The 72,089-nt window shown below is 36.2% G+C and overlaps 5 protein-coding genes across 7 annotated transcripts; 3 read left to right on the top strand and 2 right to left on the bottom strand.

The window, feature by feature from the left end:
* The first annotated feature begins 2,886 nt into the window (after positions 1–2,886).
* On the top strand, positions 2,887–4,119 carry LOC111419511 (uncharacterized). The gene has a single exon (XM_023052327.2). The coding sequence runs from the start codon at positions 2,887–2,889 to the stop codon at positions 4,117–4,119; it is 1,233 nt and encodes a 410-aa protein (XP_022908095.2).
* A 12,564-nt stretch (positions 4,120–16,683) lies between these two features.
* LOC139432717 (uncharacterized) lies at positions 16,684–19,389 on the top strand. Its single transcript, XM_071201482.1, has one exon. The coding sequence runs from the start codon at positions 16,684–16,686 to the stop codon at positions 19,387–19,389; it is 2,706 nt and encodes a 901-aa protein (XP_071057583.1).
* Positions 19,390–23,176: 3,787 nt separating this feature from the next.
* On the bottom strand, positions 23,177–26,183 carry LOC139429112 (uncharacterized). 3 transcript variants are annotated; one of them, XM_071194605.1, is made up of 3 exons: positions 25,770–26,183; positions 25,629–25,709; positions 23,177–25,568 (listed from the first exon to the last, which is right to left on the bottom strand). In XM_071194605.1, the coding sequence occupies exon 3, from the start codon at positions 25,431–25,433 to the stop codon at positions 24,276–24,278; it is 1,158 nt and encodes a 385-aa protein (XP_071050706.1). In that variant the 5' UTR covers positions 25,434–25,568; positions 25,629–25,709; positions 25,770–26,183; the 3' UTR covers positions 23,177–24,275. The 3 variants fall into 3 exon arrangements, with proteins under 3 accessions (XP_071050706.1, XP_071050707.1, XP_071050705.1); XM_071194606.1 differs by lacking the exon at positions 25,629–25,709; XM_071194604.1 differs by having other exon boundaries at positions 23,177–25,709; positions 25,770–26,182.
* An 860-nt stretch (positions 26,184–27,043) lies between these two features.
* LOC139432718 (uncharacterized) lies at positions 27,044–28,306 on the bottom strand. The gene has a single exon (XM_071201483.1). It carries the CDS (start codon positions 28,304–28,306, stop codon positions 27,044–27,046), a length of 1,263 nt encoding a protein of 420 aa, XP_071057584.1.
* A 41,666-nt stretch (positions 28,307–69,972) lies between these two features.
* On the top strand, positions 69,973–70,371 carry LOC111421064 (uncharacterized). Its single transcript, XM_023054189.2, has one exon. The coding sequence runs from the start codon at positions 69,973–69,975 to the stop codon at positions 70,369–70,371; it is 399 nt and encodes a 132-aa protein (XP_022909957.2).
* The last annotated feature ends 1,718 nt before the right edge of the window (positions 70,372–72,089 follow it).

Genomic DNA, 72,089 nt, shown 5'->3' on the forward strand with positions numbered 1-72,089 from the left:
TCGTTTTAACGTCAACACCGACATCATCAGTAGGTTGATAGTGGTGATGGTAATGTACAGAAGAAGAAGGTTTCACTTCACTTAATTTATTAGTCATATCTTTTAATGAATCGCTTAAAGGCTGATGTAGTTTAGCGATAAGACGGTCATCGTTTTCTCGACCGAGTTTAAGCGCTAAATATTTTTTCTTAATAGTATTTGTTATGTTAATTATAGCTTTATCCCTCTCACGTATGGAACGCTTAGTCATTTCATCGTTATGTGACATGCTTACTCTCACAAATACCAGATAACAATGCAATAATTTAGTCCGGGTAAATAAATTTATCCATTCCTATACGATACCTTCCATCCTTTACTTCAAAATCTTTCATAATAATCATAGGGTTATATTTATCATCATTCCAACACCGTTTACAAGCGTCCTTGAAAACATCAAACTTCATGTCGGTGTTAACGTGTTCATCATACACATGTTTTAAATTAACCTCATCTTGTTTGAATAGAATTAAGACGTTTGCATTGTCTCGTATTAGGTGTTTAGGTATCCGCGTATAGGTTTGCGTAAGGTAGAACGAATCAATATTATTATGTCGTCCCATACAGAAAAATGATCGAATCTTATCCTGTTTATCGCATGCTACATCGTCAAATATGAAAATTGAGTTTTGTTTAGCTTCAGACGGATCTATAACGGCATCATTATCGTTGAATCTATAAAGTCCTATTTCGGGTAACTGTTTCATAATCATTTCTAAAAATTCATATTTCGGTTGATGTAAGGATTTTGAGTATATATAAATATTTTCAAAATTTAAACCATTTTTATCGAAAATGAGATTTAACATCAAGTTGGTTTTCCCACATCCGCTCGGACCGCATACTATTGCTCGTATACTGTTCGGTATGAGATCGCCATGCCTACGACTGGTTATCGGTTTCATCATCGTTAACCGATCGAGATCGGTTAATGACATTGTGAGAGATGGGTGTTGCACTACACGCATTATAAAACTAAAATGAGTTTTAATCTTCATGTGCGGGTATATAAGGGATGTGAAAGCGTAAACCGCATCAGTTGAGTATGCTGTTTACTCGAGATAGTACATCTGCGACGGCGGGGGGAAGCGGAATACTTAATACACTTATCAATAAACTACCCGTTGAGTTACACGTTCCAGGCTATCAATTTTGTGGACCAGGAACAAAATTGAAGAAACGTTTGGCTAGAGGCGATAAAGGAATAAATCCATTAGATCGGGCTTGTAGAGAACACGATATAGCGTATTCGGACAATAATTCTTTAGAACAACGTCGCATGGCCGATAGACGTTTGGAGGAAAACGCTTGGGAGAGAGTGAAAGCGAAAGATTCGACATTGGGGGAAAAAGCATCAGCTTGGTTAGTTACAAATGCTATGAAAGTGAAACGAAAATTGGGAATGGGTCATAAGGGACAAAAAATAATTAAAAGATTAAAAGATAAAAAAATAAACCGATAGCATTTAAAAGCGTGTTGGTAAAGCAAATCGCTAAAGATTTACCCAAAACAACAGATAATTTACGGGAAGCGGCTAGATTAGCTTTGAAAAGTGCTCGTATAGCTGTTAAATCCGCGGGTGGAAAGAAAAAAGTTAAAATTCCGCGTACAATCCCGTTACCTATTACAAGTGGTGGTATACTACCGATATTACCAGCCATATTTGCCGGATTATCAGCTCTCGGAGCGTTATCAGGCAGCGCGGCTGGTGTGTATCGCGCGGTGAAGAGTGGTCAAGAGGCTAAAGAGAAGTTGAAAGAAGCTGAACGACACAATAAGGCGATGGAAGCTATCGCGATTGGCGAAACCGGAAGTGGACTTTATATTAAAAAATATAAAAAAGGATTGGGTTTATATTTAAGTAAAAAGCAACAAAAAAACTTGTAACTAGGCTACCTAATAGACCTCTAACAAATCTCGATATAATAAAATACGCTAAAACACTTAAAATTCCAAATTTTCGCGGAGTGTATATGCGAAATGGATTGCCTAAAGAAGGTCCTAAATATTATGAGTCAGCTGTTGTAAATTTAGATGATCACCGAGGTAGCGGAACCCATTGGGTAGCCTATAAAAAAATTGGCAATAGGGTGTTATATTTCGACAGTTATGGAGATCTAAAACCACCTAAAGAACTTTTAAAATACTTTAAAAAATGTCAAATTGTGTATAACCACGATAATTTTCAAAAGGATAACCCGTATAACTGCGGTCAATTATGTATAAATTTCCTACTTAACATAAGAAATAACTCATTTGAGTGAAAATGTCACAGACGTTCACACTGGTCAGTACAAAAAGCGAAATCTCCGAAGACTATTATCCGCCTATAGAATTAGACCCTAACTCGAGTTACTCGCTTGGTCTTATTGGATTCTATACGTATAACAGTATACCAAACATTGAACAAGGAGTAAACGATAAATTTTACTTTACCGAAAAATTGCCCATTAATAAAAGCCGACAATCAACTATAGACGAGGGGGCATTACCACAGGAAATCAAAATTCCTACTGGTGCATATGAAATAACGGACATTGAGAAATTTGGAACCCCATTTATTTGCCAGTGGACACCGACCGTCCGATATCGAACATTACACTAAGATTACTTGATCAGCGTGGTAAATTGGTAAACTTTCGTGGAGAAGAAATTGTTATTAGATTAGAATTAAAACGAACTTCATAATGGGGCTGTTGTTCCAATTAAAAGCCACCGATCCTCAACAGCGTTCATCTATCAAAAGAAAACATTATAACTCAGGTGGAAAGAGAACATCTAGATCAGTTAAAAGAAAGACTTCATTGCGAGCGGACAACAGACGTTTTCTCGAGCAGTTGGGTTATCATGTCTACACAAAAGTTAAATATATACCGCGAACCCATCGTGGATAATTCGATCGCTAGAGAAGAAGTGCATAGTTACCATCCTTCCACAAATTCTTTTCAAAATAACGATATATTCACCATTGAACTAAACCAAGAAGATGTTTTATTTTCGTTCTTCGAAAGTTATATACGTATTGAGGGAGATTACAAAGAAAAATTAAACGATCCAACTGATACTATCCAGCTAACGCACAACTTACCAACATATCTATTTGAGTATATCGCATTTGAGCATAACGGTACTGAAATCGAACGGGTACGTGAACCCGGTTTAACATCATTGATTCGAACCCTACTTCAACAAAACGAAGTGGAATGCAAATCTTTAGAAATAGCTGGTTTAAAATGGCCACCCGAAGGAAATTTGCCTACAGTTAGTGCGAACAAGGATTTCACGTTTCAAATCCCATTAAGTCATATTTTCGGATTATTTAGGGACTATAATCACGTTATGAGAGGTCGCTTCAAATTTAGATTTGTTAGAAGTCGTACTGACTCCAATTGTTATAAATCTACATCAAAAGCCGATTCTAGCACCGCAGAGTTTACTGTAAAAACGGTTACATTGTTGGCGAAACATGTGTACCCAAGCCCATCTATAAAGATGAAGCTGTTAGATGGTTTAAATAAAAACGCAAACATTCCCGTACCGTTTCGGAAGTGGTCTTTTTATGAGCTACCTTCAATGAGAAAGGGAAATAAAGAGATTTGGTCGGTCACGTCAACAACTAACAGAGGTAGACCTCAATACGTTATAGTTGCATTCCAAACCAATCGAAAGGATCAGCCGAATTCAGATTGTACACTTTTCGATCACTTGAACATTATAGATCTTAAAGTATATCTAAACTCATACTGCTATCCATTCGAGTCGATGAATTTGGAGTTTGCGAAAGAAAATTATGTTGAACTCTATAAAATGTATACCGAATTTCAACCATATATTTGGGAAACATCTCGAAAACAACCGATTATGGATTTCGCAAGCTTTAAAAAAAGACCTTTATTCGTGGTGGATACCACTAAGAATAACGATGAAGAAGCCGCCCCATCCGCATCATGTGAGGTGCGTATCGAAATTCAAAGCGGTAAAGATTTTCCGCCTGATACAAAAGCATACTGTATACTACTCCAAGAATCCATGTATACATACAAACCTTTGAGTGGGGAGGTATCTGTAATTATAAATTAAATTACACATGAGGTCATATGTTAGTTTACAATATGAAGTTCAAAATCGCGGTTGTAGACGTTCAGGGGTTTTACGTCAATTCTAAATTCGAAGTTAAAGAATTTACTCTTGTGGATATCACCACCGACTACATAATACATTTACACTTAAAAGCTAGTATACCATTCCAACAGTTAAACGTTCGAGATCGAAGATCAGTGAGATATTTGGAACGCAACCATCACAGGTTGCTATATAGCGATGGGTGGATAAATCAATCAGAAGGTCTAAATGTAATTGATACCTTAATTTCCTCCTACGATCAAATATTTGTTAAGGGAAATCAAAAGAAGCAGTTTTTGAAAACACGTAAAAGCAATTCAATACTAACGGATATTGCGTTAGAATTTGCGGAAGAGGATGAGACTAAATTAAATTCATCCAACAATCAATGTTGGTTCCACACCGGCTCTCCAGCAGTATGTTCACAAAACAATGTATTAATTTTACAAAAATTTTTATATAATCACAATAATGTTACTTGTATTTAAGTTGTAAATATAATAATTTTTAAATAAAAAATTGATTGTAGTTTTATTATTATAATAGTTGTAAAATTTATTGGGAGAGGGTGGGGGTGTGAGATATATCATATAATTAAAAAATTAATGTATTCAGTTTACAACTAAATTTGATGAAATATGGATGTTAACAGTGGGTGTGAAATTTCTGAAAGCCCTTACTGGGTATCAATTAATAAACAATGGAAGAAGTTTCGTGATGATATAGAGAAAGAAAATAAATTTATTGGTGAAACCTTATATTCGATCGATAGATTTAACATAAAAGTTGGTATTAGTGTGGCGAGAGGTTTTATAACATGTGTGAAATTGATTTTTAAATCTTGGAATGATGTAGAATCGAAATCACATATACTCTCTTTTCTACGTGAAGATTGGGAACAATTGATTAATGTATTTAAAATCATTCGTTTTAAAATGAACTTTTCTGACCAAATTATACCGTTAGCGGATGGAATTCTTAGAGTTACTGCAGACGTTGAGAATTGTGTGTGCATCACATATGAAGATATGGACCCTGAAAATAATTTTTTTATTCCGATTATATTAACCTTGATGGAAGTTCAAGACATTTTATCTAAGGAATTTTTAATTTCATACAAATTAAAAGTATTAGACAATTTGCATTTTAATGATTACATTGATTTTATTATGAACACTCAATTTTCGAAGGATAAGTTAAAATTAATTCGAGAATTTTGCTTGCAAAATTTATCTGAAATAAATTATTACTTAATGGAATATATTGATATGATTTCATGAGTTTAAACTTACTACTATTAAGAATGTTGACGAATACTTGCGTTAAAAAATTATATTTATTTTAATTTAAACAAGTTTAAACATGTTGAAACAAGTGTTGGTGAGGTTCAATGAACTTTACATAACTTTGGTGATTTAATAATAAAAACTGCTTAATTTGCATTTTAGATAACAATAACACCTGACGTGCGAATTGCATCATCCTTCTAGAAACTTCTATTACACATTTCCCCACCCCCATTATTTTCATACATATAATTACATGTTCTAAATAATTTATTTAGTATGACAGCTATTTCCAAGCTAACAGGTTACGTTTTATTATTATTAATCTACGAAACAAATCATGTCTCGTCTAAGTCAATTGGGTCAGTGCAATTTCCCACCGAAAAAATCAATTTCTGCGCTTCAAACAGACACTCCATACCCGATTAAGTGTGCGAAACGGCTTAAAAAGTGTTCTTGGCCGTCCGTGGTACTTGAACTGGAGGCTGGATTCGTAATTTATTTACCAAGACGCATCGCAGAAGATATTACCGACGAAGAAATTATGGAACTTAGCAAAATGTCTATAATTTATAAGGGTGCAAAAGACATTGGTAAAACACACCCTGTATATTTATTGGATTTCGTCAAGAAGCTTGAAACGTAAAAACTTTCCGACCGATGACCCTGATGTTCATCTGTATTAATATAAATGTAATTGTATTATAAAAATTATATATTCTTAAAAATTAAATAATAACAAATGTATTTCTTAAACACATCATTTTGTTGTTTCTATTTCACCTTACAGCCATCAATTCAATCCGCTTAAATTCAATTAAATAAGTAAGTTTTATATATTTCTTAAACACGCATCTTTTTTGTTTGTATTTCCGTTCAACTGCTAGGCTTTTAATATTAAATTGAAAAGGTTTCGGTGGTTCAGTGGTTTATTGTCTTTAAAGTATTTATATTTCACCTTGCAGCTATCGGTTCAATTCGCGTAAAATTAAATTAAATTAAATAAGTCTGTATTATATAGTTCGTTAATTTACATCACCACTGAGCCGCCGAAACCTTTTCTTTCTTTTATTTAAATGTTTTTTTTTTCACGTACATCATTTTTGTTAATGAAAATGCATTAAAACAATTTTATAATTTGTATTATTTTTTTACTTTCTTAATATTAATTATATATATATGTATAGCATTTCATTTAGGTCAATTATTCCATTGCTCAGCATTATTGCAGCCGCGCCGCGCCGATTGTAATTTAACACTCCCGCCGGCGAGGTGCATTGCACTTTACTTGGTGATGCGCCGCGCCGATTGTCGTAAGTTGACACTTCCGCCCCGGCGAGGAAAGCATTGTATCGCGTAACTCATAATCAGTTTTACTTTAGAAACCGAACGTGTCAAACGTAAACCGCGCGCAATGTCTCGTAGTCGTCTCTGTGTTTTTCTTTTTTTCGGTCTTTGTGAGTTTAAACCAAAGAAAAAATTTATTCGAAGTTGAGTTGGATTTACCCGTCAAACGTAAACCGCGCGCAATGTCTCATAGTCGTCTCTGTGTTTTTTTTTTTCAGTCTTTGTGAGTTTAAACCAAAGAAAAAATTTATTCGAAGTTGAGTTGGATTTACCCCTTTTACCATATTTATTGTTAATGGAAAACGTCTTACGAGCTGCGCATGGTCGTCACCTTCCGTTGTGGTGGAGTTAGAAGCGGGCTTGCTTCTCAACGTTTCTTTTTTACCTACCGATCAAGAAATTTTTTGGAGTTACAAGATCAATGTATCGTGTATAATAATAAAGGATGGTGGTAAACCGAAGCCCGCTCATATAATTGAATTTGTAAAAAAAGTACCATAACATTAAGGTTTTTATTATTTTTTTGTAACTATTTATTATGTAATGTTTATTATTATAAAAATGTTTATTAATACTTTTATTGGGTTGATTGGGGGGGGGAATTAAATTGTGTTAAATTGTGTTATTATTATTTTCCGGAATATTCCCAAGTTCCTGCGCACGCGCATTCAAGAGTTGTGAGGCGCGCCTTTATGCGTTCAACGCGCCATCTTTCAGAAACGCCGATTCTAGACAGGAAGTTGTTGCTCCTCCGCTCCTCCGTGACGTCATCCGCCCGATGTAAAAGGATAGGGAGGGGTGCCAACCAAACGCTTGAGGGAAAAAATAGGTTGGTAACAAGATCTGGTGACTTTTTAAAAAAGTAGCAGTCTACCTGGTTGGTAGTGGTTTAGTTCCACTACCAGCCACTAGGTGGCGCGTTACTTTTTTTAAAAGTCACCAGATCTAGTTACTTTTCCAATACCAACCTATTTTTGTTTTCTCCACAGCCATAGGTTGGTACCCTTCCCTATCCTTTTACATTGGGTTGATGACGTCATGTGGAGCGGATGTGGAGCTGTGGAGCAACTTCCTATCTAGAATCGGCGTTTCTATACTACTAGTATGCAACGTACCTATGGGCATCGCCAGATTTACTGTAGGGGCGGCGGGGTGAATTTTTTAAGAAGACGCATTTTTACTACTAAATTAAGAATTTAACTTCTCAACCGCTAGTGAATGTCGCACCCTGGAACTGGGATAGATAATTCGAACAGGTCCTTTAGTATGCAACGTACCTATGGGCATCTCCAGATTTACCGTAGGGGCGGCGGGGTGAATTTTTTAAGAAGACGCATTTTTACTACTAAATTAAGGATTTAATTTCTCAACCCCTAGTGAATGTCGCACCCTGGAACTGGGCTAGATAGTTGGAATAGGTCCTCTAGTATGCAACCTACCTATGGGCATCCCCAGATTTACCGTAGGGGCGGCGCGGTGAATTTTTTAAGAAGACTCATTTTTACCACTAAACTAAGGATTTAATTTCTCAACCCCTAGTGAATATCGTACCCTGGAACTGGGCTAGATAGTTGGAATAGGTCCTCTAGTATGCAACCTACCTATGGGCATCCCCAGATTTACCGTAGGGGCGGCGGGGTGAATTTTTTAAGAAGACTCATTTTTACCACTAAACTAAGGATTTAATTTCTCAACCCCTAGTGAATGTCGCACCCCAAAACTGGGCTAGATAATTGCAATAGCTCCTCTAGTATGCAACTTATCTATGGGCATCCCCAGATTTACCGTAGGGGCGGCGGGGTGAATTTTTTAAGATGACTCATTTTTACCTCTAAACTAAGGATTTAATTTCTCAACCCCTAGTGAATGTCGCACCCTGGAACTAGGCTAGATAGTTGGAATAGGTCCTCTAGTATGCAACCTGCCTATGGGCATCTCCAGATTTACCGTAGGGGCAGCGGGGTGAATTTTTTAAGAAAACGCATCTTTACCTCTAAACTAAGGATTTAATTTCTCAATCCCTAGTGAATGTCGCACCCTGGAACTGGGCTAGATAGTTAGAATAGGTCCTCTAGTATGCAACGTACCTATGGGCATCCCCAGATATACCGTAGGGGTGGCGGGGTGTATTTTTTAAGAAGACGCATTTTTACCACTAAACTAAGGATTTAGTTTCTCAACCCCTAGTGAATGTCGCACCCTGGAAGTTAGTGGACTTATCTAGTCCAGATAAATCGAATAGGTCCGCTAGTATACAAATGAAAGTCTATTGAAATCTAATAAATCGAAAAATGAACGAAAAAAAAACGAATAAATCGCAAGAAAATCGATATCTGCGAAATATTTTTGCTGATCAAAATCGATCATTATTGTTGTACTAATTACTAATCATATGCCGTTTGAACCATTTTGGACATGAATTTTGGAGTCAAATATATGGGGGGAGGAACCTATAGTAAAAAAAATATAATGGTCAACGAAACATATTTGAAAGCTGGGCGCTTTGTGAGGATTCTAAAAAGAATCATACAATCTACCGTTAAAGAATTGGCACTCCAGATAAAACAAAAGCGACGAAAACGTAACGATAAAAACAACTGTAACGATACTATAAATAATTTAGCATGTAAAGAAAGCTGGCGACCAAAAATAAAAAAACAGCGCACATATTTTGATCAAAAAAAATTACAAGCTTTTCTTGAAAAGCATATCCCTTGCAGCGTCGAAGAGGAAACAGTTTCATGTTGTAGCACAGATTTTCACGATTTGCACTTTGATGCACCGTCGCCATGTTCCTCGTATTCAAATGATTCAGAACGTCATAGTAATGGTTTAATATGCAACGCTGATTATTATTTTGAAGCCGGAAAAAAACAAAATTTACTCAAAAAATCGTTTCTCATTGGTATTTACAGTTATAGTAATACAACAATTAAATTAATGAGCGATGATTTTTTAAAATTGCATTCCAATAAAAATTTAACTGTTATTAATTCAAACACATTATTCGACAAGCGTTTTCTTTTTTGAAAAATATGTCGTCTTACATTTACTACGTTGATACTGTTTCAACTCAGTTTATGTTTTCGGAAAACAACACCTTGAACTTAAAAATGTATACGGAAAATTTAAAAAATTACAAATATGTATTGATTTCTTACAACGTGAATTCTTGCCACTGGACGTTAATTCTTTTAAGTATGTCCGAAAAGTTAATGTACTTTCTCGATCCTGAACATACAAACTTGGCTAATAAAATATTCAACATGGTTAAAAAGTTCTTCCAGGTTTGTAACAGATCAAAAACTAATGATAACAAAATCCGCATTAAAAGATGGAAGTTGGCAACCTGTTATAAATATCCAAAACAATCAGACGACATAAACTGTGGATTGTATGTTATATATTTTATAAATATTATAGGTCGCCGATGCATTGTCAATGACTTATTTAAGAGTACTGAAGAATTAGATTCAGAACAATATCGACTTTGGGTGCAGACTTATTTATTAGAAAATTCTGACAACATTAAAAAGCACTGCCCGCGATGTGGACTCTATAATGAATCCAGATATATTAGTTGCAATCATTGCAAAAGATGGTTTCATTTTGAAAGGTGCTCCAAAGTTCCTACTAATATTTCATTTCAACAAGCGTCCAGCCCCAGTTTCCTGTTTACTTGTGATCTTTGCCCAACTTTTTCTCCTCTCTAAAATTACAATATTGTAGATATCGTATGTCTAAATAATTTTAGGTTGTAAACAAAATTAAAAACAACTTACAATGTAGTTCTACAAGCGCAACAATTTTTCTAATAAATGATACAGAGTGTCCCAGCAAGGTACACCACTCACTTGTACGATGCATGGGAGAAACCCCCGGATTATCACGACATTTTCACCACTTAACACCACGTTTAGGCGCCTAAACGTGGTGTTAAGTGGTGAAAATGACTATACTTTAAAAATTCACCCTGTCGCCGCTACGGCAAATCTGGAGATGCCCACATAGGCAGGCTAAAGGACCTATTCGAATTATCTAGCCCAGTTCCAGGGTGCGACATTCACTAGGGGTTGAGAAATTAAATCCTTAGTTTAGTGGTAAAAATGAGTCTTCTTAAAAAATTCACCCCGCTACCCCTACGGTAAATCTGGGGATGCCCATAGGTAGGTTGCATACTAGAGGACCTATTCCAACTATCTAGCCCAGTTCCAGGGTGCGACATTCACTAGGGGTTGATAAATTAAATCCTTAGTTTAGTGGTAAAAATGAGTTTTCTTAAAAAATTCACCCCGCCGCCCCTACGGTAAATCTGGGGATGCCCATAGGTAGGTTGCATACTAGAGGACATATTCCAACTATCTAGCCCAGTTCCAGGGTGCGACATTCACCAGGGGTTTAGAAATTAAATCCTTAGTTTAGTGGTAAAAATGAGTCTTCTTAAAAAATTAATCCCGCCGCCCCTACGGTAAATCTGGGGATGCCCATAGGTACGTTGCATACTAAAGGACCTGTTCGAATTATCTAGACCAGTTCCAGGGTGCGACATTCACTAGGAGTTGAGAAATTAAATCCTTAGTTTAGTGGTAAAAATACGTCTTCTTAAAAAATTCACCCCGCCGCCCCTACGGTAAATCTGGGGATAGGTATAGGCAGGCTCCATACTAGAGGACCTATTCGAATTATCTAGACTAGTCGCAGGGTGCGACACTCCGTGGGGGTTGAGAAAAATAATAATTAAAATTCATGATCACTACTTGGTTGGTCAACTGTAATTTTATAAATCTGAATCTGTTGTGGATTTAAATCTGAAGCTAACTTCAGCCACATGTTAAATGTACGGGCGAACATAAAACGGCCGAGTGCGCGATAAACCGCGAGAACGGCCTTCCGGTGTCGTGCGCGAGCTGCGGCGGCCCACACACGGCGAATTCAACGGACTGCCCTAGGTATGCAGAAGCCCTATGGAAGAGAAACGTAAGGCTTCCCCAAAAAGCACCAACGCACTACCAAAAAATCCTTCCCCCAGCTCCCCAAACAATGTCCACGCCGTGGAACATAATCGCCGGCAGCAAAACCGATCCCCCCGCCCTCCGCTCCTCAACAAACAAATATCTCAGATTTATACGAACTCACCACCCTCACGTCCGAATTAAATAATTTAATTAACCTCCCAGCACTAATCCACGCCTTAAAGCAGTACATTTCCCAACTAAAAACCGATAGATCCCCCGGAAACCTTATCCAAGCCACTCAAACCTTTGTACAAAGCCTTTCCAATGTCTGAATTAATAATCGCCCACCTAAACTCAAACAGCCTCATCCCTAAAATCCCAGAAATCAATGAATTTCTATCCCGCTTCAAAATAGATATCCTACTCCTAAACGAAACAAAACTTATCCCATCCGACCGAATATCCTTTCCCGGTTACACCGTCTACAGAAAAGACTTTACCCGCTGCTCCAGAGGTGTAGCCATATTAATAAAAAATGATATCCCACACATTAAAATCTCCCAGCCCGATCTAAACCACCTAGACATCATCACCCTAAAACTCCAAAACAACCTCCACATATCCACGCTCTACAGCAGCCCCAAATCCCCCCTAACAAAAAATGACCTCAATAACCTGATAATCCCATACAATAAAATCCTTATCCTCGGAGACCTCGACGCCCACCACTCCTCCCGGGGTTGTCATATCACCAATTCCAAAGGACGATCCTTATTTAATTTTACCCAAGCAAACCTCCGACCACCGCCCAATCCTTTTAAAACTTAGCGCGAAAACCCTTCCCCCAAAACAACCTACAAAAATTCCTAATTACCGCGCCGCCAACTGGCCTCTTTACAAACTCCTCATCAACCAATCCATACAAGTTACTCCTCACATCGAATCGCCAAACAAACCGCAATTTCCCTCACCAATAAAACAAACTCTTACCTGCCGCCCACCCCACCGCACATCCTCGACATCATCCAACGTCGCAATTACTTCCGCAGACAGTACCAACGCACTCACAACCAAGAATCAAAAGATCACTTCCAACTCCTGAATCACCAAATCCGAACAGAATTAAAGCTCCACCGTAACCAAACCTGGTCCAATAAACTAAAATCCCTTAATCCCAATGACAAACCCATCTGGCAGGAAATCCGTAAACTCAAAAACAAATTCAAACCCATTCCCGCCCTAGTAACACAGACCTCGTACAAAATCTCAGAACCAGCAAAAGCCAACCTTCTAGCCAACCACTTCTCTAATATCCACAAATCTAAACCTAACACCACCCCACACCAAACACAAATATCCGAACAAATTCAAACCTTCCTAAACCAACAACATGACCCTCCAACCGATCTACACCTCATCACCCCGGCAACCATCAAAAACATTATTAAATACCTCAAACCCCTCAAAGCCCCCGGCTGCGATGATATCCAAAATATCCTTCTCCAAAACCTCCCGAAAAAAACCTTCGTCCAACTGGCGGGTACATCACACGCCATATCCTTAAACTCCAACAATTCCCCAACACCTGGAAAACCGCCACAATCTGTCCAATCCTCAAACCAAACAAAGACCCGACAACCCCGTCCAGCTACAGACCAATATCCTTACTCCCGTCCATGTCCAAGGTTGTGGAAAGAGTCATCCTCGACCGACTCAACTACCACGCCTTCAAAAATAACACCATCCCTAACCACCAAGCTCGGATTCCAAACATCCCACTCAACCACCTACCAAATTTCCAGAATTATCAACGACTCCATAGAGAAATTAAACACTAGCTCCCACACCGCCCTCGTTTTCCTAGATCTAGAAAAGGCCTTCGACACGGTCTGGATCGACGGCCTCCTCCACAAACTCCAGAAATCCAGATATCCCCCATACCTCATTAAAACTATAAAGAGTTACCTCACCTCCAGAAAACTCCAAGTTAAGATCAACGCAACCCTCTCACCTCCCAAACCCATCGAATCCGGAGTCCCGCAAGGCGTGGTCATCTCTCCTCACCTTTTCAACATCTTCACCGCCGATCTCCCACAACTTCCTCAAACAAAAACAGCCACATACGCCGACGATACCGCCATTTATGCCCATTCCAAAGACCCCAAAATCGCAATGCTCTCCATCCAAACACACCTCCGTCTCTTAGAACCCTACTATCAAGGAATGGAAGATATGGAAGATATGGAAGATATACTCAAATGGAAGATCTCCGTAAACTCCAACAAATACGAATCAATAGTTTTCACGAAATCCAACCACACCCCAAGAATTCCCATCCCCTTTAGAATCTCACACTCCAACATCCCCATCAAAACCGAAATTAAATACCTTGGTGTAATCCTAGACCAACGACTCACATTCGCAAAACACATCCAGAAATCCATACACAAAGCCTCATCCACGATCAAAGCCCTTTATCCCCTCATTTCACGCAGAAGCGTCCTCACCCTAGAAAATAAAAAACTCCTCTACTCCACCGTTATCCTCCCGTCCCTAACATACGCCGCACCAATCTGGTTCAACACCTCCGTCACCAACCTCAAAAAACTACAAGCAACACAAAACAAAACCCTCCGCATAATATCCAACTCCGGCCGATACATCAACATCCGGCTCCTCCACGAAAAAACAAAAGCACACCCAATCAAACTCAATCAAAAATTCTACCACAGCACCACCTACCACACCAACCCCTTAATCCGAAACATAACAACGAGACCCACACAACTCACCAAACACAAATACCCACACGAAGCAACCAACCTACACAACATGCCCGACATATAAAAAAAAAACCCTCACCTTAACTCCCCAAGTTCCCCACAAGATATCCAACAATCCCTAACAAGCTTTACATACCAGGGAAGTCACACGTACACGATCGCCCACCGAAATTGAACAATAAAGACAAAGTGCACGTAGTGCTTAGTGTTAAGTTAATCAAGTGACGAAAGCAGCTCTGATTACAGCCCCTTATGTATATATATTTATTTTTCCCCCCCAAACATGTATCCCCTGTAATCACCTGCAAATAAACGCATGGCTGTTCGTGTACGAACGTGCGATGCTTCGGTCATTCAGATTCCTCGATGTGCATTGCGTTGCAGTGAGTTGCCTCGATTTGCCGTGATGTATAATGAGTTGCAGCACAAACTGTTAGCCGGACTGCATTAAGTCTGTACTATTCAGTGGGATACGCGGTCGGACGGACTGCATTAAAAGTCTGTACTTTTCAGTGGGAAATAGTAGTAGATAAAAGCCGATTCTAGAACCTCCTCTCAGAACCTCAGGTCAAGGTCAAGGCCAAGGCCACGTTGAGTGACCATGACCTTGACCTTGCCCTGAGGTTCTGGGAGGAGGTTCCAGAATCGGCTATTGCAAAGGGGGTCGTTGACCAGTAACCTTGACCTAAACAATGACCTTTACTTTGAGCTCACCTCAGGTCAAGATCACGTTTAGTGACCATGACCTTGATCAGTAACCTTGACCTGAACAATGACCTTTACTTTGACCTCAACCGAGAACTTGAAGTCAATGAGTGACCATGACCTTGACCTTGTCCTGAGGTTCTGAGAGGAGGTTCCAGAATCGGCTATTGCAAAGGGGGTCGTTGACCAGTAACCTTGACCTAAACAATGACCTTTACTTTAAGCTCACCTCAGGTCAAGATCACGTTGAGTGACCATCACCTTGATCAGTAACCTTGACCTGAACAATGACCTTTACCTTGACCTCAACGGAGACCTTGAAGTCAACCTTAATTGTAACCATGACATTGACCTTGTACGTGACCTGAAATGAAGGTTACACGACGTGAGTTCATTGAAAACTCCACTTCGGAGGAGGTATGCTTTAAATAGCAGATAGAAAATCGTGTTCAACAGTATTGAAGTAAGAGTGTTGTGAACATGTTGACCTGCGACGTGTGTTACAAAGAGTTTACTAGACCAGATAATCTTGTGAGACATCAACGCACAGCATGTATTGGGAAACGTCGAAAGGTGGAAGAGGATCAACAAGGAGATGTTATAGTGTGTGAAATATGTGATGAACACGTAACCAGACAATGTTACTCCTCATATCTGCGCAGCAACAAACATAAACAGAAAGCCTTCGTAATAATAGATGGTGGTGTAGAAAAAATAGATTCGATATTTGGAGATAAAGTATGTAGTTTTAGAGTGAGCGATCATGAACGGAAGTACGTAGACATGAAGGAATTCAGTAACCGAATTAGAGAAAAAGTTATCAGTTTGATACAGTCCGTGAGGAATGTAAATGATAGTTTAAAAGTGAATACGGAAATTTTTGGATTGTATTTCATAAATACGAAGGAAGAAGTGGAAATCAAATCATTCAACACAAAAAATAAAATTATAACAGTAGCCGTAGACTTGTACCAAACATACAAGGACTTTATGGACGAGATTATGGTGAAAATGTCGGAATTCCAAGAACGGGACTCAGGTAAGAGTATAAGAATAGAAAAGTAGTAAAATGCGAAACTAAAGGTGTTAATACTGCAGGTTGGACCTTGTTGGAAATATTATATCTTGAAGTGAACTGTAACAAGTTTAATCCTACAACAGCATCGAGCTACATCGACTTACCGACATCCATAAAAGGGAAGAGAGCGGTAATAAACGTGCAAAATAACGGTAATAAGTGCTTTGCTTGGGCACTGATGTCCGCGCTGTACCAACCCACAGGTTTACCGCAAAGAATATCATCATACCCAGATTATAGGGAAACAGAATTAAAGTTTGACTGCGTAACATTCCCAGTACCCATCAGAAAAATTGAGGAAATTTGAGGAAGAAAATAACATTTCAATTAACGTCTATGGTATAAATTCTTGGTATAATGGAGAGAAAATGGTAGATGATATTGTAACTGTATGTATATGTAAACAGAAACGGGAGCGTCATGTAAACTTATTAGTAGTCAGCGACAATTTCGGGAATAACCACTATTGTTGGATAAAAAACTTATCTCGACTGATAAATGCACAATCATCGACTCATGAACATCAAAGATATATTTGTGAGGGTTGTTTGCAATACTTTTCAACTGAAGACAAGTTGGTACATCAGATGGATGACTGTAAAAAAGTGAAAGCAACAGTACCAAGCGAACAAATAAAAGTGAATAAGTTCGGACATCTAGAAAAGGAAAATGTTTTACAATTTGAAGGATTTGAAAAAAAAATGAAAGTTCCGTTTGTGGTGTACGCCGATTTCGAGGCGATTCTGAAACCCTTAACGCCCGAAGAAGGAAAAGTTTACGATGATAATAAACCATATACGGCCCGATGTTTTGAACACGAAGCATATGCGTTTGCGTACTACATTAAGTGTGCTTACGATGATAACTTATCGAAATTCCAAATATACCGAGGGCGAAACGCTGCTCTGGAATTTATTATAAGATTGGAGAAGGATGTAATAGAGATCTATAAACAACATTTGAGGCAAACAAAGGATATGATACCGCTAAGCTGTCTGCACCAATTTGTACATGAACTGAGTTCCGTATGTCACATTTGTGATAAACCAATAAACAAAGAAGAGAAAGTGTGTGATCACGATCACTTGACAGGATTGTATAGGGGTCCTGCGCATTCCGTCTGCAATATAAATTATAAATTACCGATGTTTATCCCTGTGTTTTTCCACAACCTGTCGAATTACGATGCCCACATGTTTGTGAAAAGTATTGCCCTAAACAAGGAGGAAGTAGAGGTGATAGCACAAAACAAAGAAAAATATATTTCTTTTTCCAAAAAAATAGTTGTCGGAGAAACAACCGATAACAAGGGAAAGAAACGCAAAGTGTTTATGAAAATAAGATTCGTCGACTCGTTTAGATTCATGGCGAGTTCTTTGGAAAAGTTGGTTTCATATTTGGATGATAAGGATTTTGTGGAAGTGAAAAAAAAATTCAAAGACTCTGAAGAATTTAGATTGATGCGCCAGAAAGGTGTATTTCCATATTCGTTCGTAGATTCGTTTGAAAAGTTGGAGTATAGTAAATTGCCTGATCATACACAGTTTTACGACATATTGAGTTCAAGTAATATTTCAAAGGAACAATACTCTAGAGCACAGACTGTATGGAATAAATTTAAGTGTACAACGTTGGGAGAATACAGTGACCTGTATTTGACGTCAGATGTGTTAATGTTGACTGATGTCTTTGAAAATTTCAGGACAATATCTTTGGAGAATTACAATCTGGATCCTTGCCATTATTATACTGCGCCCGGGTTTGGGCGGGATGCTCTGTTAAAAATGACAGGTGTAAAATTAGAATTGTTATCAGACATTGACATGTTACACTTTTTTAAGAAAGGAATTAGAGGCGGTCTTTGTATGTGTGTAAAACAATTTGCAATAGCAAACAACAAGTTCCTTGACGATTTTAACCCGGAAAAACCATCATCATATATTCTATACTTGGACGCTACCAATTTGTATGGGTATGCAATGAGTTGTAAATTACCAACAGGCGGTTTTCGATGGTTGTCGAACCAAGAAATAGCAGATATAGATGTGGAGTGTTTAGATGATGAACACCTTGGTTATGTGTTTGAAGTGGATTTGGAGTATCCCGAAAGGTTACACAACCAGCATGATGATCTACCGTTTTGTCCCGAAAACATAATCGCTCCCGGATCGAAGCATCCTAAGTTGATTGCGAACTTACAAAATAAATCGAAATACATAATTCACTATGTAAACCTACGTGAATGTGTGAAAAAAGGTCTTAAGCTAACCAAAATACACCGTGCATTGCAATTTCAACAATCGCCGTGGATGAAACCATATATCGATGTTAACTCTGAGAAACGAATGAATGCTACGAATGAATTTGGGAAAAATCATTATAAACAAATGAATAATATCGTGTATGGGAAAACGATGGAAAATAGAGTCGATATACGATTAGTGTCACATTGGGAGAATCGTTACAGGAGACCCGGTGCAGAAGCTCTTATCGCAAAGCCGACTTTCAAGTCATCGAAAATTTTCTGCCATAATTTGGCAGCCATTGAAATGAAGAAGGTGGAGGTCAAATATAACAAACCTCTGTATGTAGGGTTTAGCGTACTGGAATTGTCGAAAGCGGTCATTTATAACTTTTTTTATAATTTTTTAAAAGAGAAATATGGTGAAAACGTATTATTGTTATATACAGATACGGATTCGTTAATTCTCGAAATATTTACTGAGAATGTATACCAGGATATCAAAGAAAATATAGAGATGTTCGATACCTCTAATTACAAGTTAAACAACAGACATAATATTCCTCCAGGGCCGCCGATAGTTGGAAAAATGAAAGATGAGTACCCAAATACGATATTAACATCGTTTTATGGTACAGGAGCTAAAGCTTATTGTATTAACACTTTGGAAGGAGTTGTCAAGCGTGCCAAGGGTGTGAAAAAGTATGTTATCGATAAAAACTTAAGTGTTTCAGAATATAAACGGATTATCGAAGATGGAGGTTCTGTGAGAAAAAAAGATGTATGTCTTTCGCTCCTCCTATCACACGATGTATACAGAACTAAAGAATAAAGTGGCGCTCTCTGCACATGACGATAAACGTTACGTGATGGAGGATGGATGTCATACGTTAGCTTGGGGAAACTATCTTATTGAAGATCTACGCAGGGAAGATCTTTTGGACAACTTATTGGAGTTGTTAAACGTAAACATGTATGGCTAGTTAAATCGCGATCAGTTAATTTGTAAAAAAAAAAATACTTGCTTGTATCACAAAACTTGTATATAAAGTAGAAAGTAGGTTGTTAAAAAGGTTACTTGAAATAAAATCAACGAAATTAAAAAAAGTTTTTTATTTTCTTAGTGTAAAAATTATAATACATCCTTTTTTGCAATCCAAGAATTATGAGAGCTATCCATTCCCAACCATTTCACTCGGACTTTATTTCCTTTTCGACGAAGAACTTTTTCAATTAAAAATACATCCGGGTGTTTCACACGTTGTAATTCTTCGTCGTAAAATGCTCAAAGAATGGGTTCTCCTCTACCATCTTTAATAAGGTAAGTCCTGGGATTAGTATTTTGAACTGTCGCTATGGTGAAAATTTCATTGGACCAAGTTGGTTGGTAACCTTTAGCAAAAGCGTGTCTGTACTTGCTAATTCGCACGTGTTCCCCCACATTAAATTTACGGTGGTTGGGGTCGACAACTTTAATGGAATTGTATACAGTATTTAACAGAGCAGATTCATTTCGTCGATTAACAGCTGAAGGTTTCATGTGAATGGTGCGATGTATTGTGTTGTTGTAAGATTTTAGTAATTTGGGTAGTAAGTCTAACCAGCGATAATTTCCTTGCATACTAAATTCTTTCCACATTTTATTTTTTAGGGTTCTATTAAACCGTTCGATAATCGAGCTTTTTAAACTGGAATAGGTGCTGTAATGATTAATGTTAAGTTGTTCCATTAATTTTTAAAAATCGCTATTGTAAAACTCTTTCCCATTATCGGTTTGTAAGTTGCTCGGGGTAATATTCTTTTTACTATGCAAAATGTCCTTCATAGCTTGAGTAACCTCTTTCCCAGTTTTGGTTTTGAGTGGTAAGACCCATGCGTATTTTGAAAAAGCGTTGATAACAGTCAGTATATACTTGTAACCTTTATTGACCGACGCATATGGGATCATTTCAACCAAATCAGCTTGATAAAGATCCAATAGTCCGTGAAGCAGAACGCGGCGTCGCCGATAATGTCGTCTCGCAGGTGCATGTAGTTCGTTAACGAGATCTCGCTTAACACTAACCATTACTCTACAACCCCTTCAATCAACAACTCTACAAGAAAAGGTAGTCCTCCTATCGGTGCATTATTTTTACACTTAATGGTATCTCCGCGTTTGAGTTGGACTCCCTGGAGCGACTTAATAACGATATCGTTAACAAGTAACTGAACATGAGCGGACTTTACAACATCTTTTATCATACCTTCGTAGAAAGAATTGATGTAATCCGTAATTCCACTTTTGTTTGTGATTTTATAAAGTTTTGTTTTTGGATCAACATCTCCATCACCACGTAAAGTTAAAATAAATGTTGATGAAGGTTGTAGAACTTCGGATCTTGCTATGTGGTTCTGTATAACATGGTGGTGAACATGCTTACCAAATTTATCGATAGATGTAGAACCATGTTTACCAAAACGGTTTAAAGGCATATTGGCTTCTGAAGCGTCACAGAAACAGAAAAAAGTTTATATACCCTTAACGAATGACTTGCGCTTCCCGTAATTCCTCTATGAGGGATATAATTTCGTTATGATGAGCAGTATGACCTGCTGCTTCGGAAGCAAGTAGTAAACGCAACCGATCAACTAATTCGTTCACGTCGTCCCAGTATTCGTACTCTTTAATTGCAGCAGGTACTAACAACTTATTTAAGTGACCTGATCCAGTTTTAGGTTTTGGCCAATATCGAGCCCAGTACACATTTGGTCTTTGACCCAAGGAAATTGGTTTGATTATGTTCACAAACTTTTCATTTTCATCATCAGTTATGATACTTTTTGAAGCGTCATAATCTCTTTTATGTACATTCGAACGTTGTAAGATATCTTTGTAATTTCTCGCATCTGGTAAAGTAAATTTACCCGGTTTATTTTTGAATAACAACTCGTATAACCCCGGTGTTCCTGTATACGTAAATTCACCCACCAAAATGTTTTTCCCGTCAAACGTTATTGGTTGATTTGCGATATACAATCCATCGGTAAGTGCACGAACACCGTAAGTTTGATCGAACTCGTTATTTACATCTACTGTTAAACCCGTAACATAGGTACGTGGTAAGGGGTCCAGCTGTCCTAAAGCTTCTCGAATAACTGTCTGTTCCATCATTCCCTCCATATTCTCTTTCATGCGCGCCAACTGCTCCCTAGCGTCCCGCTCGTAGACATCTAAAGATGTGTCTGACTCACGAACAGAAAACTCAGGTGTAGTATCTCGACCCTCTAACACCTCTTCGTCGCTGAGAAATTGCGGACTCCGTGCGAGTTCCGGTGAAACATCCATGCTAGCTCCCGGTTTAATGGGTGTTGACGTAACTCTACGTTTAGGTTTCACTCTAGGAGTTTCCAGTTTAAGTCCTTTAGAAGGTTTCTGCAAGTCAGCCAGTAAGGCTGAGATATCTGGTGACTGCTCCTTTTTCGGGGTAAATAAATCACGTTTTATCCCGAATTTATTGTCGAGCGCTAATAAATTGACAGTTTGTAATTTTTTGGAAATATCTGTCAGAGGTTCTTTCAGTGGAGCGAGTTGAGCTTCGGCAATGGACTGCTTCTGTTTTATATCTCCTTTCAAAGTGCGTATTTTATGTTTAACATCTTCTCGCGCAGCTATTAACTGTTGTGCAACATTACGATTCATAGTTCAACGTGATAGTGTAATGATCGCACAGAGACTGAGCATGCAGTCGTAAAGTCAATGGTTTTACAGTATAATGTACTCATCGAAACCTTTCCGATAGCGTCCGTTATTTTTATCGCAATCTAAATCAATAACTAATATACCGTGCGGTGTATCCCAACAAGTTCGACAAATTCTGACAAAATCATCCCACGTAATGTCCCCTAGCAAATGATCGTTGTAAATATGTTTCAAGTTAGTGAGATCTTGTTTAAATAATACTAAAAGGTTGCAATTGTCACGTAAAAGCTGCTTGGAAATGGCGCTATAACTTTGAGCGAGTAAAAAAGTATCAACGTTTCTATGACGACCGTATGAAAAATATTCCTTGATAATCTGTTGCTCTGTAGGAGCAATATCATCAAAAATAATAATTGAATATTCTTTCACCTTTGACGGTGGTAGAAATCGTCCGACATCTGAGTATTCATAATAGCCGCAAGAGCGGATAGGTTTAAGTAATTGTCGTAGAAATTCGTATTTGATTTGGTAGAATGAATTAGAGCACAAATATACATTCAAAAAGCGCAACCCATTGAGAGCTGTCAATAAAGTTAACATTACGTTTGTTTTTCCGGCACCCGAAGAACCAATTATCAAACCACGTTTACATTCCCCACCAAATAATTCGCTATGTCGTTTAAATTTATTTGCAGCGAAGTCGTTATGAAGATTACAGATTGGTAGTGTTAAAGGTTGGCTAACAAACTTAACGTCTTCAACCATGCTGACGGGTGATACTTGAACGGGAGATTAACAAGAAATGAAGTCGTAGTAGAAAACAATGTTTATTTTATCATAAAATGTAGCATACAAAAAATTTCAACAGATTATTTATTATCATTGTTTCAAAATAATGGTTTACAACACTTTAACTATATAAACTGTTGACATTGAGTTTGAGAGTTATTTAAAGCGTGCGTAATATTACACAATATTTATTTTACAATAAGACGTGGTATACATAAATTTACAAAATTATTTATTATCATGATTTCAAAAGTATCTGTATGGTTGATGTAGTAGAACCACCAGTGGGTTATTCACATACAGATGTTATGTGATTAAACAAAATAAAGCAGTGTAAGTCACAGTACAATTTACACTACTTAGTATTAAATTAACAATAAGTAGATACGGTAAATAATCAAATAAGTAATTAATAATACATATTAACAAAAGCATGGGAGCGGTAACAATAAGTAGATACGGTAAATATTCAAATAAATAATTAATAATACATATAAACAAAAGCATGGGAGCGGAAAAGGTGAAAAGGAAGCGAACTTGTTGTCATATCATCAATTCGAACGATTTTCAGTATCATACAAGGATGGTGTACAAATTTGAAAAACCACCTACAACATATTAGTTGCTGAGACATCCCTCCGACAATTCCTCAGTACTTTGATCCTCCTCAAGTTGTGGTTTAAAACAGACTCGAAACAAAGACACACGACAACACATCGCACACCAATATTTTTTATTTAAAATAATAGTCTGCAATCGTTCAGAAGATGCATACTTTATTTTCGAGCGCAATTTCACACGACAATCCAGTTGTAAAACGTTCGTTATACTAATATGGTGTAGGCGGCGTCGACAACGATAGCAAAGGTTGCCCAAATGTGATTCATAAAAAACATACCTTGCTTGATACTGAAGACCCACTCCGAAAGTTGAACTCCAATCAACCGGAGAACCGTGGAACAATTTATGTATGGTGCCTTGCGACATTTTCTTTCCAAAGCGTTCCACGGTGGGGAAGCAAACCTCCCCAAGATTGATTCGATCGCCCTTTCGGGATATTCGACGCCAGAAGCATATGTCTCAGCTGTACATTACGTTTAGTAGTAGAATCTTTGGTAAAACATCTACTAACCGCAACGTACGGTCTTTACGGGAAATCGTCGAATTAACGCTCTCCATAGCCAACTCCTGCAACGTTAACACTGCAAGAGACAAAAAAATGAACGAGCTTCAAAAAAAAAACGCTATTAACCGTTGTCAGGCAGCAGCCTGAGAAGGGACTTATACAGGTTAATTTTGGTGTTGTACATGTTAAGGATGTTTGAAGAAGCAGCAAAGCAGACGGTGGGATTCTGGTTTACTGCATTCAACTCGTTCACGAAGTGGCGCTTATGATGTTCCAAAGTCGTCACTTTGGTTTGCAATTGAGGTTTCAAGCCCAAGATGAAAAAAACCTCTTGGGACAAAAGACTGCTTGCCAAGTTGGTTGTTGAATGCAGAAACGCATCAACCCATGGGTCGGGATGTGCGGTATTTACAGCTGGAAGATTTTGCCTCTGCGGGATAGTAGGGATAGGTAAAGGTGGTGGGAACACCACATTTTGTGGTGGGATAGTTGTGATAGGTGGCGGGCTGTCACGGATGTCGATGGTCACCTCTGGCGGAGATGTAACCACCGTTGCAGGTCTGGTTACTGTAGCGAGTGTAGGTACTCTTCGTGTGTTACGGGGAAGTTTGGCTAATGCGTTGCGCAGCAATCTACAGGAGTCTTGTGAAGCAGGAGAAGGGTTTGGGCGGGTAGTTTGTTTCACGCAACCCCTTGACAACAAGTTGACGCGTTTTTTTATACGGCGGGATGTGTACCGTATGGGTCCACTCGAGAAGACAGGCGAAACACATATCCTATCGGAGGGTTGGGATACGTCTTCCGTCGCTGGTACAGACGGTGCCGCAAGCACCTGGTTTTCAGCAGGTGCTTGACTTGTGACATCCGTATGTACAATATCTGGAAGTGGTTGTACCACGTCGGCCTGATTGGTAGCAGGTTCAGGTGGCACAACAACTTCCTGATATGTTCCTTCTTCTCGTATCTCCATACTGATGCGAGTTAAGCCGTAGGACGACAAGGTTGGACTGGTGGTAACAATCGCACCATTGTCGTTCCCTGGCTGTGACCGGAGCTCAGTCATTATTTGCTCGTACAGTGGTGGGTCTGTTGTGAAATCCTGCATGGTACGACTCAAACCGTCAAAGTTGCTGCTGCAATATAATGGTAACGACGGTAGGCTTGACTCAACAACATTCGTACTGTCGTTATTGCGTGGCAGCACGGCAACCAGTGGGTCGGTCATACCATCGGTATTATCGCTTCCACGAGCGTGGCTGTTACCAATTAAGTGAAGCATAATGGGAAAGACTTCAAGGAATCAAAAGGGTTACAAAAAATTTGGATTATTTTATTAAAATTATACGTTCGCTCACGTCTGACAAGTTTGCAATGCGCTGAAGAACCACTTTTCTCAGCGTATAACAATTAATGTCTGAAATCATCACAAACATACATGAAGAAAACCGATAAAAATTGTATTGATGTAACTTACTTTTCAAATGGTTTTCTATCACGTCTGACAGGTTTGCAATGCGCTGAAGAACCACTTTTCTCAGCGTGTAACAATTAATACCTGAAATCATCACAAACATACATGAAGAAAACCGATAAAAATTGTATTGATGTAACTTACTTTTCAAATGGTTTTCTAGCAGAAGGCGATTTCTTCGTGGTCGGAAAAACACAGTTTTTAACACAATCTGTTATTTTCGTAAACACACTTTTTAAGGAATTATCGTCTTTTGTACTCTACTATATCACTCAGCGACTGCTGTACACGGAGTGAGGAGTAACCCACTTTCCACTACCTTTAAGTACGGGTTAGTGAACAGGTATTTGTCCGGTCAACTGTCTGGGAATGCGAGGTCGTTCAGGTCTTCTCCTTGTTATCGCCTGTGACTGAAGGGGAGGTCATACTGTCTGGGAATGCGAGGTTGTCCAGGTTTTCTCCTTGTTATCGCCTGTGGCCCAAGGGGAGGTCATACTGTCTGAGAATGCGAGGTCGTTCGGACCTTATCTTCGCCCGTGACTCAAGGGGAGGTCACAATTTTAAATCACGAGCTGGAATGTTCGCAAATGAGGCATCTCGTTCATATTTTTTCATAACGATGTACACTTTCTTGGCAGATGTAAGTGGCCAACACCCAAACACAGTTAACACTTGTTCCATCGCAACCAGCTCTTAACTATCCCCCATTACGACTTGTCTCTGCTTTATAGTCACCGACTGTCTTTCGCATCCTTGTTTTGCAACCCCTCTTCGACAACTTCTTGTAAGTGGCGTACATTGGAAAGAGCGCACATACTTCTTCGTCGCGAGTGAAAAGCACAGCTCGGTATACCCATCTCAAGTTTATAGATACTACCTTCCAACGCAATTATCGGCGCGGAAATAATATGTCTTAAAAATTTAATTTTTTCAGGTCCTTTAACATACACTTTCTTGACATTCCGACACAGATATTTGACTATGGCGTCGAATTCCATTGGATGGATAAAACCAACTTTCCAGTCGATGCAATGATGATGTGTCATTAACCAGTTTGCAGTATTCCTATATTTAGATGGTAATGAAGCTATACTGCTACTCGGTTGAAAAACGTGGTGGGTAATGCATTTGTTACTATCACATGATGCTAATTCTTTAGGTACGAACTGATCTTCGTTGACCATGAAACCTTGTATATCGAGAATTATGTATTGAGTTTTATTTGAATACATCTTGCTTCCGTACATCAACACGATTATCCATACTATGCAGCCGTAGAAATCTGTCGCACAACTTATACTCTACGACTTTTTTTGTTTACGCTGGATATAGAAGTCTCACATTTCGGATGATGAGCTACGGGTGCGATGCGGCTCATCCGATCCAACTACACACTACCAACCCTTCTTTCCCCATACTCAAGTCATTTGTTTGACGATTTTTGTTAGTGGAGAATATTGAAACGCCTTATCATGTAAAACTAAACAGTATGCTGTGGTACCATCAGGAATCGGATTTTTTGTCGTAAATTCTATCCGTATTTCTACCCCACTTTTGTGTAGCGCTTCTGCTTGATATGTACAATCAATTCCAATCAGTGAATAATTTTCAATAAATTGTTTCGGAGTGAGTAATGGTTCTCCTTCCTTCCCATAGTAGGACTTTTGAAAGCGTGTATACATGTCATATAACACTGCGACACGATTACTATCAAAGTCCACGTTCAGATTATCGTATGGGTAGCGTTCACCGTTTAGGAATACCGTCAAATTGGTGAGTTTTACATTATCAAAGGTTGCCATGTTCGCCAACTGTTTTCCTTTCTTCTTTGTTTGAAACCCAATTATTATAAATCTAGGTGTTTCCAACTGCGGAGCTGTTTTCACAGCCCATGAATGCTTTGTTGTTTGAGGTAAAGAAGGATATTCATGTACTTCCCAACTGCGAAAAGGTATTTGCAGATCAATATTTCGTCCTGCTATTTTTGTTAGAGCTAATTGTTCTCGTAAGCCTACGGCTAGATGGGGCATTCTCCACACAACTTTATCGATTTTTAACTGTAACGGTTCTTCTACCGTATTCACAAGCACATCATTATCATCATTATTACGAATTAACACTAGCTCTTGTCTCACATTCATCACAATTGTTTTAAAAACTTCAGCAAACCCTATTAATGTCTTTAGCGGTACACTCAATCCAAAATTTCCATTTTTATCCATTATTGCATCCGTTACAGGGGATGTTCGGACCACTTGACCTAGCAGATCCTCGCCCATGTTCCAACCTGCGTTCGCCAACTTTATTATATCGTGAGGGGTATACGAAAAGTATCCTTTCATATATGATGTTAACCCCACGTTTCTCACTCCATCTATTTGAACACCATTTATAAGATAGCGAATATCACTGAACATAAACGCTACAGGATTATTTATCAATTTTGCAGTTGCACTAGCATCTTTTGTTGCTTTACCACTCGCATCCAGTTTACGTACGCTCCTTTCCACATACAAAAAACTTTCATGAGGCAATGTGTAATTGTCTATTTCGGGTATGCCTATACGAATTTCATCATTGTTACCGAAGCTAGTAGAACCAAACGGTTGATGGGAATGATATTCGTAACTTACAATCGAGTTATCTACTTTTATTTTCTCCGTGACGTTTAAGGACTCCATTTATAGTAGTTGAAAACCTAAGTTGCTTAAATACTGACGATTGACGCGTGTTAACTGGGTAGTTGATTTTCGCTTACTGTTAGGTTTTACATCCTTTCGTACCGTTTTATACATTACTCTATCACCCAGACTTTCCTGTGCTTTTCTTCGAACGTCGTACACTATACCCATATTAAATACCCTACTACTCACACCGATTTCAAGTGCACTCTCACGGTCACTTCTTCGTCTCTGAAGTTTACCAACTGACCGTACTGATCAAGTATGCGTACTATTAAGGTACTAATCACGTTCGTTGTAACAGGTAAGTAAATCGGTTGTTGCGGAGCTTCTATTATTTTAAAACCAGCCGGTACGTTCGGGAAGAAATGATACAACACGTGCATGGGTTGTCCATTCGTATACGATCCGGAGCTCAAATTACAATAAATTTGTAATGCATTCGTTTTATTTATATTCACGATATGATCCGATTCTGTTATCGTGTTTTTAGGTATAACTTTAGGGTTAAAACCAAGTAAGGAACCGATTGAATTATCGCTAGCAAAATTTATTCGCCGGTTTGTTTTTATCTCAGCACGTTGCGTATTATTATTACCTCTTATGCGTATCTGTGTACCCGGTGTAGTCACGTTGAGAATATTCCTCGCTGTTAATGGTTTTTTAACGTATTCGTTAATATCGTTAATATCGTATGTTCCTAGCGGTATTTCAATATTCTGTGTAAAATTTCCCATATGATCTTCATATTGTAAAATATTGTTTGTTGAATCGATATTAGGTAACGTATTGAACGTTTCGAAATTTAAAAGAGCTAACTCGTATGTACCGAGTTCATTCAAATAAATCGGTGAGTTAAAGTTACAAGACAACTCCGATCCCCTTCCGGTGAGCGTAAATGCATAACTTGTATGTATTGTATCTTGTTCCATTGTTGTTCTCAAGACTAATCTAACACGGATACTTCCTTGGTATTTAAACTATCTAAGAAATGCAAACACAATTGTCCACAATTTGTTTGATCTTCTTTTTGATATCGTCGATAATTATACCTCACAATATTTCTCCTCCCATCCGATATAAAATACTTCTCCACTTCAATCGGTGGTCGTAAATCTCCATAACTGTCAAAGTAGTTAACATTTACACCATCCTTGTTGTAAGCTGTCCAGTGAGTACCGGGACCCGTACGATTATCAAGATTTATTATCCCACTCTCTCGTTTTCGGATTTTCTTCGGTAAATTGTTTCTCATGTACACCCCACGAAAGTTTAACAGATCAAGCGCTCGTGCATATCGCCTTAACTCTACATCCGTTAAAGAATGTTGGGGTATTTTTATTAGTTTTTTGTTACAGTTTTATAACCACAACCCTTTTTATATGGATTAATAAACATTCCTGTACCAATTTTGTTCGCCCTCTTGGTGCGTTTTAGTCGCTTTGATTTTCGTGATACCGTTTTCATGACTAGTCCGCAACCTTGCTTATATGGTTTAATATACAAACCGCTGCCGATCGCTTTTGGTTCCATAGCCCGATTGTGACGTTCGGCTTCTTGTAACTGCTCCCTTGCTATTTTTGCTTCGTTTACGGTTTTTGCAATAGCTGCTGCACCTCCGCCTAAAGAACCGAGAGCACCCAAAGCTGCAAGTATTAAGGGTAAAAAACCTCCCGTCTTGGGAATCTTGATTATTTTTCCGCGCGGTTTAAGTATTCTACCTTGATAAGGTTTCAACAGATTGTAACCCACTTGTACATCTCCCTTTGTATTCGTACTGTTGGTCTGTGCAATCGCTCGCCGCACTAAGTTCATTGCCTGCGTAAACGACAACTTACCGCCACGTTTCAACTTCTGACGAGTTGTCCCTCTACGTCTTACAAGGGAAGTGTCACAACTGTGTCTCACCGATTTCGATGCAATTTGGTACAGTCATAGAATGGGCCAAAATAAGGTTCGCACATTTTTTTATACATGCGGTAAAAGCCCCTGGGGCGAGTTATAGGGGTTGAAAGTTTGGAGAAAAAGTACGTTTTCACTTATATTTTGAAAACGAAAAGTGCTATCAAAATTTGGTAAATTGTAACTGATATTCATTTTAAAAGAGCTTTCTTTTGATGTGTCACACATATAGCAGAGGGTTAAAAAGGGCGAACTACCCCTATTTTTTTGGAATTATTTAAAAACCACCCTATCGATTTTGGCGGCATTAAGTATACTTCTAGTGCGTTCAAAAATATTAGTTAAGGGTTTTTTCCCATTCGCCCTAGATCAACCCCAGCGAAGTTACGGGGGTTAACATGTAAGCACTTTTCGTAAGAATGATGTGATAAAATTGTCAGGTATTTTGAAAATACTTTAAACAAAACCGTAAATTAGTCGCACAATAAAATGTTTAGTGTAAAATAAGGCATAATACACCATATAGGGGTTGTTGGGGTTATCCACCCCCTTAAAAATTAATTCTATCCCGGGCGTTATTTGTCGATTACGGCGAAATTTGGTACTGTGTTTGTTTTATATTTGAAGTAAAAATTTTTGAAAATGGTTATAAGGGTTACAAATTAGGGGTAGTTTTTTGTTTATACCTCGAAGATGAAAACTGCCATCGTAACTGTGGTATTGTTTTTTAAAAATCTATCTATCGATGTTCCACGAGGTAAACTACCCTCATTTTCTTTAAATAATAAATATAAAACTACTAGATAAATAAGATATTTTATTTATTTATGAGTTAAAAAGCAACTGACAAAAAAAATAGTTCAATATACCAAAGAAGTTTATTCTACATTACTAATTGACGTTTTTTATGTATTATATTAATTTTCAATATTAAATTTATTTTTATTCTACGTAGTGTTGGCAAAAATGAAAGTCGTGGAAAAAATGTTTTAAACATAAGGATTTTTTACACCATGCACATGTTATGACCGCTATATCCCCACAGATATCACACGTTGGCTTCTCACTCGAAAAGCAAACTTCCACGGGATTTTCAAAATGGTCTGGTCTCTCCTCTATATAGCCACTTGCAAACCATGCGTATTTAAAAACATTTATAAACCGAGGGGAAGCCAACTGGTTATGCGTCAACGATTGCAATTTTAATATGTTATCCCTCTGATGTAAATTGACATCATACTGGTAAAGAATAATCTGATCAGAGAATCTTCTAATAAAATTTTTCCATATTCTGAAACCAAATACATCTAGGGGCTGTATTTGACCTGTTGTCCCTGCAGGTATAGATAAATGTTTAAAATTAGTACCTGATGGAGTTATTTCACTAATAACTTCAGGACAATGGCCACTCCAAGAATCTAATAATAATAATGATTTAGAACCAGTATTTGGAAAATATACATTTTGGAGCCAATTTTTCATGTGTTCTGAAGTTAACTTTCCAGATTTTGATGCCAAAACGTATATATTGTCTGCTTTAAACATTGTATTTGCTACCCTCGGTCCAAAGCTGCCAGAGGGTTCTTTTAAAACAATAAAAAGTGGAGAAAGAAGTTTCCCATCAGCAGATATTACGGGTTGAATTGTGTAACTGTGCGTTGTAGATGACACCGACTGGACCACACTTTCTACGGTTTTAACTCCTAAATCGCTTAATGTTCTTCCCGAATGGAATTCCAAGTTAAAACCGCTCTGATCCGAATTGTAGGTGTTTTCAGGTCCATATATTTGGATTTGTAGCTTTGCCTCTTTAACGAAATCTTTTGCTAAAGTTTTTACTCGATCAACATTTCCAATTTGTTTTTGGGATAGAAATTTTGTTATTTTTCGGCTTACTAACCGATTTGCTTTCTTAAAACGTTGCACCCAGCTATGAGATGCTTTGAACAGTTGAGGAGATAAATTCTTTTCATTTCTAGCTTGTATAGCCCATCTGCGTATATCAATATCATGTAATGGCAATTTATTATCTACGGCGGCTCTCGCTTGATTAATTACAAATTCGGTAATTTCTGCTAATTTTTCTTTGTATGTCCCTCTTTCTTCAATATATTTAGACCATCTGTGCAATTGGGTCTTTGACGTTACTTTTCGGTATTTGTTTTTTACGGTTTCTAGTTTCAAATAACCTTTCTTCCCACTTGTCCAGTAATTTACCGCCTCTAATTTGTACTCGTAGTCGATGTCATCCTTCAATGGACAATGAGCATCAGTATCTTCTACAAACCTGTCAGTTGTATCCTGGTCTTCAATAATTTGCTGACCGTCATTGATGCCATTGGATGAATCGAAAATTAATACAGTTTCGTCTTCAATTTGCATATTGTAGTCTTCCATACTTTCCATTAAAATACGCTGTATATTTTCTTTTAAACTAACTTCTGCTTCATTTACAGGAGTCTGGGGAATATTCATAACAGTAAAAACTGTCATTAGCAAATTTAAAACGTTTATTGGGTTTATTGTAACCATTGCTTCTGTCAGTTGCTCTGAAACTAAAATCTACCCACTGGGCACACGTTCTTTTATACTAGAAAAAACTATTTTGAGAAATGACCTTTAGCAAGCGGCACTAAAAAAACAAATATTGTGCCAAAATTTTTTTGGTAGGTGTATTTTTGGCAACATTATGTAGAATAAAAATAAACTAATAAACTATATAAAACAAACACAGTACCAAATTTCGCCGTAATCAACAAGTAATGCCCGGGATAGAATTAATTTTTAAGGGGGTGGTTAACCCCAACCACCCCTAAATGGTGTATTATGCCTTATTTTACATTAAACATTTTATTGTGCGACTAATTTACGGTTTTGTTAAAGTATTTTCAAAATACCTGACAATTTTATCACATCATTCTTACGAAAAGTGGTTACATGTTAACCCCCGTAACTTCGCTGGGGATGATCTAGAGCGAATGGGAAAAAACCCTTAACTAATATTTTTGAACGTGCTGGAAGTATACTTAATGCCGCCAAAATCGATAGGGTGGTTTTTAAATAATTCCAAAAAAATAGGGGTAGTTCGCCCTTCTTAACCCTCTGGTATATGTGTGATACATCAAAAGAAAGCTCTTTTAAAATGAATATCAGTTACAATTTACCAAATTTTGATAGCACTTTTCATTTTTAAAATATAAGTGAAAACGTACTTTTTCTCCAAACTTTCAACCCCTATAACTCGCCCCAGGGGCTTTTACCGCACGTATAAAAAAATGTACGAACCTTATTTTGGCCCATTCTATGACTGTACCAAATTGCATCGAAATCGGTGAGACACAGTTGTGACACTTCCCTTGTTAGGGCACGAATTTGCATTCCCATACCCATTATTGTTTTTCCTTTCATTATCGTTGACACTAACGCCGACGATAGTCGCTCTCCTAAGCTTGCGTCTTTACTTCTCAACCGCTCTTTCGCTGTCTTATACAACTCTTTATCGGCTATGTGTCGCTCAGCTAAATTCGATGTCGCTGCGTAGGCAATATCATGCTTTTTACAGGCGTCGTCTAATTTATTCACTCCCTGATCTCCACGAACTAATCTCTTTACCAATTTGGTTCCCGGACCGCAATAATTATAACCTGGCAAATGTAGTTCTATCGGAAGCTTATTGATTAATGTATTCACAATACCTCGACCAGACCGTTTGCTTGATCGATGCATACTGTTTCACTGTCCTAACATTCATACCATTATATTTAATAGCTTTCGCACATTATTCGGTGAATATTGGATGGTTAATAATACGCTCACATTTGAAAAAAATTTTTATTTATTTTAAGTCATTACATATTTAAATCTTTCATGAAAAATCTTATTTCTAAATTCGCTGCTTAAGTACAGGTGTAACATATCATTTACATAACTTATTCTATTCTTAAATCTAAGACGATCTAAATACATTTCCTCCCAATTACACTTTCGTGATTGTCTATACGCATAAGTCCATGCATACATTCTATGCATCTCATTTTTACTCTCATCAATCCGCACCTTACCCATGTCTTTATTGATTGTGAAATAATTTAAACAAATCTACATCCAACAAGATTTTATCGAAATTGTACAACATCACTTCCTTACTTATACATATTTGTTCAGAACACGATTCATTGAGCATCGTTAACATATTACGTTTCACATCTCCATCCATTGCAGCTAACGCGTTTATAACACTATCATAATATGCTTTGTAATTCACAGTTCTCAATAATTTCAGTCGAGTTGCTACTAAATCTGCTACGTTCCAAAGCTCATGCAACGATTCATATGCAATATATACATATTCTCCACCCCTCTCCAACTTTAAAATCTTGCAAACGTTTTCCATCCAATCGCACGATATACTGACACCACACAACACTATCTGCGACGGAGACTGATTAGCAAAACTGTTTGTGATTGTTGACTTATACATAATAATGTTGTGCCAATCGTTTTCCGTTAATGTTAAACATTGACCTTTTCCCATTAACCTTACCACTGGTTCAAAATGTAAGTCAGCACTTAATCCTATTGCCACACATTTCGTGCGGCTCTTATTTAGTGCATACACTGTTTCCGAAAATAGAGGACCTCTACTTGCTCTTACTGTACTGTCCGACATGTTGGTTAAGCTCTCCATGTTATCTATTCTCGAAACTACTTCATTATTACCGTTAACACTTTTCGTCATAATAAAAGGGCTTAAGTCTGCAAACGAATCTTTTCCATCAGCGACCGCTTGCATATTGTTACCACACTCTATAACTGTATTAAACTTTTCTTGTTTTAACACCTCTTCAGATGCCACGGGTGTCAACGAGGGTTTCATCACCTTCGGACTTATGCTCGCTTTTTTGGACACCGCCTGTTGAACCTCGAGACTTCTCTTCGGTGCTTTTGTATATTGTTGTCTGGAACCCACTAAGTATATATAACATTAATACTTCTGCTGTAAGACAAGTGTTTATGGACTTACTTGTTCTGCGTTGTTATGTCACCACTACGTCGGATGATTTCAATGAAACTAATCTTTTATGAACCTCACTTGCTATTTATGCACATCATTTTAGGTGGGGACGTCACGGTCACAATTAAGGTTGACTTCAAGTTCTCCGTTGAGGTCAAAGTAAAGGTCATTGTTCAGGTCAAGGTTACTGATCAATGTCATAGTCACTCAACGTGATCTTGACCTGAGGTGAGCTCAAAGTAAATCCAACCCGGTCATGCTCCACTCCTCCGGGAGCACCCGAGAAGAGCTATCACTCGACTTGAGTACACCAAAAAAACATCATGAACTGCTAGCTCGGGGGCGTCGAGTTGACACCATAAATAATACGTTAAAAAGATATGCAATTGTTTATCATTTATTAAAGACGAGTTCAATAAATTAAATGAAATTTAATTCGGTTCTTTTTCTTTTCCATTTTATATATTAGGATTAGGAATGTGATACATTTAAATTGAATAAAAAAAAGTCAGTACAATAAAAATTAATTTATTTAAATTTTAAATTTTAACACTAATTTAAATCCATTTTTAAAAATTTCAAAATTAATTTAACATTTTCAATTGCACAACTGCTTTCCGATTTATAATGATATGCGCAAGAATTTTGACTCAACGAAAGCAAAGGGCAATATATATTATCTTGTAAATTAATAATCACTGGCTTTACCGATGATAATAGGTCTCTCAATACCTTTTCTTTTTGAGATCCCTTTACAAACACCACCTCCACTCCGCATGTATGCTGTTCCAGAATGTCTTTCAGTTGATTATAGGACACATATCCATCCTCGTAATGCAAATGGTGTAAGTTATTCTCCTCCCAACCCACTTGTCGACATTCTCGCTTATTGAGACTTTCATAACTTATATCAGGTTGAAATATGAAATGGGAAATCGACTCACCATCACCGATAGCCAATTCTTTAACTCGAAATCCCGAAGATAAAGTAAACCCTTGCATATCGATGACTTTAATTGGATTTCTCGATGCCATTATATTTAAGCGATGTAAACTGCTTAAAATAGGAGCTACAACTTCCTCAATTTGTTTATGTTCACAACACTCTTACTTCAATACTGTTGAACACGATTTTCTATCTGCTATTTAAAGCATACCTCCTCCGAAGTGGGGTTTTCAATGGAGTCACGTCGTGTAACCTTCATTTCAGGTCACGTACACGGTCAATGTCATGGTCACAATTAAGATTGACTTCAAGGTCTCCGTTGAGGTCAAAGTAAAGGTCACTGTTCAGGTCAAGGTTACTGATCAAGGGCATGGTCACTAAACGTGATCTTGACCTGAGGTGAGCTCAAAGTAAAGGTCATTGTTTAGGTCAAGGTTACTGGTCAACGACCCCCTTTGCAATAGCCGATTCTGGAACCTCCTCCCAGAACCTCAGGGCAAGGTCAAGGTCATGGTCACTCAACGTGACCTTGGCCTTGACCTTGACCTGAGGTTCTGAGAGGAGGTTCTAGAATCGGCTTTTATCTACTGGAAATGAAGAAAAATTAAACTTTTATAATAGTTTACCTTCTCGATGGTACGAGTTCGAATGTGAACGGAAAACGGGTTCGGCGTCTCATCGCTTCGATTTGCCATGATGTGCAATGAGTTGCAGCGCGGGTCGGCAAAGTGCCGCACAGTGTGACACAGTTCCACGTATTGCTGCTCAGGTACGATAGTGCGGTGTATCGGTGGGACCGGGTTTTCGATGTGCATTGCGTTGCAGTGAGTTGCTTCGACTTGCGGACAAACGTAAGCCGCAATAAAGCATTAACTATAGGCAAAGGCCATACCGCATTGAACGTACCGGTTCTCGTCCCAGTTCCACTCGAGCTTTCGAACATCAAAAATCGTCCTTCCACACCCATACACCGAAGGAAGAACGAGAAAGGGCATTTGTCGTCGATGGTTTGCCACATCAAATGGACCCCATCGAGATAATAGATGATCTTAAAACAGAACACGACATTGACGTAACAAACTGTTTTAAAATGAGGGGACCAGATTCCCAAAATATATGGTTACTGTTAAAAATGTTAATTAACTCTTTAATTTAAATAATTTTATTCGTCTTAAAAAACATTTGTATCTAGTTACTTTTCGTTCAAAAAAAATAAAAACACATCTGTCAAAAATCCAAAAGTGCGTCTTCTCATTTTTCGTTTTTCTCAAGTAACTTCTTCAGATCGCCTCATATAAAGTTTAATTCAGTGATAGTGCTTCAAATAATGAAAAGTAAGACTATTTTTTTCTAATTCAATGACATTTTATTTTATTCGAAACAATTCATTTTCATTGTTAATTAACTGAGTAAATTCTAAACTCTTGCAAAACATTTGGTCCTTCGAGCCGGATCGGTTAAGCCGAATCGAGTTAATATTAAGTTAACATTAATTTTTATTTTCGTCAATAAAACCAGTTCGTTTCAATATGGCTCCTCCGAGCGAGCAAGCGGTTAAAAACTTGAACCTCATGTTCGAACGACAAAACGAATTGTATCACCAAATTTCGCGTTCGTTGGACAATTTTAAAAAACTAGCAATAGTTAAAAGAACCCGCGGAAATATACAAAGTCGATTGGATCGTCTTGAGGTTTATTGGAATGAATTCAATAACTCGCATACATTATTGTCGAAATACAAATCGGATTATAAGGATAAAAGTTATTTTTCGGATGACATATTCTTTACGTGCGAAACCCTCAAACTTGGCAAAACTATCGAAGATGAGGATCAGAGGAGCATTTTTCTGGCAAGAGCCGAAGAAATTGAAGGCATATATTCCCAATTTCCCCCGATAACTTGTCACTTTTAAATATCACGATCGATATTGATCGATCGAACTCTCTTCTCGGCCGTCCGTCGTGCGATATCGATCTATTCTTGACCTTTTTGTGCGATCGACATAAAAGAGTGTAAAAGTGTGTAAAAGGAGAATTAGAGTAAGACGATTAAAATTAATTACAATCTTTTTATTTCCTTATCACTTTTCTTGATTCCTTAATTAATTAAATATTATTTCAATTACGATTCAGCACCGGTTTTAATCCCGATCCTATATCGCGCGAACTTAACCCTACAGAGAATACGTGGTTTAAATGTTACAGCAAAACACATAAGTCATAGGCCTGTCAGCCCCAACGTATTCACTGTAGGGTTAAAGATGTCATGGAATAAAGAGAACTTAGAAATATTTATACAAATATACAGAGATAATCCTTGTTTATGCAAAGTAAAATGTAATGAATATAAAAATAGAAATTTAAAAAACGCTGCATACCAGAAATTAATCGATTATTGCAAGGTTTCTGTTGACCCACCAGCAAATAAAGATTTTGTAATTAAGAAAATTCAAACAATACGTGGATGCTTTCGGAAAGAATTAAAGAAAGTAAAACAAAGTAGTAGGTCCGGCGCTTCCGAAGATAATGTTTATAAACCAAGTTTATGGTATTTTAATTTATTATTATTCACAAAAGACCAAGAAGAGCCAACTGAGAGTAAAAGTAATCTAGATGACACAGTAATGGAGGAAACTGGTAGTAAAAGTGTTGAGGAAATAATAACAGATGAAGACAAGGAAAATGAAAATGTAAGTGCAATAAAATTGTTTTATTTACTTTATTTTGTTATGCTACATACTTTTTAACATATTGTACTGCCATGATAATGCACCCTCATTATTAAAATGTTTCATATAGTTATTTCTATTTTGAGCAGCTTCAAATTCAACATTTCTTGAATTTCAGGATTGTAAATTTTCCAAATTATTTCTTTCTGTTCGCCATTCTCCTGGTACTATATCTGTCATAGTACTGTTGTCTTCGTCATATGTTGACGAGGTTATATAATTTTCAGATTTTTTGCTTAAATAGTTATGCAGAACGCATACTGCCATTACGATATATTGAACTTTTTCTGGAGACCTATTTATACATGAGTTTAAAACTTTAAATCAGCTATTTATGTGTCTAAAAGCATTTTCATATGTATTTCTTGCTCTAGATAATCTGTAGTGATAAATGCGTTTTTCTGAATTTAAATTTTTTTGTGGGTAAGGTTTTAGCAAATGTTTATGCAAAGTAAATAGTCTCCAACAAAAACAAAATTGAGGTTATATTTCGTTTTTGTCGGTGTAGGTAAAATTTAGACAATCAGATTGCAATCTTCTATAAAACTCTGTGTAAGCTATTACACCTCCATCAGAGAGCCTTCCATTTTTCCCCACATTAATATATATAAATTCATAATTAGCGTTTACAATAGCCATCAGAACAATACTATAAAAATTTTTGTAATTAAAATATTGTGCTCCTGTTCTGGGAGGCTGAACAATGCGAATGTGCTTTCCATCGATGGCTCCTCCACAATTTATAAAATTCCATTTTTTCTCATAGCCTTCCGACGTTTTTAACCTTTCTTCTTCGTTTTTAGGAAACTGAAAATAATACAGCAAATCAGTCGTCAAATAGTTCAACTGCAACTAAACCAACGTTTATAACAAAAAAAGGTACAAAAAGAAAGGTAACATCAAACACACAATTTTTGGAAGCCTGCCAACGTGCTTTGGAGAAAAACCTCTCAGGTCCTCACAGATCTTCACAGGTATTACACTCATTTCATCAATACACCGTCAAATTCATCAACCCCAGTACCTAATATGGATAAATGTTTATCACAGATAACATTGCCGTTGCACCGAACAACACATGAGAATTCCACTACATCTGCAGTTGCTGAGTATTATGAAGAAAGTTCTTCATTTTTAGAATTATAAAGATTGTTTTGCATTCTACGTTAAAGTTCGAGTTAATTTCTGTTAGTTAAGTAAGGTTCTTGTTTGTTTTGAAATACTTATTTGTTTATTATTCGAAATACATATTTCGAATAACATTAAAGTTAATAACCTCAGTACAGGTTTTTAATATTTTCACAAAACCTATTGTACATACAAGCTGCTTAAAAAAAATTAAATGTGTTACCTTCAAAAAATCCTGCTTCAGAGCAGTATAAATCGCCCAACATGTTTCTGATACAATATGACATAAAGCTGGAATAGATATACATGTAGAGAACTGTAAGTCTTGAAGAGATCGTCCTGTTGCTAAAAACCGTAGAGTAGCTGCTAAACGTTCTTCTGCTGTTATGCTTGTCCTTATTACTGTATCCTGCTTTGTTATGTAAGGAGTAACAGCTTTTAAAAGGTATTCAAATGCTAAATTATCCATCCATAAGTAGTTGTAATGATCAACTTATTTATGATGCCAGATTCCTCGAGAGAGGAGAAAAAGGCTTTTTTGGATTTTATATAACTGCGTTTATTTAATACTTATATTTAACATTTTCGTGTTAACGCATCGACGACTTATTCTATTCTATTCTCCTTCTACATGTTAATAAACCTACTTAACCTACTTACTAATATTGCTGACTTATCTAAAATACTAAGGTAAATGTACTCGACTCCAACACGTATTGCTATTTAATTTTTCAATAATAAAATGTATAATAAAATGAATAACAACTCATGTATCCAGTACATAGTTTTTAAAATCATCTGGATTATTTTCTTTAAGTTCCCTCAAAAGAGACAAATGTCCATATCTCTCTTTATGCTGACGCCATTTTTTCACCCGTATTCTTCTAGGTTTCTTTTGCGAAGTCACAAATATATAAAGTGCAATAATACTAACTGAACGATTATAACACTTTTTTCTTGAGAACATGATAAAGTTTGGAATAATTTTTAAAAACAATAATTGTAACTGAAATGTTTTCGAAAAGGTGACTAGACAAAGTATAGGAGTGTCTTCAAAAATTTCAACTTGGCAGAAATTCTACGCTCCACTCCAAAAGTCAGTAAAATGTCATATTTTTGCATTTATATGCACACTTATGAGTTGTACGCGTCAAAACCGGGTGTTCGGAATGCAGGTTTGTCACGTCGTTACTTTTGTTGGTCACATGCTGTGAGCGGACGCTCCAAACCTACGCTCCAAAACTGTCGAAAAAACTCTTAGTGTAAAAGGCGCTATTAGTGACCTAATCCAAACACGTAACCAACATCGCCGCCTCCACCAAAGGACCCATAATCCCCAAATAAAAAATCTTTACCACTCCCTGAATCGACAAATACGATCAGAAGTTAAAAAACACCGTAACGATACCTGGACCCGAAAACTAAACTCCCTCAATCCTGAAGATAATCCCATCTGGCGGGAAATCAAAAAATTAAAAAAGAGATTCCAACCCATACCCGCCCTGGCAACAAACAACATTTACAAAATATCCGACTCCGCAAAAAGCAACCTACTAGCTACCTATTTCTCCGACATACACAAACCCAAACCAAACACCACGCAAAAACAAGACAACATCACCTAACAAACACAACAATTCCTCAATCAAGAACACGACCCTCCTAACGATCTCCACTTAATCACTCCATCAACGATAAAAACCCTTATAAAATGGGTCAAACCCTTTAAAGCTCCCGGAATCGACTCAATACAAAATATTCTCCTTCAAAATCTACCCAAAAAAGATATCGTTCAACTGACCTACATCGCCCGAAACATACTAAAACTTCAACATTTCCCATCCGACTGGGAATACCAAAACCAAATAAAGACCTAACAATTCCATCCAGTTATAGACCCATATCACTCCTCCCCGCTTTATCAAAAATAGTCGAAAGAATCATCCTAGAACGTCTGACCTATCACGCCCACGACAACAACACCATTCCCAATCACCAATTTGGCTTCCAACCCTTCCACTCCACCACCCACCAAATAGCCCGAATAATAAATGACTCTATCGAACACCTCAACTCCCGTAGCTACACCGCCCTCGTTTCCCTCGACTTAGAAAAGGCATTCGACTCCGTATGAACAGATAGCCTAATTTACAAAATGATACAATCCCGATACCCCTCAGGCCCCGTTCACATGACAATGATCTGACGCGCGTTTTTTAAGCGCGCGCCTTGATATCCAATGGATGTATTTAAATACAACCGATCATATGAACGCGCGTCAGAATCTGACGTGCTGATTGGATATCAAAGCGAGCGCTTAAAAAACGCGCGTCAGATCATTGTCATGTGAACGGGGCCTCATACCTAATCAAACTCACAAACAACTACCTAACCTCCCGCTTCATAAAAATTAAAATAAATACAACCCTCTCCCGCAAAAAAACTATCAAATCTGGCGTCCCACAAGGCGCTGTAATCTCCCCTCACTTATTTAATATCTTAACCTCAGATCTTCCCCAACTTCCACAAACAAAAATAGCAACCTATGCCGATGACACCGCCTTATATTCCCACTCCAGGGATCCTAAAATCGCCATGCTATCCCTCCAACCGCACCTCCGGTTCCTTGAGAAATGTTATTCCCTATGGAAAATCACCATCAACCCACAAAAATCCGAATCAGTTTTCTAATAACACCGCAAGAGCTTCTTTTTAAAAATTAACTTTATTTATTATAACGATCTTAACAAGTCGGAGGTTAAACTAATTCTCCCTTCCTAACAATGGAAAAGAATTTACTAAAAGAAATTCTAAGTAAAACATCTGCTTCAGGAATGAACGATGGAATGTCCTTATCATCTCTTTTCCAGAAACAGCGTATCTTCTTTATAAGTTCTCACGGGAACATGTAGATATAACTCTTCCCCCATTAGATTCAACTCAGAGGGACGGAAGTTGAATATTATTAGAATCGATAACCTGGGATTTCGATTTTTGATGTTTAATTACGATTACATAGATAATGATTGTCCATGCGTTTGGTAATCTTGTAATCCCATGTTCTATCAATGGATTATTGGCGATGATCCTTGATTTCAGTTCATGAAGTTCATCTAAACCAATATCTTTTATATGTAAAGTCAAGTTAAGATAAGGTAATGTCGGATCTGGTGTTTCTTCTAATTCAGGAAATAATATTGATTTCGTTCCATTCGTTGTTTGGACGTTATTTATTATGGTTCTATTGTTGAATGAAATCTTACATCCCACAGGTATTTCGGACAGGTAAGTTCCGTGCATTCTTATGGTTTCATCTTGATAATTACACTCCAATTTTAGGAATTGTGGTATAGGAATTACCCAAATCCATTGGTTGATGTTGCCTAATTGCTTCACAATTAATTCGGCAATTTTTATTTCTGTTTCTCTGCAATTGTTTGCACGTTTCTTCCCATTTAATAGTTGTAGTTCACAAGGGCTTTCTTCAGTGAATTGTTCAAGATTTAATTTTTTACAAATATAAAGTTGTGGAAACATCCGTTTACATGGTTGATTTTTAAATCCAAAATACATTTCATTCTTTATCAAATATTTATCTTTTGAAATCACTGTCTTTAGACGATTCTTACTTAGTATTGGGATGGAATACAGGTGAAAATATTCAAATTGGTATGGATAGGTTATAGGAATGTGTATTAAATACGTTACTCTATTGTTAGAAATGTAACATTCAACTTCAATTAATTTTTCGAAAAACAAAGTGTTTTCAAGTGTCAACTCCATAGGTAGTTGATTAACGTTAACTTGTTTGGTCAATTGTTTTAATGATCTAAATAAATCAATTACTGTGATTATGCTGGGGTGCATCACTTTTAATTTAGCAAACATAATTGCATTTTCAACATCCTGCAAAACTGGTTGTATCACTTCGTACAAATTTATCATTTGGATCAAAGTATCTTTTATAAACGTAATGTTTCGATCGTATTCAGAATGATTAATTATTAACGAAAGTTGATCGATTTTTGAATCTAATACTTTCTCGTTATGATTAATTTCCATAATTGTTTTATTGAATTTATTAATAATATCTAAACAAATCGAATTTTGGGTGACAATGCTAATACTTAATTTATCTTGATTTTTCTGTAATTGAGTAATTAAATTATCGTAACGTTCTCCGTCTGATGCATCCAAATTGCCTGAGACAGCTTTGAATATTGAACCTAGACCATTGATCAATCCACGTCTTGTACGTTGTGGATGGGGTATAATTTCCTTTAATTTGTTTTCGGTACGTATACAGATTAATCTTAACACTTTCAAATAATTCGACATTTCGAATGAATGTTCATAATTTTTGTGAAGCAGTCCGATAATTGTTTTTGATTTTTGGTAAAGTTTATTCGTTTCGATAATTATTGGATTCAAGTCTTGGTAATGTATGAGCGTGTGAGAAAATTCTTCTACTTTAGCATTTCCTAAGTGAAGGGGTATTATTCCGGAATTCTTTTCTAAATTTCGAATTACGATTTTGTCCGGTAGTCCGAGGACGAGGGGTAACCTATAATTTTAAGAAATATTTGTACTAAAGTCATACGTCTGCTTCAAAGGTCGTTTAAGATTATCCATATGTATTTTACCTTGCGTATTGGTAGAGATTACTTTTTATCAAGATCAGATGTTAAGATATTTGTATTTTTCTCAAATTTATTCGCTAATTTTTTCCTTTCATGCTTTTTAATAAACACTTTTTGTTGTGGCTTGAATAATGTAGGTTTGTCATGGTTTTTATTAATTTTGTCAATAATTGTTTGTTTTTTATTGATCAAATTTTCATTAATTCTGGAGTACATTAATTTTACTTTTTCTTTATGTTGATGCATATAATCATTCAAAAGATGGGTATTTACATTAATATCGAAAGGGTCGCCATTATTTATATGGGCATTAATTACATCTACTGGTTTAAATTTAGTAGCAGAATGTAATGATTGATTGTAAGCTAGTATTGCATAAATCATTCTGGATTGTATAGTTGTGGTTGCAAAACCTTCAGAATTTAATAAACGAATGTGTTTAGCAAGAGTTGAATGAAGTCTCTCTATAACACCATTAGATTGAGGATGATGAGGTGTGATAAAATGTAATTTTATTTTATGAAGTGCCAAAAGTTCGGTAAAAAGGTTATTTTTAAATTCGGTACCATTATCAATTATGATTTGGTTGGGTATGCCATGATCTGAAAAGTAAATTAATAATCTGTCTACGATTTCTATAGCAGCTAAAGAATTTAAAGGATATGCTTGAGCATATTTTGAAAAGCTATCGATAATCGTTAGAAATTTAGATTTTTTTAAAGTATACGTGTCCATATGTATGATTTCAAAAGGTCTTATGGCAGTAGTATTTAATTCCATTTTTATTGGGTTCCTTTGATATTTGGCTTGTTGACAGATTTCACATTTATTAATGTAAGCCTGTATAAAATTTTTTAAATTTGGCCAATAATATTTTGATTTTATTCTCTGTTCAGTTTCATCGATTCCTCGATGATTGGATTTACCTTCGTGATAATTTTGAATTAATTCACGTATATCATTACGGTCGGTAACGTCTATCAATTTTTGGAGACAACGTTTAAATTTAAAGGAGGGCCATTTAAAATTTCGTCTAAAAATTTCACAAAAAGGTTCGTACAAATCTTTGTCGTCAAAATACAAATGATACTGAATGTTGGGTATTATAAATTGTTTAACAAAATTTATTATTTCAGTCTCTAAGTTTGATTTTGAGAATTGTACATAAATTCGTTGCTTATTTTCAAACAATTTTTCATGTTTGGGTTTCGCTGGACTGTGTAAAACAGAAGATATTATTAATTGATTATACCCGTGATTAATAGGGGTATCTGAAATAGATATGTCAACTATTGGATTTTGATCGTCATTTGAGTGAAGTGTGTCATCTAAATCTGGAACATTATCTAAGTCAATGATATCTAAAGGTTCGTCGTCTGGGTGAACTTGAATAGAGTCATTATCATCGACAGATACGGAAGTAATATTGGTATTGGAGTCATTCATGTATGCTAAGATATCGAATGTTTCTTTAGTGTTTAATTCTATTCGCGAAAGTGCGTCGGCGTTGGTATTTAATTTACCTTTTTTGTAAATAATGTTATAGTCAAATTCCTCGAGTTTAATAAGCCATTGAAGTAATTTGGAATGAGGGTCTTTTAATGAAAATAACCATTGAAGTGGTTTATGGTCTGTTATGATGTTAAATTTTCTTTCAAAAAGGTAGGGTCTGAAATATTTTGTTGCCCAGACAATCGAAAGTAATTCTTTCTCGATTGTCGAATAATTTTGTTCAGAGTCATCTAATGTTCTCGATGCGTAAGCTATAGGTAGATCGCTACCAATTGGTCTTTGCGATAAAATAGCACCAAGAGCTACATTACTAGCATCGGTTGTTAAATTAAATTGTTTTGAAAAATCGGGATATTGAAGTAAAGGTTCATTTATTAACAGATTTTTACAAGTCTCAAAACAATTAACGAATTCTTGATTGTGTTCAATCTTTACTCCTTTTTTTAAGCATTTTGTAAGGGGTCTCGTTATTCTCGCGAAATCTCTGATAAATTTGCGGTAATAACCTAATAATCCGAGAAATCCTTTAATTTGTTTGGTGGTTTTAGGAATCGGGTACTTTTTTACTGCTGAAATTTTGTCTGGATTAGGTTTTACACCTTGCGGAGTAACTATGTGACCTAAATACGCGACTTCTTTTCTAAGAAATTCTGATTTGTCTAATTGAATTTTAAAATTTGATTGTCTTAATCTGTTAAATACTGTTTTTAGTCTATCAAGGTGTTCTTGTAAGGATGTGGAGAAAATAATTATATCGTCTAGATAAACAAGACATTTTTCGTTTTGAATACCACGTAAAATGTTATCCATTAGTGTTGGAAAGTGGCGGGTGCGTTTTTTAAACCGTATGGCATCCTTAAAAATTCATAATGTCCATTTTCACAATTAAACGCGGTTTTTGATATGTCGGATTCATTCATTTCGATTTGGTGGACTCCACTAGCCAAATCTAAGGTGGTAAAATATTGACATTTGCCTAGTTTATCTAACAAATCTGTGATATTAGGCAATGGGTACTTATCGTTTATTGTTTTTTCGTTTAATTTGCGGTAATCTATTGGAGAAGACCAAGGGGAATTACTGGGTCTGATAATTTTTTGATCGAGCATTTTATTAATTTGATGTTCTACTTCTGGTTTATGTATGAAAGGGTATCTATATGATTTCGTATAAATTGGGATTTCGTCTGTCGTTTTGATAGCATGTTTAATTTGATTAGTAAACGTCAAACGGTCGTTTTCATTATAAAATATATCTGAATATTCTCTACAAAGTTCTAAAATTTGTTGTCTTTCTTCATTGTTTAGGTGATCAGTCCGAATTTTAGATAAGTCAAAATGTTGGTCTGTATTGTCGTGACGATAACTTACGACATGATTAAATTGAATTGTTTCTAAATCTTTCTCACAGAATTTTTCTACTTTTAGAGGTTTAGTTAAATCTAACGAAGCTGAATGATCATTTTTATTTAGTATGGAAGTTATTGCTAATCCCTGGTTTGCGATAGTTAAAGTTTCAGGAATTTCACAATCTTGAATTTTGGTGTAAGGAATTATTATTTCTCCGTCAGAAATAGATGTTCTAATTTTAACAATTTGTTCTGATCTCTCAGAAATAATTATGTTATTGTTATTAAGTATTTTTGATTGATAATACTTTAATTGAATTTGTGCATAAGGTGTTAAAATTATGCCTTTATCATAATCAACGGTAGCTTTTAATAATCGAATGTTATCTAAGTCAATGCATCCGTCAAATACGTCATGAAACTTAAATAAATAAAATTTAAGTAAATTTTGTTCCGGTAATTTAAATAATTTTGAGGCGGGCATGTAAGTGCTATATTTATGTGTAGATTTCTGCAGAGCTGTTTTAACAACAAAAGGATCGTTTTGAATTAATTTCGGATAAAGTTTATATGCAATGTCCGGATTTATGAAAGATCTTGAGGCTCCGGTGTCCACCAAAAAATTAAGATTATGTTCGGGTAAGTTGATATAAGATAGGGTGTCAGAACTAGACATGGAATTTATTAAAATTTCCTCTAATTCTACGTTTGATTGGTTGATTGTAAAAATTTTCGTCATTATCGGTATCTCCCGATTCAACTGATTGAAATTTAGGTTGAAAGTAATTGTTAAATTCGACGTTTTCAGGTATTTCAGGTGAAATATTTTCGTCGTTAGGTTGACCAGTTTCAACAGAAAACATTCTCACTCGTTTTAATGGGTTATTTCGTAAAGTATTTGATTGATGAGTGCTAGTGCTCATTGGAGTCGGTGTAGGAAAATTTTTGTTTTGGTTTGGTCGAAAAGCGTTTTGGGGTCTACCAAAGGTTTGAGCATTTGTCGGAAATCTTTGTGGTTGATGATTAAAATTGGGTCTTATATTGATCGGTTGTGAGGGAAAATTTGATTGTCTTGGTTGAAAGTTTTGTTGATTGTAATGTGGTGGTTGATGTGAATTCATTCCCCAGAATTGGTGTGTAAATTGAGGTGGATAATGATTGTTATATATAAAATGTTGTGAATCTGGTTTAGGAAATTGCGGTTTCTGTACCAGTTTCGGTTGAGAATCAGGTAATTTCATTGGTCTCATGGTCTGATTTTGAAAATAAAGTGTATTATTTTCTTGAATCACAAATTGAAGAGCTTCGTTTAGGTTGGTAGGACGCATGCAACGTATAGTGGTTCCCAAGGGTTCTTTTAATCCAGATAAAAATGTTTTAAGTGTTAATTTATTGTAAAGATTTCGTTTTAAAGCTTTCGCGGGTTCCGTGTGTTCATGCATGTCTACATACGAGCAAATTAAATTTAAAATGTATAAACAACGGTCATAAAATTGATGGGGTTGTTCGTTATTATTTTGTCGTAACATAACTAGGTCTCTATTTAAACAAACTTCGTCTCTTTGGTCTGCAAAATTATGTTGAAGAGTGATTTTTAAAGACTCCCAGGTGGAGACGTTTTGAATATTTACTACTAATCTAGCATTTCCGGTTAATTTACCAATTACAGAATTTAGTAAATAAATATTTTGAAAATCGTTAGATTTACTTACGTCATAAAATGCGGTAATTAAATTTTGACAAATTTGTATGTAGCGATTCAATTCATTCGGGTTTCCATCAAATTGAGGAACACAATTTAAATATTCTGGTTTAAAAGCCATTTCTAAATTTAAATTTGGAGTGTTTGTAACGTTTGTGATTACGGAATTTGTTAAGGAATTTATAGTAAGAAATTCTTCTGAAGACAGTGTGAGTCTTTGTAAATTATTGAGCAAATCGTCAACTGACATAAATGAAATGTACTTACAAAACTAAAGTGATTCTTATAACGGTGTTTCTATAGGAAATTGCCTTGTGCCTTGATTGGTTTGGGGGTCTTTCCTGCGGATGTGGACGATGATGTTCCAAATCCCGTGAAATTCGTCCAGAGTCCAGATGTTGAACGATTCAATGTCCGGTCACCGATATCACTGTTCGAATTACCGATTAATCGAAGATACGAAAATTGTTGTACGATACACCAATCTCGATAATCCTACTGACTACGCCAGTTTTCTAATAACACCGCAAGAGTTTCTTTTTAAAAATTAACTTTATTTATTATAACGATCTTAACAAGTCGGAGGTTAAACTAATTCTCCCTTCCTAACAATGGAAAAGAATTTACTAAAAGAAATTAAACTTAATTCTAAGTAAAACATCTGCTTCAGGAATGAACGATGGAATGTCCTTATCATCTCTTTTCCAGAAACAGCGTATCTTCTTTATAAGTTCTCACGGGAACATGTAGATATAACTAATCCATAGTTTTTACAAAAAGAAACCATCCTACCAGAATCCCTATCCCCATAAAGGTATCTAATTCAAACATCCCGATAAAAACCTATCTAAAGTACCTAGGAGTTACCCTCGATCAACGACTCACCTTTTCCAACCATATCAACAAATCTATCCAAAAAGCTTCCTCCACCATCAAAACAATCTACTCCCTCATCTCACGCAATAGCCAATTATCATTCAAAAATAAGAAACTTATCTACACCAGTATCATTCGCCCTTTCTTCACATATGCCGCCCCCATATGATCTAACTCCGCCGTAACTCATCTCCAAAACATCCAAACCGCCCAAAACAAAGTTCTCCGTATTATTTCAAACTCCAGCAGATACATCTCCAACCGTCACCTCCACCACAAAACAAAAACCCTCCCTATGAAACATATCCTAACAAAACACAACCAAAAATTCTACAAAAACATCTCCACACACCCCAACCCCCTAATAAAAAACATCACCAATAAAAACACCCAAAATAACAAACACAAATTCCCTCATCAACGCAACAACCTCGACAAAATGTCCGTCATCTTACCCCAAACACAACAATAATAAATAATCATTAAAAATCAATAAACAATGTAATTAATAATTAAAATAAATAAATACACCCACACCCACTCCCCTTCCCCATACACCCTCAATACCCCACAAAAATCACCCCGATAAGTTTTACCCACGGGGGCTGAAGACCGAAATCGACCAGAGTGACTGGAAGACAACGAAAAATGAAACAATATACATTTAAATACCTCCTGTACTTTCTTGTAATAAAAGTTTCAAATGTACCGTTTTTTATTTAGGCAATAGTTGTAGACTGTAAATATATTTATCCCCCTACAATCACCCTAATAAATAAATAATAAAAGATTTAAAAAGCATCCCGCTGATGATAAATCCCGTCTCGTTCTCCGTAGATTAAGTAGCAGTAAGCGTAATTTTAAGTAATTACTGTTATTGACACTTGTAATTTATTATAACAAATAAAATCTTATTTCATTTCATTTCATTCGGTTCACGTCCGATCACCGAAGTTAAGCAATGTCGGGCGCGGTTAGTACTTGGATGGGTGACCGCTTGGGAACACCGCGTGCCGTTGCCTTTTTTGTGTTATTACTATTATTTCTTTCGATAATTTATAACATAAATATAATAGCAGTTTTTACCGTTTCAATCGTAAATTTAAGGATAACTTTACTTACTTATACCGTTTTCGCTTATTACCTTTCGATTCGACACCTTTGTTGTAAATTCGTTTGTTTTCCGTGTGATTGTTTATGTATTTTATTATTTTACATTGTTAGTTTTAGGCTGTTATGGACGGAGAGGGACAAATAAAATATGTAGCGGTAAAATATTATTTAACATATTGTTTTTGTTTTTTTTTTTGTAAATTTTAAATTTTATAACAAATCCTTTGAAACAAATTTGCATGGCACACTACACACACGTTCCGTTCGCAGTCCGTCGTATTTCAATAAATACATGTTGTTCCCAAAATCCCAAAATATCACCAACAGTAATAATAATAATAATTCACTTTATTTCGCAACAAAGATCAATTACAGGACAATATTACAAGAAAAAAGTAAATACATGCTATAAAACAAATATAATTCACATAAAAACTCCTACCGAACTATTGATTGTTAGTTAGTATATCCAGTAACAAGAGAACAAAATGCTAAACGGAGTCGTGGCGAAATTCAGAAACTATCGTAAGGATACGAATACTAAAGATACCAACCATAATCAATGGAAAGGTCACGAAGGAACGGTCGACCCAGGTATCAAACGTGAGACGAAATCAACCATCATCGAAGAACGTAGAAAAGAAAGAATGTAAACAACAAAAAAAAAAAACGGAAAAAAAATTTTTTTTTCCAAGTTCCTCCTATTCAGTGGAAATGTAAAATAGGTTATCGCCCGACGGTAATGTCCAAGCAAGCAGCCTAACACGTACACGAAACATCGGCAATTTTAAAGATCGTACTATTCAGTGGGAAATGGTTTTATACTAAGAAGGATGCTATACGCGACGCTTGCGTCTCAAATTGGCCTTTCGCCTCGTTCTCGGGCGCAAGGCTTTCTCTGTCGACGTTGTCGTTTGGGACGGACGAACGAACGACTATTCACACGAAACCCAACGACTCTTCTTCTACTTTCAATAGTAGAAGTGGTCGTCTTAAGCGTGTTTCGTTGTTAGAACGCATCGATAGCAGTAGTACCGGGCCTTTAATGTTTATTTATTATCGACAATAAACTTAATACATTATCTATACTTCGAATATTTTTATTGAAATACTTGAACGTATAATACATAGTACACATACAACGAGCTCTCTTCTCTCATACAAATTTTGTCGTTTATTATGTTTAATATTGGTCGGTCGGTCACCCACTGTCCCTCTCGACGACGACGTTTCCTTGTATTATTTTTCATTAAAGAAAAGTAATAAATAAATATTAACGTACGAAAGAGAATCGCCGGAAGCCGTCCGCCCGTACGCGACTCAGGACCTCGTCTAACCGACAAGACGAATCCCCAAGCGAAAGGTCGAATCTCAATAGCCTCAACCCAACCTCGCCAGGTACTTAAGCCGTCTCTACGGACAATATCAAATTCCAAAATCGAACTGTTAAAGTAGGTACTATTCAGAGGGATAGTAGATATGGTCGAACGAACGTTCAAACCAGTTGTGTAACCGCCCGGCTATAACTTTAATTATTTTTGACAAAAAAAAGAGGCACGTTACTACATCTATAACGTCGAATATTTTTAATTAAATATTTGAACGTATAGTGTAGAACGTGCGCTCTTATGCGTACGTAGTATTTTTGTCGTACTATTATTATTATTAATAGTCGTTCGTTCGGTCGGTCGATCGGTCACAGTCCCCCTCTCGGTGATCTATATCAGAGCTGAATTCGCGCTGCGTTAATATTACTATTCTTATGAATGAATTATTTATTTCATCGGTAGTTAAAGGTCCAAGTATTCTAAGCTCATGTGGTCGTGATGAATTTTGTTTAAATATTAGTATGTAAGCCACCACTCTTTTTAGTTTGCTGAGTGATGAAAACATGGTCAAGAAATCATTTACTCGACTACATGCAAGAGTAACTGCTTGTTGTTTTAATTCTCCCTTTAATTCTGTTTCAATTACTTCGATATTATTATTCAATTCGTTCAATACAATTGTTGAATCAGTAAAATAAAATACTTTAGAAATATTGTAGTCGAGATCATTTTTTACCCGATGAACTAATTTAGCCAATAACAATGCTCCACACAATTCCAAGCGTGGCAATGAAATTCTTTTCAATGGCGCTACTCGGGTGTTGGAACAAAGTAAAGAAACTCTTATATCGCCATTGTCGTCAATACATCGAACATAAACAACGGCTGCATATGCCTTTTCACTGCTATCGCAAAATGCGCAAAGTTGAACATTTACTGATTTGTTTGTAAATACACGTCTAGGAATACGTATCTCTGTGATAGAAAGTAATTGTGCTTCAAAGCGGTTCCAGGATTCTATGACAAATTCTGGTAAATCGTCGTCCCAATCAATATTTTTGATTGAATTGTGATTGGTGCGATCAGACCTAAGGGATCGAAAATTCTGGAATCGCTTGACAGGATAGATCTCTTTGTTAATTGGTTTGATATCTGTATTGATAACGAATCGTCTAGTATCATCTGACGAATACCAAATAACACCTAATATTCCATTGTCTATTTCGTCTTTAACTAAAGATTTATCGTTAGGATTTAAACCTGCACATTTTTCTAAAATTTCTACGGAGCCACTCCCCCATTTTCTTAAATTAAAACCTCCACTTCTTAGGATTTTGTAGATGTTTTCTCTCAATTTCAAGCCATCTTCTACACTATCGCATCCTGTAATGAGGTCATCCACGTACATATCATTGATTATTGCCTTTGGTGCGATAGAGTAATCCTTCACATTTAAATTAGCAACGTCGGCCAAACATCGTGTGGTTAAGAATGTTGCAGAGGCAGTACCATACGTAACAGTACATAAATTGTATACACCAATCTTCTCGATAGGTTCATTCCTCCAAAGAATACGTTGAAAATTGGTATGTTCTTCACGAACGTTTACTTGTCGAAACATTTCTTCGATATCAGCAACCAATGCTATATTGTGTTTTCTAAATCTTAATATAATCGAAAACAGTTCGTTTTGTATTACTGATTGTAACGTTCGTTTTCATCGTTTGACTTCTATTTTCTTTTATTTCGGACCTTTTCTAGTGTTGGAGGTCGTTGATCAGGTGAGATGATGGGTACTTTAATTTTATTAGTAGATTTGTCGGTCTCTTTTTAAGATCTATTAATTTTAGGGGTGGGGATGCGGATACATTCTTCCGTACCACGCTTCCTCTTCCTCTTTTGTTATCGAGCATTGGTGTGGTATAGTTACGAATTTATAATAAAGCTAACCGCGTGGTGATAGAAGTTTTGTTGGAGAATCTCAGTGTTTGATTTTGGAAATTTTCTAATCGAGTTATTCGGATTTGTTCTACGTAACGATTTTGTTGAATCGTAAAGTTTTGGAGATCCTGTTATAATTCTGATGCGTATTAGAGACGTTATTTTGGACGCCAACTAAAAGAACGTGGTTTTGCTTCGGCGCAGTTTATTGGATCCCCAACTAATTCGCCCTCTCGTCGATTCACGTGGCGATCAGCTGTACACCATTCATCACCCTTGCTCATCACACCTGTTCAACACACCTTCACCGTTACTATAACTAGATAAGTACCCATCCATACAACAACAACGACAACAACTGGTATAATTTAAAGATAGGCTAATTTCTGAAAAACTTTTGTTTAATCGCTCTTTGATTGATTTAGTAATTAAAAAAAAAAGAGATCTTAATTAAAAAAAAAAAAAATAATAATAATTATAATTTGTAATTTTTCATAATTTTATTGTTAATTTGTTTTGTTCACCTGTTCGCTCGATTTTTTTTGATTTCAATTTATTTTTTTGACACCAAAGGATTGTCCATACATTATTGACTCAGCTGACTCAATTATTGTGTATTTTCTTTCTTTTTTCAGGTTATAGTTTTGATTCTATTTTTGGAGAATCTTTAGAGCAGTCAGGTTTTTTCCATATTCGAATTTAATTTAATAATTCTCTTTATTGGTCATAAACCAATATATTTTATGAAACTCAATGTTTCTTTTCTAATAATATATCTTATTATTCAATATAGTTTCAAATCTCAACTTCAGGAGTTTGTCTTTTTGTGTGTTTTGTTTAAACCTCTCGACTTGGTTTCGAACTTAGCTAGCTGTCCGAGGGAAATTAAGTTGGTGGGTATCGGTATAAGTTCGTGGCGCCCTTTTATTAACATCGTAACCTTTGAAACACAAAGACGATATCAGATGAAAGGAAATAATCGAGGACGAATACCCACAAACTTTTGTAGAAACCCGAGAAGAATCCAGAAAATTAGCAACGGAAAACATACATAAGATCCAAGACGAAAACAGAAAACAATTTAATAAAAAGAGAAAATTTTCAACACAGTACAAGTGTGGTGATCCCATCGCTATAAAACGAACCCAATTCGTAAATTGCGGTAAGTTTAAATCAAAATTCTTGGGACCTTACAGGATTGTAACCGTTCAAAACCATGATCGATATGATGTTGATAGAGTTGGAATGACAGAAGGGCCAAAGAAGACTTCAACCGCTGTGAATTTCATGAAACCATGGAAGGACTATTTGGATGAAGTCACATCAGAAGAAGAAGGCCAAACAGTAGAACTAAATGGAAATCAGATTTATGCGTTATCTCAAAATGAAGAGGGAAGAAGCAATGAAGATCAAGATGAAAGTGAACAAGAAAACAATGGAACGAAAACGAACGACTTAGAAAAAGATCAAAATGGGATCGAGGGCGATTCCCAAATTAGGAATGGCCGATCTTTAGGATCAAATTCCCCTAAGTACCGGTTACGAAGTAGGAAGAGGGAATGCGAGTGTTGCATATGAGAGTTAGCAGTGTGTAACTAGCAGTGAGAGAGAGACTTTGATTTTTAACCAAAAGTGGTGTATTTTTGAGGTTATAGTAAAGAACTAAATATCGATTTATTGTATGTGCGTGTTTTATTTTCTCCCACAACTACAAGCTAATTATTAACTAATTGCGTCGCGTCCGGTGTGAGGCGGGAGGAGGTCTTCGTGTTTACCACCATCTTCCATGGTCTGCTAAGCTCCCAGCCATCTTCTCTGTTGATGTTATTTCTATGTCGATAGATCTCTATGGCTTCTCTTGTCAGTCTATGGTAATATCTGTTGTCCCTGGCCACCACCTTTGTTTGTTCGATGTCTATTCGGTGTCCCTCTGCATGGCAATGTTCTGCAACCGCCGACTCCTGGATCTTCCTCAACCTTTACGTTCAGTTTGGCCAACGCAAACCTTCCCACAACTACACGATAGTCGGTAGACTCCTGCTCCTTTTAATGAAGTTAGTTTGTCCTTGGCTATTGGGAGTGTGTTCCGAATTTTGCTGAACGTCTCGTACCGCACTATGATGTCGTTTTTCTTGAGGTGCCTGGCAATTCCTTCTGTTACACCTAAAACATAGGGAAGACAGATAAATCCAAGTGGTTTTGTACTTACCGCACCCTCCCTCTGATTTCGCTGCTTGATGGCCCGGTTGATGTCCATCGAAGTGTATCCGTTCTTCTGCAGCACGCCTCGTAGGAAGTGTTGCTCCATCTTCAAGTTATCTCCTTCACATATTCTCGCTGCTCGCTGACATAAAGTTCGGATCACGGACCTCTTCTGTTGGGGGTGATGATGCCTGCAAGTACCTGTTGGTATGGGTCTTCTTCCGATATACACCAAGTTCCATATATCCATTTGTCGTCCTGGTAACCAACACATCTAGGAAAGGTAGTTTTTTCGGCAGTTTTTGTTTCCTTGGTAAACTTAATCATAGGATGTTGAGAGTTCAAGTGATCCAAGAACTTTTGGAGCCGTTTTTGATCATGTTACCATATCACAAACGAGTCATCCACATATCGGAGCCATAGTTTTGGTTTCCACTGGCTCTTCTTCAAAGCGTCTTCTTCGAATAAACCCATAAACTACAATTTATCTATAATTACTTTAATAACGCGATGTGCAATGGCCAAATCATCTGCATATGCCACTAACTTAACGTCTTTAATTTGCATATCATTTAAAATTTGATTAAAAAAAATATTCCAAAGTAGTGGACTCAAAACAGAGCCCTGAGGACACCTCTAGTCATCGGGAAACTGGCATTATTACAAATAACATATCGCTCTCTAAGATAGTCTTTAATACAGTTAATTAATTGAACAGATATTTCTTTTTCTTCCATGTATCTAATTATCTGTTCCCATGGAGCAGAACCAAGCGCATTTCTCACATCTAATGTTATTAAACAGCATAATTTCCTTTTACCCCTCCTAAATTTATCTGTATTTCGAGCTGCATTTAAAACTTCTTCAATCGCATGCACTGTTGATTTTCCTTTTGTAAAGCCATATTGATTATCTGATATTCCTTCTTTTTCCATTAGTTCTTCTACTATCCTTTCTTTCAAAATGACTTCATATAATTTTCCAAAACAATCAAATAAACCAAGGGATCTGTAGGCTGTATTTGCTTTTTTTTTTTGGTTTTCTCAATGAACATTAACTTCCCTGTTTTCCAAATATCAGGAAAAATTCCCTGTTCCAACAGGACATTAAACATTTTTGAAATTCTTTCACTAATCCTACCTTCCGAAACTACCTCTTTTCTTGAAATATTTCTTCACTCTGCCGTGCATTCCTAATTTTGACTTCAAATTTAATAGTAGCATGATCACTAAGATTTTCCTCTTCCAAAATTTCCCAGTTTTCAATCCAATTAATTATGTCAACTTTGCACATCGTTATATCTATGTTTGACTCCTGATTTCCTCTTTTTCATGTAGGTTTATTACCCCTGTTGGCAATTGCCATGTTTTGCTCAATTATCCATTCACACAATATTTTCCCTCTTGCGTCCTTTTTTTTGAACCCCATAAGGCTGATTTAGCATTAAAATCTCCCATAATAAAAATCTTTTCTCCGTTGTTCCCATCTACTACACCATAGCAATTTTCTTTAATTTTTCCTCAAATTCTACTAATGATTCATTAGGTGTCAAATAGCATCCAATCCACAAACCTATATTACTCTTTATCGCCACAAACCCAGGCCCTTCTTCCCATTTATAAACTTTTATTTCACTATTAACTAAATTTATTGCCACATCACAAACTTTATCCGTGAACCATCTCTCTTTGAGTTCTGACACAACAACAATATCGATCCCCATTTCTTCAATACACTTATCTATTAAATTCATAGCTTCAACCCCTCTATTAACATTTACTTGTAATATATTCATTTAATAATTTTGCTATAACTTATGTTTAAATCAAATCGTTTTCCATAGCTCCCCTTTCTTTTTCTCCTTTCATCCGCATCTGCCTGTTCACCTTCCTAAATTTATTTAATACAGTCTTAAACTCAACACATCTCCCAGTACCAGCTTTATGTCCTTCTTGTATACAAATTGGACAAAATTCTTGGATTAAGCATTTGTCAGCCCCATGTCCCTTTTTGCCACATTTAAAACATAAGTCTCTTCTGTGTGGACCGGTACAATTTTTTATTAAATGACCATATCCCCAACATTTATAGCATTTCTGCATATCTATTCTTTTTTCTAGTTCACAAATTGTAAAACCAATTCTTATTTTTTTATTTTTAAGTAAGATCTCAGCACTTTTTTTATTCAATTTAATTGTAACTGCTTTAGTTTCTTCCCTCAAAATTCTCCTATTTTTAGGTAATGTTTACCAGCTCCCAAAACAGAAACAATTGCTTCTTTAACATCTTCCTTTTTAACCAAGGCATCCATACTTCTTATATGGATAATTTCATTGTCATCCTCCTCTAATTTTTTACAAAACATATTTTCCCCATTTTCTCTTATCGCTTGGCTTACTCTATTTAAGGTGTCACCTTCCTTTTCCATCGTAATTAATAACTTTCCATTTTTTGTACTTTTAATGGTTATTATTCCTTCCTTAATATTCTCTTTATCTAAGGTACCTTTAACTTCTTTCAATGTTTCCGCAAAATTTTTCCCTCCTCCTTCCACAACTAAAGCATACGTTTTTCGTTGTTGCTCTTTTAGTTTTTCTTCTTCTAATTCTTCAGTATATACCACAACCTTTGTATCAGATGCGTAAAAGACACACTCCATCATTTTGGCCAGTTTTTCTGTATCCACACTTTTAATTTTATGCATAACAATCAATTTGTCATCTTTTGTTTCTTATTTCAAAATTTTAATATTTTCAAAAAGAGCTTTTTCCATATCATTATAGAAAAATTTAATATTTTTTTTACTTTTTTTCTCCATTTGTCCCTTAATTTTGATCTTATAATCTTGTTCAATCACTCCCATATCCTTTTTTATGTCATCCAACTCTGGAAATCTCATTTTAAATTTTCTTTGTATTCCTTTTTCCATTGATCTATCAGTTGGATCTACAGCCACTATCATCACTGCTCCATCTTTCACATTTAACCCGACGGTAGTCGCGCGTTAGTTATACGAAAATGTGGTCGCGCTGGGTCTAGTAGACCCAATACTCGTATTTACAGAATTTTAAAAGTAGAATATCTTTTTATGGTTTGAATATTGTTGAATAATGCAGCTATAAATAATTATACACATAAATAAAAAATTTATTGATTACAAATAATTTTTATATAAAAAACTTGATAATAAATTAATCTGTATCATAATCAGAGTTTTTATTGTCAGCGACAGTATTTTTGTTGGTACAGGTGTTGCAATGAATGCATGTGTGTTTGAGGCATAAATACTTGAAACATTCGCTACAAAAGTAGCTTGTTTTACTATCGGAACCAACACACTCCTCACAGCGTTTCCGTTTTCCGCTTACGGGGCATTCACGTCGATCTTGTTGAATTCCAGTAGCATCTTGTCGGTATTGCCGAACAGCACGGGGCAAATTTTTCAATGTCGCCCTGTATTTTTGATGTTCACTGGTAAGGTCGCGTGCTAGATGTAGCAAATATGTTCGTCTGATCAAATCTACAGCAGGATTATTTGCACAGAATATTATGTGGGAGTTTATACCTGCTGTATTCAAAAGTGAGTACAACACAACCATTGGCCATCGCTTTGTGTTTCGAGCGCAGTTGTAATTGGCAGACAGTTCGTCAACTTTGTCAACACCGGATTTTGTTTTATTATAAAACGAAATAATTGCCGGCTTATTTTTTGTCCCTGTATCGCTATCTATGTCATCGTCATAATGCATGCTAGAAATGAGGTTGACATTTTTTCGTTTACGTGGAATGTAAGACACGATTGTCTTATTTTTTTGAAAAGCAAACATGCTAGAGAATGCTGGATGTTCTTTTGTGTTCACAAAATCAAGAGGTAGTTCTTTTTTGTTTTTCCTTATGGTACCCACAAGTGTTAGATTGTGATTTTGCCACAAGTCCTCAACTAACGGATAACTGGTGAACCAATTATCGGTTGTAACATTCCTGCCTGTTTTAGAAATTGGTTCAATCAAACGTAATACTACATTTTTTGGGTCATTAGGCACTTGGTAAGGCCCCGGAGGTTGTTGACCAACATATACTTCTTGGTTGAAAGTATAGTACGTTTTTGCATCTGCTAAAGCGAAAATTTTTATACCATATTTACTTGGCTTCGATGGTATATACTGTCTAAAGCCACAACGTCCTCTAAATGCTCTACAAATGAATCAAAAATTTCTCGAATAGGAGCCAATTTATCGTACTGTTTACGTTCTTCCCTTCTATTTTTGTCATCGGTTCGAATTACTCGTAAAAGAAACCGAAAACGTTGCAGTAACATTGTCATCCAAAACATGTCGATTCCTGTTCCATCTCGATTCCATAAGTCTTCTGTATTCATTCTACTGCTTTTATGAATACCTGCTAAGTATATCAGTCCTATCAGAGCTTTCATTTCAACTAAGTTAGTGTACTTGGCATCTCTAGATCTTCCGTAATTATTGGATATGGACTCTATAGATTTATTAGTATTTTCTACAATACTGGTTAGCATAGAATCATCAAAAAACAGTTGCCAACATTGAAATGGTGTTAGTGCAGATTTTGCAACTCCTTTTACTCCAGGTAGTTCACGTAAAATATTTGATTTTGATTTACGTACATTTTGGGCGTAAGGTTGCTTATTCCATTTTGTAACGCCATCTTTCCCCATAAAAAACGGTTGTAGGCTTGATTCTCCATCTACATGTTCGTCGTTACTATCGCCCTCTTCTTCGCTATTGGAGTCGCCCCTTTCTTCAACAACATCTTCTTCGTTGTCTTCTTCGTCATCGTCGGGTAGTTCAGTCTTTTCATCTTCAATGTCTTCTGCCCAGAGACGCAACAGCCGTTCTTGCTCCTTCTCGTATGTATTCATACCTATAAAATGGGCCCTGTGCTTTTCGTTATGTATTGTAACATGTTGGTACTTACCTGGTTGTTTATTTAGCGCGTTCAGAACGTTAGAATGCCATGCACACAAATTTAGTAAAATAATGCATTGATAACACTGAAACTGGTAAACTAAAACTTGTTAGGTTAGGTTAGGCGCCAAATATTACTGCGCGCGCACGGATGAACAACTTTCAATAGTTTCATAAGGACGATCAAGTTTGGTCGCGCCGGGTCTGACGTTAAATATTTATCGTAGGTCGAAATTACTTGTGAATTATTCAGCAACTACTAGTTTATCATTAAGCTTGGAATAATAAAAGAAGATAACCGAGGATACAAAACAGTTGAATCATTTATAGGCTTGTAACAGCTTTATAAAGCTTCACTGGGTCTAGTAGACCCGGCGCGACTACTGACGGGTTAAGCAATTTCGAAGGTTTTTGAATGTGTGTATCATTGCGGATAGAATCTCAACGTTTTTTGAGAAAAGAGATTTTTTTACGGAATATCAACACGGATATCGTAAGGAAACATCCGTAGACATAGCAGTATACGAGACTCTCAACAAAATATTAGCAACGATAGACGAAAAGAAATTTGTAGAATTGGTAGGAGTCGATCTGTCGAAGGCATTTGATAGCGTTAATCACACATTGCTCGTGGCGTAGCCTTTGATATTTTAAATTCCTACTTGACAGCTAGGAAACAAATCGTAGTGATTAATGGTAGGAAATCGAATTCGATCGATATTCAGTTAAGGGTGCCACAAAGTTCAGTACTTGGGCCTTTATTATTTATTATCTATGTAAATGATATGCCGTATGCTTTGCATCAGGGCAACCTTTGCCTCTACGTGGATAACAGCACCATCGTTTCAACTGGAGAATCGCCAGAAGATCTTCAAAATAACACTTGCTAACACATAATGCTAAACAATAGCTGCAAGACAATGGCCTAACATTGACGAGGAGAAGACGCAAAAAATAATGTTTAATAGAGGACATGAGAAGGCAGAATGTAAATCAATACAATTTTTGGTGTTATACTTTCATCTTTCATTTAGATTTTCATCACGCCAAACGTGCGCATTATGAATATTAAAAATCCCACCTACAAAAAATCTCTCTTGTTTCGCCATCAGCTTGAACGGTGTTGTAATGATAAGGATAGAGCAACTGTTCCCTTAAAATGCGGTAATCGGTTGTTTTATTAATGTTTTCATGTGCAAAAATTCTTCTTCGTAATCACTTAATTATTACAAAAACAAATTAAAATTCATGATGTTAACAAATATCAATCAACTTATGAAACTAAATCTTTGAATATCTCGAAAATGGTCCATTTTCAGAGCTATGTTTATTAGGCTCTTTTTTGTTTATTTTCGATCAGAGAATACGCTGATGCAGTATTGTACAATCGTTGCGGGACAGCCTGTAGAAGCTTGGACATTAAGGTGTGGTTCAACGCGCACCAAGTTCCCCGGGCGCCCACTATAAGTGGAGCGATCATAATGGGGAGGTCAGGGTAGCGACGTTGCAGCGACAGAAGAACCTCCGGATCGCTGTACTTACTCTGCTTATCCCGCTTAATTAAGGAAGGAAATTGAAGAAGTCAAGAAAGGTACCGGTAGTGTGGATAATAATTCTTTTAGTAGCTTTGCATCTGCTACGAAGAGAAACATTAAAAATATGAAAATTAATGAAGTAAATAAGAGTGGGCTGGTAATATGTTTTAAATCTAGTGAAAATAATAAAGGTGAGAATTTAAAAAACAAAATTATAAAAAAAGTTAATATTGTTGATAAAGGAATAAATGTGAAAAGGGTTACATCTAACAAGATGGGATCTGTATATATATACGATGTGGATAAGCTAAAACTGGCAGTTACGGAAAAAATAGGAAAAACGGAATTCAAAGAAATAAGTAAATTTAAACCACGTATGGTTATTTTTGGCATTAGTAACGAGTTGAAAGAGGAAAATATTTTGGATTGTTTGTTTAAACAAAATGAATTATTAGGATTCTTATAAGGATTTTAAAAAAGATATTAAAATTAAAAGAATTTTTAAAAGGCAAGAAAATTGAGAAATGTTATTAAAGGTGGTTTTTTAAACGTTGGATGGAACCGCTGCAAAGTAGAAGGTGACAGATAGATTCTGCATTGTTTTAAATGTTTAAGGATCAGACATAAGTCTGAAAAATGCAGAGATGTTCAATTCTGCAAGAATTGCGGAGGTGAACATGATGTTAGAAACTGCAAATCTAAGGACAAGTAATGTATTGCGCATTGAAGGAATAAGGTATCTGGGGATATTAAACATGGTTGTTTTTCAAAAGAATGTTTTTCATTAAAGAAATATTTTATAGAATTTAATAAGAAAATCGATTATGAATAGTGAAGATATCAATAAATTAGTTTTGATGGCGGGCTAGCCGTACGTGTGTAAATTTCGGTCCGGGTAAAGTCTAAAATTATCACGGAATAGAGCCATTTCAAATCTTAAATTAGTGGAGTAAAGTTTCGCGATTGTGATTTTAACGCAATTTGAGTTAATCTCACGTTTAAATCAATTCAAAACTTTAAATCTATAAATATTGGTTATTTTGTGAGTTGTGGGTGGACCGGTTTTACACCTCTTTGTGTGAATTGTTTTCGAAAATGGTGAACCTGAATGACCTCGAAAAATTCTCCGATAATATAAACAAAACATTAGCAGATTTTCAGATCAAAATCGATAAAGTTGCGGCGTTGTCGAAGCCGAGTACTGAAATTCAATCTTCAGATTCACTCGAGGAGATTGTCATGGAGTTCAATTGTTTTAAGAAATATGTGAGAGAACATTTCGAAACCCTGAAGAAATTGATTACAAATAACAGTAAGGAGATTGATATTCTTGAAAATTATTCAAGACGGAACTGCCTCGTGTTTCACGGAATCATTGAGGGAGAAGATGATAAGGGTGAGTCGGTTGACGCAAAGTTGGAAAGCAAAGTCCTTGAGGTTATGTCTTCTAAGAAAATCCAAAATTTTTCCCCTACCATCGACATGATACAAAGAATGGAGGGGTCAACCGGGCTGTTATAGTTAAATTTGTTTCATACCGGTATTGACACATTATATGGTAAAATAAAAAGAATTTAAAGAATTCAAAGAGATTGGTCACTGAGTCGTTATCCAGGAATAAACTAGAAGTTTTTAAAAAAGCTAGAGAATTATTCGGTAATACGAATGTCTGGACTAATGATGGGAGAATTTTTGTTAAAGCTGGTACAAGTTTAAATACCATACCCTTCCAAAGCGACCTTGATGATCTAAAGGCTATGAGGGATCCGACGCCTTTGGTGGAAGACAAAAGAAAAAATTTGCGGTCGCGAACGCAAAAAAAAAATAATGGCCTTTCAGCATCAACGTAGTATTCCACGTGTATTGATTATTTACTTGCGATCATTTTCTGTTTTTTGTTTGTTTTTTCATTCATTCAATTTTATACTTATTGCTATTCTGTTACTGCTTTTCTCTCCTCGTGCTTGGATCAGTTTCTGTTTTCACTTCTATTAATAATTTGCTTGTAAACTTAGTTACCTTATTTTATAATATTATAATTTTGTTTGTAATTTCCATCGGCCTCATAATATGAGTACCATAGAATTTATTCAATTGCGAATTATAGACATATATTATATTATATTCTTTATTGGTCGCTCGGGCTCGGATGTTACTGAACGTGGTGGTGACGTCGGAATTTACGTAAAAAATGATTTTAAGTTTAACCACATTTTTAGCGAGGTTCTTCCCTTTGTTGAATAGTTATGGATCGAGGTGAGCCGTGGGGGACTGTCACTATCAGTTGGTGTTCTATATAGACCGGACGTCGATTTTGCAAATTTTTTTATCAATTTTGAAGACACCATGTCCAATTTGGTCCTGCATTCCGAGTTCGGTTGGTAGGTGTAGCGTCGCTACAAACATTCACAATTCACCTTCCAAAAATTACAAAATTTTTAGTAGCCATGTTTTCATTTTTCTTTGTTTCCGTGGGAAATTTTATTAAAGAAATGAACGTTGTTATTTTTAGTTTTTCAACCAGTCTTGTCTGATTGTAACTACGTGTAAGACGTATATTAAAATTGTCTTCTAAAAAGAATATTTTTTTTTAATTTTCAAAAAATATAGCTAGTGGCTATTTGAATATAATCATTCTATTAAAACAATCTATATTTTATTGGTGACCCCGACGAAAAACACGATACGATAAAATAATTTGGAGTCTGAGTCTCGACGAAAAGCCCAACACAGAAAATAATTTGGAATCCGAATCTTTAATTTCCCTTGCACCTTGACTCCTTATTCTACCACTCAATTTTTAGAAGAGTTAAAGAAATTTCAAGAAGAATCAAGACAAGGTAAAGAACAACCAAATATTTTAACAAATCATTAACAAACAAGAATTATTAATAGTTTCAAAATTTTTCTTTATTTCTTTGATTCGTTATGTTGAGAAGTGATGAAGCACCAGAAACGCCAGACCACGTTGGGGCAGGCAGTCAATATGAGACTACCTCCCTTTTGGGCTGCACGTCCAGAGACGTGGTTCTGGCAAATTGAATCACAGTTTGCCCTTGGTAGGATCACCAACGATCGTACCAAATTTAATCTGGTGGTCACGCATCTTCCGCCAGAGATAATTAATTCTATAATCGATTTAATTAGCACAATTCCGACGGAGGACGCGTACGGGTGTATAAAGAGAGCGATCATTAGCCGTTTTTCCTTAAGTGAAGAAAAGCGACTTAATGATCTACTCTCCAACACACACATGGGGGACCAGAAGCTCTCAGAGTTTTATCGAGAGCTTTTAGCCTCCATTGGAGACTCTCAACTGGTGAGCGCAGATCTGCTTCTCAGACTGTGGCGTAATAGACTGCCAAAGTCTATTTCAGTAGCTCTCCTAGCACCGGAGAAAGAAGAGACTTATTGGCAATGGCCGATAAGATATGGGAAGCTCTTTTGATATTCCTCATTAGAAAAACAAAATTTTAAAGCAAATTTTCAAAGTACTACTAATAAGAATTTACAGCGGCCGACTCTCGAATTTCCTTCCACTTCTTCTACTTCTTCAACAATGACTCCCATCCCGTGTTCACAACAGACAACCTTGAATGTATTAAAAGCATTTGACAATTTCACAACAAAATGTCAAAATATCTTTTCTACTTTAAAAAAAGTAACAATTCGTTATACGAGTACTCGTTACCCCGCGAGATCCGAAGTAACTGTTACCGTATCACATCGGTACCAGTTACTTTGGATCTAACAGTTACTTTTTCCAAAGGCCAAATATTGTTGGATAGGCGAAATCGACTTAAAAGTCGAAATGCGCAACAAAATTTATTTTTGCATTGCAATAATAAGCTGTAATATCTTTTATTGTTCTTTTAATATTTTTATTTTATTTTATTATTGCTTGTTTATAGAAGAAGTTTTGTTTTCCATTGTTAATGTGTTACTACTTTCAAATATTTTTGTTATATAATAAGTGAAACGTAAGTTATTAATAATTAAGAAAAATTCTTCGTTATATTCAATATGCGGTGAAAAAGTAAATCCCATAACCTACACTCTATTTTTTGATATTAGTGCACAGTGCATAATAGCGTAACAAACACAATATAATATACGTACGGTATTTGTTTTCAAAAATCCAACTAAAACGAGTACTCTATCGCAAACGAGTAATCGAACCTCGAGCGCAAACTAGTACTGGAACCTCAAGCGCAAACGATTACTTGTAACGAGTACAAAGTAACGAATACTTTTTCTGAAAGTAACTGATAGTTACAAATACTAAAAAGTAACTAAACTTTACATCACTAGTCGCTACAAACATTCACAATTCATCTTCCAAAAATTACAAAATTTTTAGTAGCCATATTTTCATTTTTCTTTGTAAATAGTCAACGTCAAATAATAACATGGCAGACCCGGCTTCGCGCTATCGCTATTATTGGTAAGTATACTGGCAAAAACTTCGTATATTCTCTGAACCTTATATAAATATGAAAGAGAAACATTCACTGATTACGTGTACAGTTTCAGATTCTTCAAATTCATATCGGTTATTATTCTATTTACGACGAAACATAGCGGGGGTCGCAAACGACCCACTGGACACGAACCGCATATTTAAGTGTTCCTGAGTTTTAGTTGCTTTTCTTCGCATTGTGCTATATTTTTTTCACTTTTTTGTAAGAATATTTTTTGATTATTTATAATATATAAAGTAAAATAAAAATATCACTTTTTATTTGAATTTTTTTTATTTATTTTATGTTACAAAAGGTGTTTTTTCTTTTTTCTTACGTACATTAGAAAAAAACCACTCACCGTTGCAGAAATTTTTGCGGAACTGGAGCTTATGACTGCTTCTGATATACCCGGTAATTCCGCTGATGTTTTTATTACACCCCCTGATGATAATCGGGATATCACTGATGTTGATTCCGGAGACGAAGATTGCTGTGATCCAGACAAATTGTTTGGTATGCAGCTAAAAGCGGAAACTGAGCTGATAATAAGAGATAACAGAGGTGAAATGGAAGATGATGGTATACCCGATGATGATGATGACCCTCAGCCACTCCCTAAAACAAGAAAAAGAAAAACTGCTAAAAACACAAAAACTTTGAAAACAACAAAAACTTTAAAAAATGCTTCTCTTCGGGTATGGGAGGAAGGTGATTTGCCGATTAAAGAACGTCCATGTGAAAATTCTTTCGTGTCCAGATCAGTTACATCTCTGAATAAAGACTCTTCTCCAATCGAATTTTGGGAAGTTTTTATATCACAGGAAGTAGTGGATATGATTGTGACTCAAACTAACGAATACGCGAAGCAGAAAAACGACGATAAATTTTGTGTCTCGCAAGAAGAGATTTATGTCGTTTTGGGTGTTTTATATCTTAGCGGATATGTTCCACTTCCGCGTAAGTACATATATTGGGAAATATCCGATGATGTCCACAATAATTTGGTATCTAAGTCAATTAGACGAAACAGATTCAATGAAATTTTAAAATATTTTCATGTTTGTAACAATTTTAAGTTGCCACAGAACGACAAAATGGGGAAAATCCGGAATTTTATAAATGTTCTGAATAGATTGATAATTGTCCAATTAGTCGTTTTCTATCTGTAGATGAATCCATGATACCTTACTTTGGTCAACATGGTTGTCGACAATTTATAAAAGGAAAACCAATTCGCTTTGGGTTTAAAGCGTGGACATTAGCCCAATCAAATGGGTACTGTTTACATGCTGACATATATCAAGGTAAGAGTGCTACTGAACGGGGAGGCGTAGGGTTGGGCGAAAGTGTAGTTATGGATAGTTGTAATGTTATGTCTGAAGCGTACCCAGGAGTGTCATTCTCCTTTTACTTTGAAAACTTTTTTACGTGCCCCAGACTTTTGGCAGTAACATGGAAAGACAACAGCACGGTAAATATACTTTCTAATGAGCACGGCGTACAACCAATTCAAAAAGCTGCAAGATATTCATTTGTTGAAAGGAAAAAGATATTTGTACCATAACCAAACCTTATTACTCAGTACAATAAGTACATGGGTGGCGTAGATCTAATGGATAACAATATTTCAACTTACAGCATCAATATACGAAGCAAGAAGTGGTATATCCCAATTGTTCAATGGTTCCTTGGTGATTCCATGAGTAATGCTTGGATTCTATCACGCAGCCATGGACTAACGCTAGACGCTCTAGCGTTTCGCCGGTCTATTACCAAAAGTTTACTGGAAAATATGGCACGCCAGCACGTAACATCAACACGAGAGCTCCAGTGACTGATGCGAGTAGGAGGACCCACAACAACCACATCATAGTGGGGGATCAAAGAAGGAGACGCTGTAAAGTCTGCAAAAATAAAACAATAAGAGCTTGCCTAAAATGTGATGCACCGTTGCATGTAGAATGTTTTGAACAGTTTCACAAAACGTTATAAGTTAATTTTATACTTACTGTAGTTATCCTTACCTTACCTGTATATTTTTAGTTTATTAAATATGTTCCTATTAAGTATAAATACACATAAATAATGTTTCTAACGTACATGTTATTAATCACATCACATAAACACAAAAATAGCAACGTAGTATATCATTACGCTAAAATACTATGTTTCCGCGGTTTGTTACCAGCGGGTCGTTTACGACCCTGGTTTAAATTCTACTTTTGCAAATTAAAATATTTTTTTAAATATTTTTTCCATGATATTTACTCCCAAATGATATAGAATAAACAAAGAAAAATCAAAAAATCGAAAAAGAAATTCTTGGTAACGAATGGGTTAATACAACATGTTAAATAATATTTCCGTCGACGGTGACAACGAACTTTCAAATTTGTTGAAATTAAAACTTCCGCCATTTTGGACAGCGAATCCGGAAATTTGGTTTGCGCAAGTCGAAGCACAATTTTCACTAGCCCGCGTAACAAGTGAAAAGACGAAATACAATATTTTATTAAGTAATTTACCAGCGGAAACGATTACAACAATAATTGATTTTATTCAAAACCCTCCAGAAGAAGCACCTTACTCTTCGCTGAAGAAACTATTAATAGAACGGTTATCTTCCAGCGAAGAGAAGCGTCTGGATGATCTGTTATCAGATACCCAAATTGGAGATCGACTTCTATCGATCTTTATTAAACACGGTCGGAGGATCACAAGTCGTGACTCCCAATTTGTTACTTAAACTGTGGAAAAGAAAGTTGCCTCAGGTTATATCAGTAGCCCTCCTATCCTCGGGAAAAGACGGTGTTACCAATCTTCTTTCGATCGCTGATAAAGTTTGGGACGCCATAGCTCACACTCCTTCCATTTCTTCTCAAATTCCCTATCAGCCAAATCCAATAAGAACCACCATCACTTCTACACTCCCGACGCACCCGCAAAACAAAATTAATTTTGACACACTACTGACAAAAATGAACGATTTGACACTCACATGTCAATCATTGCTAAAAACCGTAGAAACGCAACAACAAACAAACTTCGATAAACATAAACTTTTAGAAACAAAAATAAATTATTTAACATCACAAATACAAACAAATAATACATCACATACAGGACACTGTGATTGTTGTAGAATTCGGCAATATTCTCGAGAACGACAACGTTCTGTGTCGAGAGATCGTTCTCGAGATCGGTCGTGTACCCGATATAAAAATAATGAAATATGCTGGTACCACAACAAGTATGGTGTAAAAGCATATAAATGCAAACAACCATGCATTTTTCAATAAAACAATTATGGAAATTAATCATAACGAGAAAGTATTAGATTCAAAGATCGATCAACTTTCGTTAATAATTAATCATTCTGAATACGATCGAAACATTACGTTTATAAAAGATACTTTGATCCAAATGATAAATTTGTACGAAGTGATACAATCAGTTTTGCAGGATGTTGAAAATGCAATTACGTTTGCTAAATTAAAAGTGATGCACCCCAGGATAATCACAGTAATTGATTTATTTAGATCATTAAAACAATTGACCAAACAAGTTAACGTAAATCAACTACCTATGGAGTTAACACTTGTTTTTCGAAAAATTAATTGAAGTTGAATGTTACATTTTTAACAATAGAGTAACGTATTTAATACACATTCCTATAACCTATCCATACCAATTTGAATATTTTCACCTGTATTCCATCCCAATACTAAGTAAGAATCGTCTAAAGACAGTGATTTCAAAAGATAAATATTTGATGATTTATTGATGAAATGTATTTTGGATTTAAAAATCAACCATGTAAACGGATGTTTCCACAACTTTATATTTGTAAAAAATTAAGCCCTTGTGAACTACAACTATTAAATGGGAAACGTGCAAACAATTGCAGAGAAACAGAAATAAAAATTGCCGAATTAATTGTGAAGCAATTAGACAACACCAACCAATGGATTTGGGTAATTCCTATACCACAATTCCTAAAATTGGAGTGTAATTATCAAGATGAAACCATAAGAATGCACGGAACTTACCTGTCCGAAATACCTGTGGGATGTAAGATTTCATTCAACAATAGAACCATAATAAATAACGTCCAAACAACTAATGGAACGAAATCAATATTATTTCCTGAATTAGAAGAAACACCAGATCCGACATTACCTTATCTTAACTTGAATCTACATATAAAAGATATTGGTTTAGATGAACTTCATGAACTGAAATCAAGGATCATCGCCAATGGGATTACAAGATTACCAAACGCATGGACAATCATTATCTATGTAATCGTAATATTGTTCATTGTGTGTTTAATTTATAGAAAAATAAGAAAACATCAAAAATCGAAATCCCAGGTTATCGATTCCAATAATATTCAACTTCCGTCCCTCTGACAAGGGAAGTGTCACAACTGTGTCTCACCGATTTCGATGCAATTTGGTACAG

The sequence above is a fragment of the Onthophagus taurus genome, chromosome 2 (assembly GCF_036711975.1).
Source record: "Onthophagus taurus isolate NC chromosome 2, IU_Otau_3.0, whole genome shotgun sequence".
In the NCBI taxonomy this organism is placed as follows: Eukaryota; Metazoa; Arthropoda; class Insecta; order Coleoptera; family Scarabaeidae; genus Onthophagus; species Onthophagus taurus.

Excerpts from the sequence above, each read along its gene's own strand:
- LOC111419511 (XM_023052327.2), top strand. The coding sequence starts at position 2,887 with ATGTCTACACAAAAGTTAAATATATACCGCGAACCCATCGTGGATAAT.
- LOC139432717 (XM_071201482.1), top strand. The coding sequence starts at position 16,684 with ATGGTAGATGATATTGTAACTGTATGTATATGTAAACAGAAACGGGAG.
- LOC139429112 (XM_071194606.1), bottom strand. The coding sequence starts at position 25,433 with ATGCTTCACTTAATTGGTAACAGCCACGCTCGTGGAAGCGATAATACC.
- LOC139432718 (XM_071201483.1), bottom strand. The coding sequence starts at position 28,306 with ATGGAGTCCTTAAACGTCACGGAGAAAATAAAAGTAGATAACTCGATT.
- LOC111421064 (XM_023054189.2), top strand. The coding sequence starts at position 69,973 with ATGTTAAATAATATTTCCGTCGACGGTGACAACGAACTTTCAAATTTG.